We start from the raw sequence: 72,089 nt of genomic DNA, 5'->3' as shown, positions 1-72,089 counted from the left end.
ATAGATAAATCTATCCACTGATAAGAAGGAATAGTAACAGCATATACAAACCACGTGGTTTTAACTTAGATTTTGACTTTCTACACATGATACACCTCTCACAAATCCTCTCTATAGCTCTCTTCATGTTCAGCCAATAAAAGTGTTCTTGTTAAATGGACCAAGTTTTTGCTACACCAAAGTGTTCCATTAGACCCCTACCATGGCCTTCCCTAACAAGTAATTTTCTGATGCTACAACAAAGCATACAAAGTTGACTTTCCCAAAACAAATACCCATCAAATATATAAAATTTATAATAACCATGTTTAGCACAATTTCTATATATTTCACCAAAGTCACTATCATGCTCATAAATTTCCTTTAATTGTTCAAAACCAAGCAATCTAGCATCTAAGGCTGAAAACAACACTTACTTTCGGGATAAAGCAATAGCTACCATATTTTCTTTACCTTTCTTGTAACATATGACATAAGGAAAAGTCTTAATGAATTCACCATGTTGTCGGTTAAGCTTCCCTTGTCCTTTGATATGCTTCAAAGATTCATGATCTGTGTGAATCATAAATTCCTTTGGCATCAAGTAATGTTGTCATGTCCATAGCTAGAATTAAAGCACACATCTCTTTGTCATAGGTTGGATAATTCAATGCCATCCCATTCAACTTCTCACTAGGTCTTCCTTCCTACATCAATACAGCTCTAATACTACGCCTGAAGCATCACAATCAATCTCAAAAGTCATAGAAAAATTATGTAAAACCAATAAAGAAGCATTAGTTAATTTTTTTTTCAATAAGTTAAAAGACTTTTCTTGTGCTTCTCCCAATTAGAACCCCACACTCTTCCTAACTAATTCGGTCAATGAAATCTTTGACAAATTTCCTATAAAAACTAGCCAAACCATGAAGACTTGTTACCTGGGTAATAATAGTAGGTTTCAGTCTATCTTGAATTACTTTAACCTTAGATCGGTCAACCTTGATTCCTATAACACTCACAACAAATCCTAGAAACACAAACTCATCTTGACAAAAATTACACTTTTTGAGATTAGCAAACAATATTTCTTTCTTAAGTATCTCAAAACTAACCTAAGTTGTTCTACATGCTCATCTAATTCCTACTATATATAAGAATATCATCAAAATAAACAACCATAAATTTCCCAATAAATGGACACATGACATGGTTTATTAATCTCATGAAAGTACTAGATGCACATTACCAACCACTCATACAAACCATATTTTGTCTTTAATGCAGTTTTCCACTCATCTCCCTTTGTTATTCTTATTTGATGATACCCACTCCTAAGGTCAATTTTTGAAAACATGCATGCACCATTTAATTCATCAAGCATATCATCTAATCTAGGAATAGGATCCCTATACTTAACAGTTATGTTATTAATAGCCCTACAATCTACACACATTCTCCAAGATCTATCTTTCTTAGGTATTGACAACATATGTATTCCTCTCTCTTTTTTTTAAAAACAAATATGAGTGTAACTAATCAAAATTAAAACAAGCAAGGAAAATCAACAATAAACCAAATTGCTAAGAACTAACATGCAAACCAACCAACAAACTAGAAAGCAAAGAAAATTATGGCTAAGCAAAAGGAAACCCTAATTCGGCTATGATTTTTTTTTTTTTATATGCAGAATGTGTGTGGGTAGAAAACAACCTTAATCTAACGCTAAAGTTGTAGAATAACATAAAAATAAAACAAAGTAATTAAGATAGATCAAACCTAAACAAAATTCGGCTCTGATACCAAATGATACAAGCCTAGGTCAACTTGGTCCTAAACCTGTATTATATTAGCCCAGTCTTTAGTTACACAAGATTAGTACCCCAGCAAGTAGTTGGTTATCCGGGTACAGGTGGATTCTCATCATATAAGATCCAATTTCACTCTATCAGCATGGAAGATAAACATTGACATCACACCAGACACTGTTTTGGACCAAGGAAAAAAAAATGCATTCTAGCATCTTTAACACTGTGAAATGCACAATGCTAAATACATATTAAGTTTTTGGCTATTTCGTGGACTTCTAAATTGGAATTTAGGGATGCACATTTATATGACAAATTAAAAGGACATTTCATAACTTGACTTCGTTTTTATATTATTAATCTATAAACTTAGAAGAAAACTCACCTCCCTGCCCAAAAGTTATAGACAAATGCCAACAACATGCATTGGACTTAACACATATTTAAACTAGAAAGAAGATCAAATTTACATAAAATAAAAAGCAAACAGCATTCCCTCATTTGGAAACTAAAGCAAACAGCACTGCTAAGGCAAAACAACAAAGTTCTTAGAATTACCTAATAGTCCATTATCTTCATATCATTAGCATGGCACATATTGACTATGGTTCATAGATGAGCAATTTACAAACAGATAAGTCACATTCTGAAATAATCCATTCTGAAAATTATAAACAAACTTATAATTCATATAATGCAGGATAAATAAAGGTTCAAAGATGAGCAATTTATAATAATGCAACATCATCTTGCATAATATTATATGTTTCATTCACAAAGAAGCAACTTACATTAATGAGGGACAAACCGCCACCAATGCTTCTATATCTGTCTGTGTGTGTGTGTGTGTGTCTGTATGTGTATGTGCATGTGCATGTGCGTGCGTGTGTGTGTGTGTGTGTGTGTGTGTGTGTGTGCACGTGCGCATGTGTGTGCATGCATGTGTGTGTGTGGGTGCATGTGTGCACGTGTGTGTGTGGGTGGGTGGGTAGGCGGGTGGGTGTGTGCGTGTGTGTTTGTGTGTGTGTGTGTGTGTGTGCATGTGTGTGTGTGTGAGCTTAAAATCCTTGTTTCTGCAATTTTCTTTGCATTCACTTGTAACTCCAGGAAGTCAAATTTTTTGCTTCATTTTTTTACTCAGTCCCTCATTTGCTCCTCCAATCTTGGAAAGAAATCAACATTATTAACAAAACTCAAATATTTATATATTTCTTCATTAAAATAAAATAAGTTAATTAAAAAAAAACCTTTGCTGTAAGGTCAACGATGGTGTTAGACAAAGGCAAGGACGATGATTGCTTTTGGCTCTTGGTGGGACGACGGTGGTGCAAGAACAACAACAACAAATGGGAGGTCGAAGTAGGGCCGACAAATGGTGTGAGAAAGCTCTACCTTTGGGTGGCTTGCCTCTACCTCTAGGTGCTCTTAATCAAACGATTGCCTCTTGCTCTTGGTGGGACAATAGTGAGGCGAGAATGACAACGGCGAATGCGGGGAGAATTTTGGTTGAAATAGCGATGGAGGTAGTGTTTTTCAAAAGGGAAAGTAGAGAGGGTAAGGCAACAATAAAACACTAACCTATGTTTTGAAAGAGAAAGGGAATGTAGGGGGAAAAAAAAACAAATTGAATGGTATTTTGATCCAAATATGTTAAAAATTGGCTAGTTTTAAAAAAGAAAAAAAAATTGCTATTTTTAAACTTTTGATCAGGAAGTGGCTAGGAAAAATAAAAATCCAATGTAACAACCCATTAATGATCAAGCCCATTTGTGTTATTTTAATTTCAAAATCAACTATTAGTGCTATTAGAAAATGCCAAAAGGAAAGTCATTATAGGTGCAAGCCTAAGCCAAAATGTTACACTCCTTTCACTTTTATGAAGAGGCCCAACCAATACGTATTTTACAATCAGATTTCCAAAAAATTATATGTTTTTGAAAACAAAAAATAAATAAATAAATAAAATAAACGTTGAATCCGTTGAAACTCGATCCCCTCCTTTCATCGAAAAATTTTGTTTGAAAAAAACAAAAAAAAAAAAAGACTTCTGCTGTGTTTTAAGCCTGCAGTGCATGGAGCAAATTTATTCCTTGTTTTAGTTAATATTTATCCAATTATTGATTTTTATTTATTGCTACTTAAATTTGATTTTAAATCATATATTTCGTTTTTTTTTTCCCTGAAAACCATTATATTTCTTATATTTGATATATAAATGTTTTAATGGATGTTGATTAGCAAAATATATTCTTTACAATATTTTTCACAAAATAAGTAGTCTAGAAATTATTTTTCGGGAAATAATTTGTCAGAATAATTCCATGAAATTTTTCTTACAGTGTTAGCATTAGCTTTAAAAAAATGAATATTTGTCTAATATTATTATTATGTAATTTTTAAAATTTTCTTATATATGTAATGCTCCATGATATAATCTTTTTTCTATCCTACTAAACTATTATTCAAAAAATATAAGAAAATACTTTTTATATAATAATATATAATTTTATTCATATATTATACTAAAACAACAACCATATATTTCAAATTTTATCTTTACCGTTTGGCCTCTAAGCAATTTATTATCGCTCGTATCAATCAAAGAAGGCAATAACATTTTTTGTTAAGTTCCCCAACCAAGGTTCGATCCTGACTGTAAGTGGAATCTTGCACCGGAAAGCAATATCCATATGCATCAGACAAGCATGTCAAAAAAAAAAAAAAAAGCTACGTACTTATATTCCCCAAGTATACAAAGTATATTTTACAGCAGTAAATATCCTCTTTAGAAAGCAAGATTGTACTTTTACCTCCATCAACATGGCTTTCTTGTTTGTTTCAAGCTAACAACCAGTTCTGCAAAAAGAACGTACCAATTGCCCAAGCAAAATCATATACCGCTCCATAATTCTATTGAAAAGAAGAGAGAACTGGAACAAAATTTCCATTTTAGTTGTTGGGTATTTCAGCAAATTGGAAACAACAAAGATTGCAAGAGTTGGAGATTTAAACACACTGGAGTTTAGATTGGTTTTTCATGACAAAGATAATTAGTTTGAGTTCAAAGCAATGTTAGAAAGTAGTTCATGTAGTTATCTCTATTAATTAAGCGTATGAATATTTCAAGGTAACCATATCGATTTCTCTCAAAGGCAAAAAAAAAAAAAAAAAAAAAAAACATAAATGCAAATAAATTGAATTTTAGTGGTTATGCAAAAATTATGAGTCATTAAATGATGTGGCATTAATTTTGATTATTATATTAAGGGTCATTCTATTTGCGAAAATTATGATCATTAAACGGTATGGCATTAATTTTGATTATTAGATTAAGGGTGATTATATTTTTAATTTTTATTTAAATTTAAAAATCAAAACCCTACACACTAATTTTTATTTAATTTTTACCATTTATACCTGTCATTTATAACTAATTTACCCTTAAATATAATTAAATATGTATACCACAATTTATTATCCCTAATTTTCTTTCAATTTAAATTCTTACATTACACTACAACCCTAATTTCAAAATTTTAAAATCCCTTGCATCTTCAACAATCCCTACTAATATTTCTTCTTATGTGTAGCATCAAAAAATTGTTTGAGCCTACAACTACATTCACTAATCACCCTGTTCCTTTTCTCATTACTAGTCAATTTCCTTGCTTCTTCTGCTTTTTTTTTTTTTTTCTTCTTCTTTTTCCATTTTTCGTAAAACCAACACTAAATTAAAATAGGAGAAAGCTATTTAACTAGGTTCTGTGTTCTTCATCGTCAACAATCCTTCTCGGATTAGTTCATCAACAAAACATATTTCTTTCTTTTCCTTTTTTTTTTTTTTATTATAGTATGGTACATATAACCCGAATATAATTGCGTAGTCCAGTATATATAATAAGGACGGACATAATTTGTTCGAGTTATGTGTATTGAACCACTTTATTCCATCAGATTATCTAACTTGGATATGGTTTTGTAGTCCGATATATGTAACCCAGACGCCTATAAATTGTTCGGTTTATGTATACCAGATGCCTTCTTATGTTTTCATCTTGATTGTCTAACCTGGATATGACTAAAGTAATTTAATATACATAATCTGGACATGTTCAATTTGTCCAGGCCATATATACTGGATAACTTTACAAATCCTTTAAAATTTTATTTTCTCTAGTATATAGAATTCGAACGTAATCAAAACGCTCGGGTACATATACTAAATAACTTCAAAATTTATATGACAAAAACAACTGGTTGAAAAAACTGATATAATGAAATTAAATAAAAAAAATAGATAAAAAAAAATTTAGAGAAAACAAATAAATAATAAAAGAAAGTTAAATATTTATAATTTTAGGACTGAAATTAATGATTTTCCAATTATTTTTGTCAATTTTTTCCTTTTAATCCCTAAACTTCGTTGTCTCCATTTTTAGAATTTTTTTTCTTTCTAAAACCTTATTGTAGTGTACGTAGCAATTTTTTTTTTTCTTTTTTCAGTTTATATACTTTAGGGTATTTGTGACTTTTTAATAAATAATATAATTAGAATATTGAAAAGTAATTAAAAATGTAGTGTGGTAATCAAAATTCATAGTATAAATAAAACTACCCTTAGATTAAATTAATTTGAAAGGAAAAGTTAGGATTAAAAAGAAAATATAGATAAGGATCCGAAAAAACAAGTAGATCTAGGAGCTAAATTTTTTCTTTATTTTTTTTTTATTATTATTATTTTTTTATAGGATAAGCAAATTGATCTGTGGTTAAATTTCCATATTGGACATGGAAGTTACTATATGAGACAAAGTATTCGATACTTGAATGGCAGCCTATTTAATAAACAATACTCTGCTTAGTTACTTGGCAAATTTTTGTACGCTTTTATTTTAAGAGCACTTTTGAAATTAAAAACTATATTAATCGGTTAAGTTCCAGTAGTCAATGCCTACTATTATGTTTGAATTTAAGGGAGTGAAGAAAAACAAATGTTAAATTTAATAAGAAAAGAAAAAGAAAGGAAAATATTTATTAATAATTGTTGTTTGGATAATTAGTGAATGAAATGAAAATGAAAGGATATAAAATACATTAATATTTTTATATAGTAATATTAAAGGTAATTTTGAAATATTAAAAAAATTCATTAAAGTACTTTTTCTGGTATCCATTTCCTATCAATTTCAGGATGAAAATAAAGCTGATCAAAATAAGAACCAATCCCTTCTAGTTCTTTTTTCTTTTTTTTCTTTTTTTTCTTTTTTTTGTCCTTTTGCTTTCCTTTCCACATTATTTTAATCGTCAAAATAAGAGATATAAATAATTTCTTTCCCATCTCCCTATTCTATCAATCCAAACATAGTATACATGATTGGAAAGCTACACATGTCTCTCATTTATGCTTCACTTGATGTGGCGAAGTGAGCTACAAAGGTTGTCTGCTGTTGAATCTAGATTTTTACAGGGTTATAAGAGACAAACATATAACATCCAAAAAAACATGGGGGATTTTTAAGTAGACTTCACTCATAAAAGACAAATCTAGACTTCATATATCTCGAAAAAAACATTCAAAATTTAAAATTTTTGACGATTTGACCAAGTTTGATCAAATTGGATTTTTAACTAGGATTAAGTTTATGTTTTATGTGATAATTTAATTGGTTGTAATTAAATGATTCATTTTTCTTACTAGATTTTCAAATACATTTTTTTTTTCATTTTGTAGGATAAAATTCTAAATTTATTTACATATTATGTGATAATTTAATTGGTTGTAATTAAAGGATTCATTTTTTCTCACTAGATTTTCGATATAAAAAAAATAAAAATTAATATTTTAAATTAATATTTGATATAAAAAACAAAAATTAATATTTTTATATCATTACAACAATTTATCCAATAAAAATAAATATTTTAATATAATTATAACAATTTATATGCATATACATATATATATATATATATGATGAGAATCTGCCTGTGTTTGCACAACTGACAATCCATTGAGGTACTGACCTGATACGGATGAAGACTGGGCCGATCACTAAGGCTCAAGCTAAGAAGTTCAAGGACAACTTTGCTGCCTTTATCCAGGAAGTAATTAATTCTCAAAAGGACCTTATCTATACTCGAAGATACAAGGCTTGTTTTGAGCATACAAGTGGTAAAAGCCGATACGAACCCGAGTAGCTATTTTCGTGTAAATATGGACTCTGGGGAACATGAAATTGTTCCAATGCTTTATGGATTCAATACATATGTCTAAGAGGCTATTGGAATCAAGTCAATGCAGCTTCAAAGGCAACCAAAAAGGGGCTATGCACATGGAATGGAAAATTGGCCGGTTTTACTGTATTTTGTTGCTGCCTTTACTATATTCTACTGAGTTGGCTTTTTCTCTTTGGTCCAAGGAATGGAAATGTGTGGGACTCCATGACAATCCTATTTGGAATCCTACAAAGCATATGGAAACTTATTTGAAGCTTAAATTGGTCAAAGATTGGTCAAAGTCAACTTAGTCAAAAAGTTAGCATTTTAGTTTCCTAATTTGATTTCTACTTGTTGTTTTAGGAAATTACCTTTAATTTTGGTTTTTATTTGTTTTTTTGCTAGAAAAATAACTTTAAGAAAGTTATAATTTTATTATTTTGGTTGTAAATTAATTAATTCCTAATTCAAAATAGAGGAATTAATTAATCAAATTAAGATTAGGAAAGGTTGCAAATCTAGGCCAACACTTTAGTTTCCTAATGCTGGCTTGTTTTGTCTTAATTTCTAGGGTTTTGTTTTGTAAATTTTCCAGTCCATTTAAAGGTTTGTTTTATCAATAATATTCAGTACATTATTCATATAGAAAATTATTTGTGAGATATTCTCTTTGTTCTCTTTGAACACCTAAAACACCATCAGTGAATGAGTGTTTTACTTTGACTTATCAATAGGATATCTATCACCTATTGTGGCGTCTTCATTATACCAAGGTTTCTAATCATAGGTTGGTTAAAGGTTGAGATAACCATTAGAACTTAAACATAATTAGATCTGAGCTAATATAATACGGGTTTAGGCGCAGGTTGTCCTAGATTCGTTTCATTTGGTATCAGAGCCAAATTTTGTTCAGATTTGATCTATCTTTATTTACTTTATTTGTTTTTGTGTTATTCTACAATTTTAGCATTAGGTTAAGGTTGCATCCATCTCATACACGTTCAGCATCTTAAACCAAAAAAAAAAAAAAAATCATTCCTATTTAAATTAGGTTTTCCTAATTTTACCGTATCTTTTTGTTTCCTAGTTTGTTGGTTGTTTTTCATCCTTGTTCTTAGTAGTTTAGTTTATTGTTGGTTTTTCTTTACCATTTTTATCTTACATATTTGTATTCATATATTCAAAAAAAAAGGGAGTGTTTGCGGCAACATATATAAATTTACAAAAAAAATTACAAATTTGTGTTTTGTTGTTGGTGATCACGGGTTTGTTAAATTTTGGTGTTGGGATTGCAATTTTGTTGTTGATTCTTGCTATTGGAGTTGTGTTTGATATTCAATGAGTAAGAAAAAAAGAAGAAGAAGAAGAAGAAAAGACGAATAAAAAAAAAACTACATAAAAAGGCTGGTTGTTGCATTTGGAGTTTGGAATTTTGTTTGCTAGAAAAATTGTAATATTTGGAGTTGCTTGGAATTTATTTTACTACTGGATATTTGAATTTTGAGTACTTAAATTATTTGGATTAAAATTAGTTAAAAGAATTGATAAAAAAACTTGAATTACAAAGAACAACAACCAACAACCATTCTATATTTTTTTGTTCCAATTGATTCTTGTTTGACTTTGAATTTCTTTCTCTAAAATTTTATTCTTGGATTCTTAATTTTGTACCATCTAGTCCAGTTCTTATTGATTCCAGAAAAAGAATTCTTGTAACTTGCCTTATTTTTGCCTAGAAAAGCTAAAGTTTAGGTATTTTAAATTCAATCGATATTACCTGGTTCTTACTACTATTTTCTTGATAAATTTAATTAAAATATACTTGTGATCTAATTGTTGTTTTAGAGGTGTTTTAATTAGAACTTTAAGATAATTCGTTGAGAGAAAAAAGGCAAGAGTGTGTGAGCTCTAGAAAGGGTAAAGCCGAAACTAGTGTGAAAACACAAGTGTCGAGATCTTGATTGAGTGAAACACATGTGGTAGCGACTTTGGTGGGGTCCTATTTTATCTTTGTTTTATTCATACTAACATGGCATATTCAAGGTAGAGAAGAGGAGATCCATTACTAAGAATTAATGAAGAAGAATCAGTAGGATTCCATGGTGATTCCCGAGCTAGGGGGAGTGGTGAGCAAATGGACATGAGGGCTGTATTGGAGCAACTACAGTAGATGAATGCTCCATTTGACCATATAAATCAAAGGATGGACAGATTAGAAACATCTCAAGGTGGGCTGAATTTGAGGCAAGAATTCCACGGAAGCCGTGGAAGTCCTAGAGAGGATTTCGAAGAAGGAAATTTTGAAGATGATTTCAAGGAAGGAATGGATGAAACGTACGCTATCCAAGAGAGGCTAGGCCGTGGGAGGCATAAAAGAGAGGAGCAGATGATGATCTTGGAAACATCAAGGTAAATATACCACCTTTCATGGGAAAAAAATGACCCGGAGGCTTAATCAGAATGGAAGGAGCGTATGGAGATAATCTTCGATTGCCACAACTATTTGAAGGCTAAGAACGCGAAGTCGGCAGCAATGGAATTTGGCCACTACGCACTCCAATGATGGACTAATGAGCAAATCACTCAAATAAAAGTTGATAATGGCTTGATTACTACATGGCAACAAATGAAGGGAGCCATGAAGAAGCGATTTGTACCATCACACTATCTAGGTTGCTGCATCAAACACTTCAATCTTTATCTCAAGAAAATAGGTCTATGGAGGATTATTACAAGGAGATGGAGATGCTCATGATGAGGTTCAAGATGAATGAAGATAGAGAAGCAACCATGGCAAGGTTTCTTGGTGATTTGAATCGTGAAATAGCTAATCAACTAGAATTTCAACAATATGTGGAATTAGAGGAGATTCATACGTTTTTATCATGCAAACCTCAGTATTGACGACGATTTTTGAAAAAATCATCATCAATATTATCACACATAGACAAATATCGATGACAATTTGTTAAAAAACCGTTGTCTTTGAGGCAGGTCGCGCCATAGAATTTCATTATATATATATATATATAAAGTTTTGATTTTTGGGAACATGATCCATTTTATGTTGGCATCTATTGATGCTACAGTTAAGGTTTAAAAAGTCGAAAATATCCTAGAAATTTTGCCAATATATACATTTTTCCATGGGGTGAAAACGAAATTTAAATTCCAAATGGAAACGGGTAAAATTTCCGTAATATCCGTCGAAATTTCTGATATTTCTTTATAATTTCCATGAAAATTTCTATCGAGATATCCATATTAAATCCTTAACAATTTAGTTAAAAAATATATAATTTCCATCGAAATTTCTATAAAATTTCCACCGAATTTTGAAAATATCCATGAAATTTTTAAATTTTTTTTAAAAAAAATTCATAAATATTATTGATATTTAACAAATTTTTTTATCGAATTAACTTTATTGATATATATTTTTTAATACCTTTTAATTTCCTTTTAAACATTTATTGATATAAGAAAAATTATAATGAATTGAATTGAAAAACATTAATAAGTTATATTTATTGAATATTGATAAAGCAAAAATACAAAGATTATGAATTATATTTTTTAACCTAGCAAATCTTGGATTAAGCCCATTTACTGATGAACAATATTACACACATGTAACACAAAATGAAGATCATGGGAGTAGAATGCAGGTCAAGGAATTAGTGCTGTTGGAAAAGACTATATACGCAAAGAAAAATCTATAATGAAGATGTCACAACAAGAAAAGTATTTGATTTCTATGAATTTTGGATCAATGAGGGTTAAAGTCAATTTCATAGTCCTTATTCAATAGATATTTATGAAATGTCATCAAGTAGCAAATGAGGGTACTATCTCAAACTCAATCATCAGAGAGTAGTAGTTATGCACATAGTCAACCAATAATATAAGATCTATATAGTTGGTATATTAACAATTATATGAAAAATTGTCCAGAAGCTACATCTTTTCATAATTACTTCTTATATTTCACATCTCAAAATCAAAATAAGGAAGAGATTGATGATTTTCAACCATCCAAAAGTTTTATGTGGTATTAAGATGACGTTTATAAAATACAAACTAATTGTAATAATTGTTTTATATATTTTGGCTAATAAATAATTTTATCAAATATGTATTTTTTAGCATATTTTTATTAATAGTAATTTATCTATGGTCATTAATGCTTATTATAAATAAATTAATTAAAAAAATATAACATCCATTTAATATTTTAACAAGTTTTATAATCAATTTGATAATTGATAGATTAAATAAGTTAATTTTAAAGTTTCAATAAAAAAATTTATTTTTTAAAATAAATTTTCATCATTTTTTATAATTTTTTTATCAATATTTGATATTTTTCTATATTTCCCTCGAAATTTTCGTAGTTTGAACTCTCAATATTTCCATCGATACTAAAATTTTGAACCTTGGCTATAGTCCTGAGAGTTGCTATTAGCCCAAATAGGATTTAGTTTTAAATTATTAATTGATATGATATCTTCAACATGTAATATATCAATATGTTTATATATTATATTAGGTATTTATTAACGTGATAAATGTTAAAAATTACTTATTCTTTTTTCAAGCTAAAGAGTGTTATTTATCCAACTAAAATTTTAGTTTTAAATATAGCATATTCAATACTTGACATGTTAATATATTTTCACGTTATATTAAAATATATTCCTAACAAATTATTACTTTCCATATATATAACAATTCTCCCATCACTGTTAACATGCGAAACTCGAATATGTCTTTTAAGAAAATATGTGACTACTTTAAAACATATACATATCTCTTCAATTCGCATGGTAACTTCATTAGTAGTTTTGATGAGGGCTGTATTTGAAAGCGGCGTTGTACCACTGTACAATGTTGGTCAAAATAATGTGGTGGAATCCATAATTCCTCGAAGCTACATTCTTTTCAGTCACTGCTTCTTGACCCTTACCTTTTTTTTTGGGTTTGAATTGTCAGTCATGAAAGAAATCTGCTTTAGAAGAAGACAGAAGGGAAAGGCTTTTGGGTCATCCAAATGTGCATATCATGCATAACTGCTCAAAAGTTTGTATCCATACATTTTTCTTTGCCTTATGCCTTTTCTAATAAAACAGAACCAAGATCAATAATGATTGATTCAAAACGAAATCAACTAATTAAAATTAAATACTAAAAATACTTAAAATTACACATGAAAAAAAAAATTACGAAAATCATTAGTTGTTGGTTTTAAGGTTTTAAATATCTGAAACTTTCACCCAAATTTAGTCTAGATTTTCTTTTTTTAAGGGGTTTAAAAAAAATTTAGATTCCAAATGAAAATGGATAGAATTTCTATAATATCTCTCAAAATTTCTGAAATTTTATAGAAATTTTCATGAAAATTTTCTTCAAAATATTCACATCAAATACTTAACAATTTCATTAAAAAATTCATAGTATCTATTGAAATTTCAGAAATTTTCATATAAATTTCTGAAATTTTGATGGAAATTTTGAAAATATTGATAAAATTTTTTTATAAAAAATTCATAAATATTATTGATGTTTAGTAAATTATTTTAACAAATTAAATTTAGTTATAATTTTTTTCTTATCTTTTAATTATCTTTCAAATATTGAATAATATAAATGAAACGGAGTGAATTAAATTGAATAAACTTGATAAATTTTATTTATTGATAAAAATATATATATACTTGCTATACATTTTGTATAAAATGAATTTATTAGAATCTCATAATTACAAGTTAATAGTTGATTATGTATAATGAATAATAATATAAAACAATAACATAGAAACATAATATTATATAGAATTTGTATTAATAGCATATAAATTAATAATATTAAGCAAATAAAAATAAAAAGATGATATAATATATTATATTAAATATTAAGGACAACTATATTTAATACAAGATCTTTATTATTGACTTATTAATAGTCATATGAAAAATTATCAAGGAGATATATTTTTAATGATTACTTTTTATATTTTATATCTCAAAATAAAAACGAAAAACAGACCAATAATTTTCAATCATCTAAAATTTTTATGAATATTGAGATGATATTAATGAAATATAATGTAATTATAATAATTACTTTATCTTAATTAATAAACAATTTATATCAAATATATATTTGTTTGTATATTTTTATTAATAATAATTTATTTATGATCATTACTATTTTATTATAAATTAAATTAATTAAAAAAATAATATTTATTTAATATTTTTATAATTTTTATAACTAATTTGATAATTGATTGATTAAATAAATTAATTTTAAAATTCAATAAAATTTGATTTTTTAAAATATTTTTTTATAAATTCTTATTGATATTTAATATTTTCATAAAAATATCTAAATTTTAAATTTTTAATTTTTTTGGGTAATTTAGTACTGCAAGTTTTGCTTTTAGTCCAAAATATAATGGACTATTAAAACTTTTTGCACAGATCAGTTTCTTTTTTTTTTTTTGGTTCACATCTTAAAATTAGTTTGGTATTAGATGAGAAGATGATATTGATAATTGGCCAACCCAGGTGCAAAAATGAATGAACCGGTCCAAAGCTGTTAGCTGGTGCCATTCATTGGTTGGTAATCCAGTAACAAAAGGAAAGGGACATGCACGGCACAAAAACTCAGAATGTCTTCCCAAAAAGCAAAAAAGTCAGAAAGAAAGCCGTTAGATTACCGAAAGAGCCCCTGCACGTTTTCCCTCCAACACGTTGAGTTCGCGGAAGACTAAGAATAGATGTGGTGACGTGTACAACTGTCGCATATTAGGAGGGCCCGCTCTCGATGGGCTTTGCTTGACCACCCGGTTTTGTTTCCGTTAGGGAGCAACATTTCTGGCTCAAACTCAGGAACACAAAGCTAGAGAGAGAAAGTAAAAAAAAAAAACAAAAAAACAAAAAATCAAAAAAAAAAAAAAAAAAAAAAAGAAGAAAGAGGAAAGTCCATCTTCACTTTTAACGTTTCTTCTTCCTCCAAACTCCTCTTCGGCTTCTCTTTCTCCTCCCATAAAAAATATCATTACCCCATTTATCACTTCTTTGAATTTTTATTTTTTGAGTTTTAATATGCTGGGTATGTCTCCAAAAATTCCAATGCACGCAATTTGTTTTTGGGATATCATTTTTCTGTAGTAACTTTCTTTGTTGGGTTTGATTTGTTTCATTATTTGGTTTTTGTTTTTGTTGTTTTGTTGGTTTGTTTTGTTTTATTTTTTGGTTTTTGTTTTTGTGGTTCTTCTGGTAATATGATCTTTGAGATGCATTTTCGAATTTGATCAATGTGGTTTCAGGGTGGTGTTGATTTGGGGTTGTCTTGGTTGTTGCGGGGTTATGGTTTTTTTTGTGATTTTGGGATCAGAAAATGTCTACCCGAATCACTGAACAGCCGTCTCAGGTATGTCTGGCTTAATTTTATTCCTACTTTGTTGTAATGCTTTCTTTATCCAACATTATATATATATATATATATATATAGGTGTCAAAAGGCACATGCACATAATACATGTCTATTGGCACAGCATAAACAAAAATGTAGACAAATAGAACTTGAAATTACGCTGTAAAAAAAATTAAACGGTTTGTTGTTTTATAGGGAGAAAGCGGTTCTCCTCCTCCTCCTGCTCCTCCAGGTCCACCTGATCATTTACGTTCTCGTGGTGGCAATGCGGTAATTACCACATTCTCCCCAGCATTGAATTTCTTGTACAATGACTGCTTTGTGTTATCATGTTAGAGGATTCTATGAGATAATTACTTGTAAATTTTTAACTTTTTCATCATTCTTGTTTGATCATCTTTTTCATTTTCTGAAGCATCATCTTCATTGTTGGGTCAATTGGCAATTTAGTCCCCTGGGAGGCTTTTGATTGATTTTTAACTTAAAGGTTTTCGTAGAAATCCCTTGAACACAACTTTGTTAAAAGTTTCGTATGAAGCAAATTTGTTGCGCAATTTAAATGCCATGATAAAGTTTGGTAAGATTAATATAAATATAAATATATAATTTCTAAAGGTTGGGTCTTTATGTTTTGTATTTTTGTAATATCTCCTGTTCCAGTTTTGAAATTTACTTTTTAATTTTACGAGTTCAATTGTCTATTGACATGCCAATTCGTTTTCTTTGACACCCTGGTCTTTCGGAAACTACATCCTGATGTGTAAAATGTTTTTTTTCCAGGTTTTCAAGAGTGGACCATTATTCATATCATCGAAAGGTGTGTAATTCATTAGCTAGTTACATATTTGCTTTTACAACATTGTAGATAGCAATGCTTGAAAAGGAGACACTGAAATTTGCAACTTTTCTTGGATGAGCTACAATTTCCTGAATTTGCAACTTAGTTTTTCGTTCTTATTTTATTGAGGATAAACTCTAAGCTTTATGGACTCTTTTCTGTATGAATACTTTTTTCTTAGCCACCCCCTCTCCATTATGTTTGGGAACTAAGCTTTGCTCATTTCAGTTGAGTGAAATAGACATTTTTTTTTTTTTTTTCCATGTATTGCTGCTCATTTCTTTGAATTATATGCTTAAGTCTCACCTATTATCAGCTATTGCCTCTTTTTTTATTTGACAAATGGATATTATTTTTCTTCTTCTTTCAATGTTCATCGAACAGTCATTATGGGTGAAAATGCTATAAATACTAATACTGGATTCTTCTAAATTACTTTCTGATTGTTTCTGTTTAGGAATTGGATGGACATCCTGGAAGAAAAGGTGGTTCATATTAACTCGTAATTCACTAGTTTTCTTCAGAAGTGATCCGGTAAGTCGCTCTTTTCTGGTTGTGTATATGTGCTTGCAGATGTGGTTATTGAGTGCTTCTATTTACTTTGTTCATTTTCTCGATAATTTTGATGACAATGATATGGTCATGAAGAAACCATTAATTATATTAGATATCCAGCATAAGCTGCACTATGTGTACATTATTGAACTGTAAGATCTTAGGAGCAGAAAACTGATGTTTCTTCATGGTTGTTTACTCATGTATTTCCCATTACAACCCAGAAAAATGTTTTAAATAATCTTGTTTCCTTCCATTAACTTCCTTCTATTGTACTGTTTTACTGTTAAGTATTTAAGTTTTATCCTCTCTCCGTTGCTGTCCCTGCAATTGTTCCTTTGTCAAGGTTCTGAAGGTTTCATTCTTCTGTTTTTGAGCCTTTCAGAGTGCTGTTCCTCAGAAGGGAGGTGAGGTGAATTTGACCCTTGGTGGTATCGACCTCAACAATTCAGGCAGGTTGGCTTGTAATCCTAAATTGACAATATTATTATTATGGTTCTCTTCTTGTCACAAAAACCTGGAACAATTTTGTGACATTGGAGTAATTAATTTTACTTTTCTAGTGTCGTCGTTAAAGCAGATAAAAAACTCTTGACTGTGCTCTTTCCTGATGGGCGTGATGGGCGAGCCTTCACGCTTAAGGTGCTCCTTTTACTCCCTCTGGTGTCTTTTGGTCACTTCCTTATTGATACAGTTCTTTTCCTATATGGTCTTTCATTTTCTCCAATTTCTGTTTTTGTTACATTTGTTTAATTGACAAAATTCTCCTTAATTTTTGTGTAGATTTTGTTGAACTTTTATATTGATTTATTCTCTTAACTTTTTTGATGTTTTTGCATTAAAAAGTGTATCATTACTAAAATATTTGCTTCATTGCATATTTCTGTAGTGAATTCTATTTTGGAGTATCTGGAGGTTACAAGAACATTAAAAAGTGTAATGCTTAGAAAACTGCAAGTGGGTCATCACTCTATAAGTCAAAATGACTGAATTATAGATGTATTTCCTACTCCAAGTAATTGAAAACTGGGAAAGAAAATTGTCTTTTAAGGGGTCTTTGCTCTTTTTTTTTTTTTTTTTTTTTTTATTCTTTTTTTTTTTTTGTTGGTTAATTTTTCCCTTGACAACTGAATTGGTCAAATCCAATAATTGAAGATGATACTGTGGCGTTGGTTAGCTCACTTGGGAACAAAACTGTTAGTAAATATTTTAGAGGGAAGTGTTTGTTAGCAGTAAAGTATTTAGAAATCGATTGTTAAATGATTGCCAGGCCATACATTATGTAGAAAATAATCTTTGATCAGATGGGTTTGAACTTGAGCATTTCAGTCTCCTACAGGCATAAGCTGAAGGTTTAGGATATATATGATCTGCCGATCTTAGTTTGGACTCTTTAAAGGAAACTTTCCGTCTATATTCATAGTTATATGGATATAGGTATGCATAACATAATATGTGTCTGTGTGTGTGTAAAGATAGGGATCCATTGTGTGATGTCACTCTCTAAAGACATCAACTTCCTACATGTCTTAGCAAGCTTAAAAAGTACTATCAGACAAAATTTAAAGTATTTACACTTGTCACTCTCTATTCATAAAAAAATGTTCACTTTTCTCTTTCCCAATACTCACTTATTTCCAACATTCCCCTCAGAAAACAAGTACCAATTTACACTAATCTTATACTCATCTAGTTTCATTTTGGACAATTCCACTTTAACAAATGAACTAGCATGTAACACCTATCTAGTAAACATGCAAAAAAAATCATGCATGAGCACACACATCATATGGTGGTCAGTAGAATTAATGTTCTTGAACATGGCTTGACTGCGGATGCTTTCTAAGATGATTTGAGTAGCTTTGCAAATGAAAAATGAAGAGAAAGACTCTGATTGTTAACAGATGTAAGAAGAAAACTTTTAGAAGTAAGCTGAAATATGATAAATTTGAAAAATACTAGGCGTTAACTAAGTTAACAGAAGTTATATAAGGCAACATATAAAAGAAAATGATGTTGAACATTTAAAATTGGGAAGATAAAGCTGTTCTTGTTGTGCAGTTCTGGTAACATCATTTGCGCTGATCCCTGCTGGCCAGTCATCCTGTAGTTGGGACTGAAGCGGAGCGGTAGAAATTTTGAAGGGGAAGCTTATAGTAAAATATGCGGGAAAAGAAAAGGGATAATTTTGTTATGGAACATGGGTATTAATTTTAAAATGTTTCCTTAAAATTGTGAAATGAATAAACACTTGAATTTTAGTGGTACTAAGACTGAAAACACTGGTCTGAGTTTCACAGTTGTGTAAACAGTAGAGAAGGAGATATAGAGTAGAAGGGGAGGGGTTAGATGAATGTTTATGGCTTTCAAGAGATCTCGTGTGTGTGTGGTTTTTCAATTGAAAAATACTGTCATTTGAGTGCAAAGGATGCCTTAAAACAAACAAACAATTAACTGCTGTTATTTTGAAAAACAAACAAATTTTTTATATTTTTTAATTCCACAATTGTTATAAACTGTGAGAATATATTAAGATTCAATTAACTGCTGTTGCCTAAATAGTAGAATAGTAAACAGTCTAAATTTTTCAAGTGCTGATATTTTGAATTTATATAAAATTTCTGAAGTCTCATGGCTAGAAAAATATTTCTATAGGGTGAAACAAAGTAGGACTTGTGTGATGTAGCTATAACTTTACATGCTCCTTCACAATGTGCTTTTTTTAGTGGAACCATCTTTGAAACTACAATGGATATCCAAATCTTTATTAAGGATGCCTGCAGCTGAAATAAAAATCCCTAGGGAAAAGCAGTACTACTGATAATAGTTTGAGGTATGGGGAAAATTTTGAAAAGAAGATAAAAACTTGATCATTTTGAAAATTTAGGACTTATAGTAAGAATAGTGAAATTCTAATGGTCTTGTGTGATTCCTTGGTATTTCTTTCTGACATTTAGTTATTTGTCTTGGTACTACAGGCTGAAACCTTGGAAGATCTTCATGAGTGGAAGGCTGCACTCGAGAATGCTTTGGCACAAGCCCCAAGTGCCGCTCTTGCGATGGGGCAAAATGGTATCTTCAGGAACGATCAGACTGATTCAGTTGATAGTACTTTGGATCAGTGTATGCTCTTCTTTTGTAGAGATGAGATGTTTTATGCATATTGCCTGGTGTTTAACTTGCACCATAGGATAGCTCCATAAAACCCGATTTGATATGAGAATTATCAAGAAAACCTGATCCTCCAATTAAATATTTTATATCTATAGTATTATACAAGCCATAAGCTTTAGCTTTCCTCTCTAAGCAAATATTTTTGCAAATTAGTAACGATAGACAATTTTTAAAACATACGAAAGAATTTATTGGTGCGAAGACTACATCAAAAGACTGTTAAAAGTTAGGTATAAATATATAGTAGTAGAACTAGACCAAGGTTCAGTAGTCAGTATATCTGTTTTGCTGTAGTATGATTGAAAGAACTTTCATATATTACTATAAATATTTAGGATTTTTTTAATTATTTTTTCCTAGTGATGTTTTGATTTTTCCTTTAACTTCCCTGTTTAGATGGATGATTGTTGAGCACGAACATATTTTGTAGTACTTGATGACTTGAATCTGGAATGTGGAGGAATTATATTAATATATTGTTTGGTACTCGGAGCATTTGATTTTCTTCATCATTCTCTTAATTACTATAAATACCAAAGATTTTGTTAGGTCTATTTATTTATTTATTTATTTTTTTACTTTTTCTAGTGATATTTGGAATTATTGTCTACCTTCCCTGTATAATGGTCTGCTTAATGGCTGATTATTGAACATGAAAGTCTTTTATAGTACTTGATGCTTTGTACATGGGACATGGATTTTCTTATGAATGGTTCTATTAGTATATTGTTTGGTACTTGGCACTTTTGATATTCTTCATCATTCACACATCAAGATAGTGGTGACTTGTTCAACCTTGGAATGATGGGCTTTTTTTTAAAAAAAAAAAATAACAATAAAGAATTTGTTGGTCTATTACTGCTTAACTTGGATAAATTGTTCCTCATTGTTAATTGTCATTGTTGTGTTTGGTTGTTTGGTTTGGTTTTATGTTTGTTTTTATTTTATTTTCCCTTCACCTCATTGGTATGGTGTCTACATAATTCTTTTATAGCGATGGATAAACAACCTGTGAAATCTACAGTCATTGGTGCACCAGTTTTGCTTGCTTTAGAAGATGTTGATGGAGCTCCATCATTTTTGGAGAAAGCTCTTAAGTTTATAGAAGAACATGGTGTGTTTTTCTTGCTTCATTATTGTTTTTGATATTATCTTATTTACATTCAGTCCACTAATGGCAATTCCTATTTTAATTTTTAATCTAGAAAAAACTATATCCCCAATTCTATTTAGTGTCCATGTGTATAGATATATTCTTCGGATCATCTTTTTCATACCTGTCTTGGTCATTGGACTAAGTAAGATCAGTTATATTTAATGGTGTATTCTTCTGGTAGGACTTATGGGTGGAAGTATTTTGACTCTAAGGAAGGTTTAATTCAAAACTGACAATATTTGGTTGTTTCTTCAATAAGATATTTGGTTCAGCTTTTTAAAAGATTTTTTTTTTGCTTTCTTTTCAACATTTAGTTTGCCTTATGCAACTTGTGCAGATAGTTAATTGATAAGTCAACTGCGCTTTGTACCTTTAGTATCTTTTTTTGGGTTTTTTTGTTTTTGTCTTAATCAATTGATAATTTTAGTACCTGATTTTTTTATTTTTTTTTCCTTCTATTTTTGTCAACAATCACTTAGCAAGACTATTAGGTATTCTCATACGCAGCATTTTACATATTCACAGAGTTTTGAAACATTCAAAAATTCAAGTTCTTGTCCATTATTTTTTTATGGCACCGAAATGTTTCTATTTCTGATCATTTTCTACTTAATAACAGGAGTAAAAGTAGAAGGGATCTTAAGACAAGCTGCAGATGTTGATGAGGTTGAAAAACGAGTTCGAGACTATGAACAAGGTTAGTTTATCTACTATATTTTTACCCATAAAATCCTATTTTACATTATATACATTTTTTAAAGCCAAGTGTTAGATTGTTTTCTTTTGTCCTTACATTTTGCATCCAAGTTGCAACATGCAATATTTTCTTATTTTCCTATTTCAGAACAATATCTTTCCTTGGATGGCACTCTTATAGGTTGCTTCATATTTGTACAATTGATATTTTCCTACAACGAGATATGTGAAGAACGGAATGTTAATCAATTTGTGCTATTTTTCATTTAAAAATGAAGTTCTGTTATACTTGTAGCTAAAATAATATTTGCTGCATAGACTCCTTCCTGGCTTTGCTACAAGTTAACTTATATAATAATGTATACCCTGTTGTTTTGGAGTTGTAATCAAGAAGTAGAGATACTTCTCATTTATATTACATTTTGTATCTGAAATGTTATTATTGGCCAATGCTTTATAATTCAGGAAAAGTTGATTTTTCTCCTGATGAGGATGCACATGTTATTGCTGATTGTATCAAGGTATATTTTATTTTGTAAGAAAATGCTTGACTTCTTCGTAAAGGTTATGGCATTCTGGGCCAAATCTCTTACTTTCTTGATGCTGCTTCAGCATGTTCTCCGAGAGTTGCCATCTTCTCCAGTCCCAGCATCTTGCTGCAATGCTCTACTGGAAGCCTGTCGTGAGTTACTTAAATGCTTAGTTTTAATTGTTTCATCCCTTTCTGTTTTTGTGTCGGGTTTAAACTCATGATCTATATTATTCTGTAGAATTGAGAAAATTATTATTTAAAATGGAAAGTGCATGTATAAATTGCCATAACATCTATATCAACTTTCACCTTAAAGAAAAAAAAAAAAAAAGGAATTTTAACTTTATTCTGCTCATATTATTTATTTACTATTTGTTTTTTAAATTAATAGAAACTAAAAATGTGCTGCTTTTGAAATTCTACGTACTTCTGTTACTTAATCTGTTATGTTTTATGTTTGATGAGACAGGATCGCTCCATTAAGATTCCAAACGTAACCCCATCCCCTCAACTTGTTCATTTCCTCTTCCAACCCTGAATGAAGTCCTTCTCTGGGCTTTCTCATGATGAATTTCTATTTCAGTTTTTGTTATATGACTCAGTTTAACTTGGGTTTAATGATTTCTCTGAGTTTTTGAGAAAACATTGTTGATGTTCTTGCAATATGGAATTTGAAAATTACTATGGGGACTGTTATGAAATAAATCTTCTGTAACAATGCGTAGAGTGTCTCACTATTTGTTCTTATTTTTAAGCTTGGCTTTTCTAATGTTCTGAAAAATGAACAATTCACAATGATTAGGTACTGATCGCAGTATTAGAGTCAATGCTATGCGTGAAGCAATATATGACACATTCCCAGAGCCAAATCGCCGTTTATTGCAAAGGTAGCTGTTATATATCAACTGTTGTTTTTAATTCTTTAAGTGATTTTGCTTTCAAAAGCTTGTTCCCTATTACTTGAATTTGATAACTAAAATTATTTTATTTATGAACTTGTTTCTTTTTTGGTTTTCTCAACCTTGATTTGTTATTGTCAATTCTTAGCTTTGATGCTATTTGTGCTTTGGATTCTTTTGAAAGAAGTTACAACACTCCCGTTCTTGATGTTAGTCTATGCAAGCATAAAATTAACACCAAGAATTGGTTGATCGCAAATTTGAATGATTTACGATGAATGCTGCTAGAAAGTTGGTTTTTTCAGCTTAATATTAAACTTTATCAAATATATAGCAAGATGACATGCAGATCTCTCTGTTGCTGATGATGAAAGATGCTGATTTCATTAATGATTGAAGCAATTTATGAGCAATAGGAATTCGAGGTTTACATCTTTGAACACCGAGCATAAAAAACCTTCACTTGAATTATTAAAATTCACATTCATTTGCGGCAAAATTTGATACACTTATAGAAGAAAAAGAATGAGGAAATCAGGCAGCAAGTAGAACATGTTTAATGCAGAGTTCTCATTAGTATTACACTATCTTTAGAGCCTCTGTTTATTTATAATCGTGAAATAGCTGAAGTATCCTTGGTCTTTAACTGATGTAAAACATAATTTTACTCTTTGTGATCATTAGATGGTTTGTATTGCTGCATCTTGCTATGACTAAAGATAACTTTTTGGAAAATATGAGATAACAGGTAGTTGCTGCTACAGGAATTAGGTGTTGGACCTTTGGTACATGTTGGTTTTGGGCCTTTTGGCAACATAGAATAGTTAGGATGTGAAGATGTGAGAGTAATAATGATGATAAGTGGACAGTTTTTTGATAAAAGAAATTATACATCATAAATTTCCTGACTTTTTCCTCTCCTTTTTATATTTATTATTTTATTTTTATTCTTTGAGAAGGTGAATATTAATCATTATACCATTGCCTTGTTATACTTCCTTTAATATTTATAGGTATAAATAGGATATGGAACCTTAAGAAACCTTTTGCTTGTGTTTCCTAATGTTGATGTCCAAACCTTTAATGTTGAGGCTAAACTATGCATATCTTTATATGTAAGCATCTCTTTTGCCTTTCTGTATGCAAATGATTATTAACAAAATTTTTTAAAAAAAAATGCTGAGCAGTAATGGTAAGAAACACATCATGGTGGCTTGAAATGTTGTAACGATTTCTTTTTCTGGAGTAGAATCATCTGTCAAGAGAGCAAGTCATAGTGTTTGATTGTTCATGTTTTCATGTTGAGATGAAATTAGTTATGTTGTATATCTTATGTATTGCATGTTGTTGCTGGACAGCTAAACACAATGTTAAGGCCTCAAAAATAAGTAGCAAATGATTTCATCATTTCCCAGTTCAAGTTAAAGGACTTAAATGTCTTATCCCTAGTTTCATTTAGATTTTTACAGTAGGTATGTCGACTGGATGAAAAGAGGACCTGTATAACATATTCAAAACTTATACAAGAAGACATGGAGCTGAACTTCATGCCATAAGGCCTTGTGAGACTCAGAAAAATCTCTATAATTTTGTTGATCATGTTGCTGCAATGATAATGTGGCAGTTGTGCACAAACCTAATTGTGAAGGTTATTTGATTGGATTTAACAAAGTCTCACTTTGACTTTCCTTTTTTTTTTCTTCCAATTATTTAGGATGTGTGGCTCTCTGGCATATGAAATAAAAGAGCAACTGTTGGAAACCATGTAGCTTTTGTGAACTTATATAATGCTTGTAAATATGTTTTTCGAAAGCTGAACTTATGCGGCATGTTGTTGCCTATACATCAAGTTTCTTTGTCAAATATTATTATCACTTATTAAATTTTAAATTTGAAGGATGATTGGATAGTGGTTGTATTTTTTTTAACTTAGCTGTATCCTACTTGGGATGCCTTTCGCTTTAACTGGTATATGATCGACCCTGTTATATCAGCAGGTAGGGTGGAGAGGGGAAAAATTCCCTTTTTTGCTTAAAAGATAACACAATATTTTAAGCATGAAATCTAAGAAACAGAAGTTTTCTATGGTTCAAACTCTTTCAATCTATGTTGAAAAGGTAGGATAGTGTTACAAACTTTAGCATCATCCAGATTGTATATCAAGAAAAACAACTTCTGTAAGAATTATCTTCTCACCATTCCCTTTTTTAATATCAAGGATGGGATTTATATTTTCCTTAATATGTAGCATGGTAGTTATGGTTTCACTTTCTCTGCCCTTTTGCATTGATTGGTTTTTTTTAATTTTTTTCCTCCATAACTAATTGCTTCATTTTTTCTTCTCTGCCCGTTGGAATTGTTTGGATTTTTTTTTTCCCTCCATAATTAATTGCTTCTTTTAGTTATAGTTTCACTTTCTCTGCCCTTTTGCATTGTTTGGTTTCTTCCCCCCACCTACCATTATTAATTGCTTCTATTTCCTTCTCTGTTCAGAATACTTATGATGATGCAAATTGTGTCTTCTCATAAATCTGTGAATCGAATGAGCTGCTCGGCTGTGGCAGCTTGCATGGCTCCTTTACTTCTACGTCCTCTTCTAGCTGGTGAGTGTGAAATTGAGAATGATTTTGATGTGGGGGGTGATGGTTCTGTTCAACTTCTTCAGGCAGCTGCTGCGGCTAACCATGCTCAAGCCATTGTTATAACTTTATTAGACGAGTATGATAAAATATTTGGGGTACGTTCAAAACAGACCTTTGACAAGTGCTTATCTGGCTTTCTATTTTTATGTTTCCCACTCCAGCACACTTGTGCTTGTCCATTCCTATCTTCTATTAGTTTTATGATATAAGTATTTTCTTTACTAATGCTGCAATAAGTTTTCTCATTTTTCAATTTGGGTGGCTGTTTCCTCCATGTTTCTATTATTCATGACTACATCTTTTGTTACTTTCACTTTTTATTTCTACTTTTTTGCTCCATGGATCGCTCATATTTTTGCAGGAAGGTTCTATGTCACCCGATCTGTATGTCAACACAGAGGAGAGTGGAAGTGACACTGAGGAGGAAACTGATGATGAATCCTATGAAGATGATGAAATGACAGAGGAATCAGATATAGAGACAGATGGAGATATTGAAAATGCTTCCAGTGTAACATGCAGTGAGAGTGGTGATTCCAGAGACGATGATCTGGATGATGATAAGGTTTGTCTCTAACTCTCTGGCTTCAGCATCTACACCAAATCATACAGACGCACTGTGAAAAAGCCTAACTATTAAATCTTCGAGCTTTTAATGCCACACCTAAACATTTGGTAATTTGAAATTTAAGGTTAAATTACACGCTGTGTGACGTTAATGTGTAGTTACGTCTAATATGTGTTACCATCATGGTTGCTGCTCCTTTATATGAAATGACTTGCAGAGTGAAGGTTCCCATTCTGTGGTTTACGTATGCTTGGTGTTTATGTTAAGCTATATCTGAAAGTTGGATGACTTTACATCTCATTAAATTACGCATTCACAGATAGGTAATAGTTTAAACCAGATTCTTGATGGCTGTCTGATAACAAATTTTAGGGCATTACTAACAACAAATGAACGTTATAAGCATTGGTTTCTTTCTCTATTCTTCTTGTTCTCATGAATCTGCACAGCCTTCTCTTCCTATCTGTTTGCCATCTGCTACATGATTCATTGGTTTATCTGCTGGATTATATTCTTCATATGATTCATTGGTTTCTCTGCTGGATTATATTCTTCATATTGTTTGCCTTGTAAAAGTATGAAGCAAAAAATAAAGCATGTAAATTAACGATTTAAAGGGTGCAGGAATTTGATGGTTCTAGCTCGGGTTCAGAGTCACATGAAATAGGTGATGACCAGAAAGCTAAACAAAGTTCCTCATCAAGTAATCTTGAAACTTCACTCCCACAACATGATGTAATAAGCAGTGAGAAAGAATCGACTCAAAGTAATGACAATTCAGTGGCACTGGCTAATGAGTCTGCTGAAATAGTAGAAGATACATCTATGCAAATAAGTTTGGTTCCTAAGTCAAGTGGTCCACCCTCATGCATGCAGAAATCAACAACAATCTCCAATGGACCTCTGCCAAGTGCAAGGCCTAAAACTGTTTGGGGACGCACATCTGTGAGTACATACTTCTTTTCTAAATACCAATTTTGCTTTTTGTGGCCGTTTGTTATTGTTTATCTTTCCCTGTATTTTGAAGCTGTACTAAATTTAACCTTGTAGGGCCCTTGCGCTTTCATTTATTAGATATGTTATTCAACAATTTCATGTCTATGTATCCTAACCCTGAATCATTTTTTTTCTCTTTCTTTTTCTTTTGGGGTGGGGGTGGGATGGGCGGTGTTGGAACTTGAGCCAGGCAAAGAAGAACCTTTCTATGGAGTCCATTGATTATCCCATTGATGATGAGTATGTGATATTACATTGACTGTTTAGAGCTACTTTATCCTGTATTTTAAATAAAATGCTTCTATACTTCTGCATCTTCCTTAGTGTCATTGGGCACATTATTACATATTTCACACTACTAATGTAGGCGCAGGTAAAGTGTTGGTTGAATTTTTGGTTTCATTGAATTTTGGGTAGAATGCATGTGTTTGTGTGTGTGTGTTACTGATGGCAAGCATAAAATATAGAAAATGGAGATGATGCTTTATATATGACACACTTGATCTGTGCTTATAAATTACGATGCATACAAGGACAACCGTCAAGTTGTATAAGTTTACAAGCATCTAGCTAGGGACAGAAATGTTGTTAAAACGATTGTTAAAATATTAGGAATAGTGTTACATTCTTTTCTTTCGTTTCTTTTTCTGAGATCAATATTGGTCTTCAAAGATATTTGTGGAACTAGAATCTGTCATTTTGCTTTCATTTTAAGAGCCAAGGAATTCTGATTAGGGATTTTCTATTCATTGTCAATTTGTTTCTAGGCTTCGTAGACAGTTCTTCTTCAAAGTTGACTTGCATATTAAAATAAAAATAATCTCTCTTAACTTCAACCCTTTTGTTTTCTGATAAAAATAACTAAATAATAAAAAATTTTAAAAATAAACAATAAATAAAATGATAACCAGTCCTATCGTGTAATTTTTTGTCAGACTATATTTCGTGCTGTTTATGTATATTTTGGCTTTAGAGGCAATTTTTTTTTTTTAATTGTTACTCTTATCTTTCAAATTGTATGGCACAATAATGCTAATCGTAATGACACTTAATTCCGGTACCTGGAGTTGTATATTATCTATAACATTTGTCTATGACAAATGGTGCAGTTAGACTTAGCATCTGCAGTGATTAACTTGGATGTTTGATGAACTTTTGAAGGGCTGAGATCAAAAGGCTTGAGGTCACTAAATCCGAGTTAGAAACCAGAATTACCGAAGAAGTAAGGATCTTCTCCAGTCACTCTTTTACGAAGTTTTAGAAATTTTCACAAACAATTCTTCTTTTCCAATATAGGCTCAAGAGAATTCAGTTCTGCAAGCGAATCTGGAAAAAAAGAAGAAAACTTTGCATCAGCGACGTATAGCTCTTGAACAGGATGTAAGTTATATATTTAGAATATGTCTCCTGTTTTATCTAAGAATAATTTTTCTTTTTCACATCAAAATTGGATTAAACATTAGTGAATATTTGAGCTCCATACCTAGAAAAGTAAAGATGCATGTTATGTTCTAAGATGTATTTAACTATAGCACAAAAGCCAGATTTCGTAGTGGTTTCTCTCTCTCTCTCTCTCTCTCTCCTTTTTCTTTTTAACTTTTTCCTGTTTTAATGAATCAAGTGGTTATTTTTTATTAAAATTTAATTGCATTAATTAGTTGGTTGCTTGCAGCTAAAAGGTAGAGATATATTGTAGTCATTGCCTTGATGATGGAAATCCTAAAATCAACAATATTTTTGGATTTTCAGGTGGCAAGACTACAGGAACAGTTGCAAAAGGAGAGAGATTTGAGGGTTGCTCTTGAAGCAGGACTTAAAATGTCTCATGGGAAATTACCCAATTTAACTGCTGTTGATGAGAAGGTTAGTTTTCGTCGTAATTAACCAGTATCATATAAAAATTTTTGGTCATGTAAGAAATGCCTAACCTGCGACTGTGCTAAAGACAAAAGCAGAGATAGAGGAAATTGCTCAGGCAGAGACAGATGTCATCAATTTAAGCCAGAAAGTCGATGATCTTGGGATGCAGCTCAATCAACAACGGGATTATCAAGTGAAACTGTAAGTTTTTTGTTTGCATGAGGGTGTATGTATCTTTTGCATAACCTTTTGTTCTGTAGTTGTCAAAACAAGTTTTCAAATTAAGGTCTTATGCCAAGGCAATTTATTTTAGCTTTTTTTAGCATTTTCACATTTGCCAATATCAGATACATGGTAGGAATAAATTTTGATGTTTTCACTTATGGGTTGGTGCTTTATAACAGATAAAATGCAGTCGTGGTAATCTCCTTTTGCTAACATATTTTATTAGTGTTGACTTGATATACATAGACCCCAAAATAATAGCTTAAGTTTTCAGGATTAATGGTAACTCAATATGGTATCTTAACCAAGCTGTTAGTCTGTCAGTACTGTTGATGTAATATACATAGTAAGGTCTCACCTCAACAGTTTAAGCTTTCGAGCTAAATGTTAATTTAATATATTTAATATTCTTTTCTTTTAATTTGGGTACAGGAAGGAAAAACAGAAGGATGGTGAAGCCCCTTCAAATTTTGAAAGGTCAAGAAGTAAGGTAAGTGTAAATTAGCATCAAAGTTAGTTGGCCGAGATGGTCTGACTTGTATATTATACACAAGTTTTGCAGTCTTGTATGAACAATTAGAAGTATATTTTTGACTGTGTCAGCACTATTGCACTTATCAAATCCTCTAGAGGTGAATCAGAAGCAGTCTTATTGCAGTGTAACCGTTGGGTTCCTCTAAGTAGATCAAGCTTGTCATTTTAAGATCTAGTCAGTAGATGCATAGGTTCATATGTAGGATATGTTATCTTTTAAACGGACCTATAATACAGGAGTGAAATGGCTAAACGGATGAGATATATTTAAGATTTAACTGGTGATAAATCTTTGATTTATAGATTGAAACCCTCAATATATTTAGCTTTTCTCGGACTTATATTTGGGATTCATATGGGTAATTATGAAGTTGTAATTTTGTTATAATTGAATCCAATAGAAAGGTTCATATAATGACAGAAAACTTTATATTAAACAATCTGGTTAGTCTATAGCTATATAAGAAATGGCTGCTATAAAAGAAAATGTAGGTTTTACTGTGTGATTTGTGCTAGATTAATATTTTTAGTTTTGGCCAATTTCCAGACAACTTAAGTTTGCAGAGTTATTAGTCTTATTGGTCTTCGAAATTGAGTTATCTATTTTTTCTTGTATTTGAATCCTGGTGCACCTGTTTCTAGTAATTTCTTGGTTGTGGACATCTTCGGTCCAAATTGTAATCTAGTGATTGAATGAGCCTACACTAAGGTAGATTGTTATTGTCGTTTGCATTAGCTTCATATATATTGTTGAGCCTACATCCAACTTTCGAATTATTTATATTTGTTGACTGTCCTTTTTTTAAGCATCGGCATGCATAATTAGGTCTATTTTTAAATTTTAAGCCTTTGGCATTGATAACATAGTAGTAAGGTTTCATGGTAATTTAATAATAGCCACAGAAACATCCTAATCAAATAAGGCTATTTTGTGGTTTCACGGATGAAGCTTGAAGCTTGTTTTTTGAGCTGGATCCACTTTTTAGGTCACTAGGCCAATGGGAAGGGGAAACCCATCTTGTTAATAAGCTCTTTCTTCTCTAAGTAAGATTGTTAATCTTGCATCTTATGTTGAATTACTGCTGGCTGTGATACAACAGGAATCTCGATTAGGTAGAATGGAAAATGAGAATGAGAGGAAATTAGAAGCACTATCCTTATCACATAAGCACCCACCTCAATACCAGCAACTAGATTCTTTACGTGGTAACAACTACCGATCTGCTGGAGTGCCAGCAGATTCTTCAACCACACATTCAGCAGGAGCCAAACATACTGGTTCAAACCACTCTCACTCCAAGAGGAGTGGTACAAAGGGTGAGGTATGCATCTTATTTCTGACCAACAGCTCAAGTATTTGAGATTAAGTAAATTATCCTTCTAGGCCCTCAAATTTACATTTCAGTTCTTAATCTGGATTTTCTTTGATGGTTTATGTCAGCCCATATTGCTGCACTGTTTATTTTGTTCCATGAAAAATAGCATATTTTTATTTCAATAATCAATGATGATTCAGTATTAATTATTATTGTTAATTATTTTCAGGTATAATTCTATTTTTTATAATAGCACTTAGATGTTTTGTTTGATTATTATCAGCTTTGTTGATTGGTTGATTACTTGCTGTTCTCTGTATTTGTTGGAATTTTTCTTCATTTGCTCAAATTGTCTTGATGGCCTTATATATTAAGCACATCTTCACCTGCACAACAGGGATCGAATTCCACTACTTCTGCACTGACAAAATTGACAACCCGACTAAATTTTCTGAAGGAGCGGCGTAGCCAAATAGCAAATGAACTCCAAAACTTGGACAAAAGCCGAGGTCAACCTGTCCAAAACCTGGAAAAAAGTAGAGATTCTACCCAAAATCCAGATAAGTTTCAAGGATTGGAACAAAATGCTGAAAGGGGTAGAGAAACAGATGGTGTGGGATCAGAAGGTCAATCGTTTCAAAACCCAGAAAAACTTAGAAAGTCAGAGAGTCATTCACTAAACTATGCTGACAGAGGAAAAAGATCAGAAGGGCAAAATCAGCCCAGCCTGGACAGGGGATTATCAGAAGGCCATATTTCTGTTAATGCAGACAAAGGTCAAGTTGTAGAGGGTCAACCTTACATTTCTCCCCCAAAGCCGAGCAGATGATACAAGGTGTAGTATGATTTTTCTGTGACTTCTGTTTTTGCACATGGAATCGCTTATTTCATAACCAAATACCCAACAAAGACATAGTGCTTAGAAGATGAGGAAGATGTTTGTCATGCTGCGAAGCTGATTTCAATGCCACAATCGAAGTAGAGGCTGAAGTCCACCCCCACTGCTCAGGATGTGCAGATCGACCATATCTTCAACGTAAAGTGAATTATTTATTAACTTGCTCACTAAATTTTTTTGCGGGTTCAGAAATGAAGAAGAGTTGGTTATTATGCTCCCTAAACAGTTAATGCAGTATCTAATTTTTGGTAGTTAGCTTGAGTTAAAGCTGGTGACCAAAAACAACATTTGTCTCAGCATCATGCATCTCAGTCAGATCAAAGCAAGGAGGAACCGCTTAGATTGGTGATGTTTTTGGGATAATACCATTTTCATATTGTTTATCTTTTTTTCCAGGACATGGTTTTGTTGATAAACAACATATCATCTATAAAACCGTCCTTGACTGGAAATGGATGTAAGTTCATTCAACATGAGCATGGAAATACCATGCAAGACAGGAAATAGGGAAAGCTTAAAAGATGATAGATAATAAAGATTATACATCTTTTTTTCTAGTTCCTTATCTGCAGGATAGGAATTTAGCTCTGCGTTGGCAAAAAATTTTCATGTTTGTGGCTAATGGAATGTAAAATGAGTTTGAATGTATAGTTGCATGAATTTGTTCATTAAAATGAATTCTATATGGCACTTAAAAGATTGGCGCAAGTTTTAGAAGACCCTGCAGAATCACATAATAACCAAAGCTCTAAGATTTTAGGTTATATATTTATTTATTTATTTATTCACAGATTTACATTAAAAAAACATACTAATAAGATTACAAATTGTTTTTCTTGCTCTTACAAATCAAGAAGACAATATACTAAATTAGTTATTGTTTTTTTGACTTTGGGCACATCCAACTAGATTAAATTATTATTAGGGTCCCTTGGAATTTTTTTTTCTTTTCTTTTTTTGTTATTTCTTTTTTTTTTTTTTTGGTTTTTTTTTTTTTTTTTGGTTATTCTCTAAACGTTAGAACTACAAAGAAGTTACAAGATTTTTTTTTTTTTCTTTTTTATTGTCCATATTGTTTATCTTTTTTTCCAGGACATGGTTTTGTTGATAAACAACATATCATCTATAAAACCGTCCTTGACTGGAAATGGGTGTATGTTCATTCAACATGAGCATGCATTAAAACTACCCGCTACTAATAAACGTAACCATTGAATCTACCCGCGACCCGCTTAAAACGTGTCTACTTGATAAATTCTTTCTTGACAAAAAATAATTATAATTATTATTATAATAATAACTTAAAAATGAGTAAATTTTTCAAAATCTTTAAAATATAAAAACCCCCAAACATTTTAATGTTAAATTGCAATCAAAATTGGTTAAAAAAAAAACAAAAAAGCTAATCAATAAAACTCTATCGTCATCGTCTTTTACCCCAAATTCAGAACTCCTTAAAAATCTTCCTAATCTGCTCAAGAGTCACAAACAGAACCACCGTGAAAGGTCCTTGCCTAGAAATAGTAGGAATAAAGCCCTTGTAGAGTGCCATAAGACCCTCCGACCTCACAGTTTTCAAGGCACAGTCTACGGCCCCACGATAAGGTGGGATCTCCCCGGACTCCACCTTCATGTTCATCACCCTTGTCTTTATCACGTCCACTGGATTCGACGCCACCGCCGCTACAAACCCCGCGGCGAAGCTCGCCGTTACGTGGGTCCCAAGCCCGTCCTTCATCAAACCCTTTTCCAATATCATCTCCTTGAACTGATCGTATGACGCCAACTGCGACGCCGTCACGATCATCGCGCGGTTCACCGTAAGCGTCGAACCGCGCCACAGGCTAGCAACGCCTTCTGCCTTCGCCATCCGCGAAATGGCGTCGCCGACGCCCTTGTAGTTCCGGCGCTGCGCCGGCGGGAGCCGGCCATCGGCCTGCATGCGGACCATGGCTACGTCGGCCGGGTTCCCGACGGCGGCACCCACTCCGCCGGCTATTAGCCCTGCCGCTATCTTTCGGGTCAGCGGCATGTTTCCGGACTCCGGGTCGGCCCACTTCTGCTTAAGGACGTCGTAGAGGCCCATTCGGGTTGTGGAGTAGAGTGTTTGACGGAGGACGGTGGCGGAGACGCCGGAAAATAAAGCGGCCACCCCTTCCTTTTGAACGATACGCACGCCGACAGAGATGGGTCCGACACGCGGCGGCGGAGGAACGTGGAGAGTAGTTGTTCCTGGAGCAACCATGGTTGCAGAAGTTGACGGGAAAGCGAAAGCGGGACGGAGAGTTTGAATCCGGTGTGGGTTTTGGACATGGCCTTTCTCACCCTGGAGTTGCATTCGGACCTTAATGAGATCCAGAGGGTGAGTCGAACATCCTGCAACAATGGAAGCTATACCTCCTTCAACAAAACCTTTGATACCCATATTGTAAAATTGTCAAAAGACAATAAAATAATAATTAAAAAAAAAATCCAATTCAAGATCAAAATCAACTGGGTTTCTCAAAATTGTTTGTGGGATTTTGAGAGTTGGTCGAACAACAAAAAAGGAGTTTAGGACCAGTAGGAGTTGGGTTTCATATAAGTGGAAACGAGAAGATGAGAATGGAGGCCAAAACCTATGGAGGAAGAATGAGGAACGTAGGGCCTTTGAGACATATGCCGAGTTAAGAATGGGGTGCTCTGTTTGTGCGTCTGGGGGAAGAGAGCGTTGGAGAATATATATAGTAAGCAAAGGAGAAGAGAAAATGAAAGAGGATGGAAGAAGAAGATCCGCCGAATGATGGTGAATGGTAGTGGGTTATGGTTGTAAGACGCGGTTGGTGGGTCCCATTACCCAACTCCTACCAAGAAGGAAAATTTTGGTGGTCATAGAAAAAGCCCCAGAGCGACCAGACTTGACCGCCAGGTCTTTTAAGCTGATTTCCGTGTAGGCTTGACTTTAAAGTTAACCCTAATTGTTAAGGGAAAATTGATTTGTGCTGTGTGTTTGACTCGGCCTAGATTTCTCCGATCTTCAAGATTAGTCCTCCGATGGCAAAATCTCCATGTTTATATTAAACAAACAAATAAAATTAATAAATATTGTTTTCTTGAACACCGATTCTCCCCACAATAATAAAAAAATATAAGAAAAAAAAAATTACACTTTATTATTATGCTTCGTGATTCATTAAGTAAATATTAGTTCCATTTTAATATTCCTAGTCTGCAAAAGTTATATTTTTTATTTTCATATTTAAAATATTGAAATTTAAACCTATAAATCTTAATTTGTTGTATTTAGTTCAATTAAATATTTTAATCAATTGTGGTTGATATTAAAATGTATTTTTATTTTATTTTATTTTATTGACAATTTAAACCTTTTTTAATTTATTGTAACTTAAGTCTTCTAGTTTTAAATATTTTTATTTAATTACCTAATTAATATTAGCAAAAAAAATAATACTAAAAATACCAATTAGCCTATCAAGTTATTTAAATGTACACATGTCATTATGTGATTAATTTATATTTAATTATACTTATTTTTTCAAAAATTAACTTATTTATATTCAGGTTATATTAATATATTAACCAATTAAATAATACTACATCAATAACTTCATAAACTAATTGATATCTGTAGTGTTACTCCCAAAAAAAAAAAACAAAATCCGATTTTAACCAATCGAAAAATTCAAGATTTGAAGGTCTTATATGCAGTTTCTCCAAACTGTAAAATGCAAAAGAGCAATTAACCTTCTGATTAGCAACAAACAAATACTGTTCATTTTAAGTTAAAAATTTTTATAAAGTGATAAATGACTTTTTTTTTATATCATAATATTTCATACTATGTAAATCATATATTAACCTTTTATACCAAGTAAGACGTTACATATTATTAAATTCTATAGCAAGACTATTTGTCACCATTAGTAATGGTTATTAATGAAACCAGGTTGACACGATAGGAGTTATTTGGCTTTCTAGTTTAATCTTTTTGCATTTTAACATTAAAATATTAAATGGAGAAGTGAACTTTTAATTTAACCTATGTTAGTACATGAGGTCAGTTGTTTTAACATGCAATCTAAATCACAAATATTGTAATACCCCGATTCAAGAAAATGTCCAGAATTTAAATTTTTGACCAAATTTGATCGAGGTTAATCAAGTGGGTTCTACAGTTGACTTTTTATTGTTGAAGAAATTTCGTATTGACCGAGGTACCATGGCAAAGTACTCGTCAACACGAGTTCATAGACTAGTAGTATGCCAAAATCGGAGTTAAGAATAGAAAGTTATGGTCAAAACAAAATACAATCTGGGTCGACAAGTTTGGGGTTTGACTTTTTATTTATATGGATTTTGATGTTGACTCTTATACTAACAATAGTGCTCATTGATACAAGCCTGTAGGCTAGCGGCACATTTAATTTAGATTTATGGTTAAAAAGTTACGAGTCTGTAAAATTATATCTATTTTTCCCGGGAATGATTTTACCGATTAATAAAATATTCAAAACAGTCTTTGATTTATGCCACGTGTCACCGGTTGTGATGCATCACATATCCTGTTTATAAAGTGCCACATGTCATCATCAATAAAATATTATATTGCTATTATATTATTATATTATTATATTACTATTTTTTTTTCTTTTTCTTTTTTTTCCTCTTCCCCCACGTGGGAAAAATACTCCCCCTTTCTTCTTCTTGTTCTTCCTCTCTCTTTCTCTCTTTTTCTCTCTCTTCCTCTCTCTCCTTCTCTCTCCCTCTCGAGTTCCCACCAACAAGCCCTTTTCGACTGCCGGATGGCATGGTGGCCCACGAATGGGCTACCCTGCCGTTGAATCTCCAGCTGGTTGGCCAGCAGACACACCAGGATCGGTGCCCAATGTCGAGGGTTAGTGCTCCTCTGGTTGCTGGGCTTTCCAGCGGTCACCAGTTGTGTGATCAGTCCCTTCTCCCTATTTTGGGTCTCCTTATCTAAAAAATGACCTTTATTCATTCAAATTCTAAACAGATTGTGAGGTACATGGAGAGGACATTCGATCACCGCCGATAAAATTAAGGCCAGTGGAGGTTAGTTTCGTGTTCCTTATCCTCTTAGCTTTCCATTGGTACTTTATTTGTGAATTATGATGGTATATTTAAAAAGATGTCATTTCAATATAAATTATTATATTAAATGTGAAAAATTAAAAAATAAAATTAGATTGTGTATATATATGTTTATATACACATAATTATGTGTATGTTGTGAATATGTATATATGTTTCATATATAATATATATATATATATATATATATATATATATATATATATATATATATATATATGTGTGCATAAGTGTGGGTGTATGCCGTTGATATGTGTTAGGTTGATATATATGCATATATATTTTGCGAATACATGAATATATGTAAACAACTATTCAATTGTTAAAAGAATATGTATATGTATTGTACATGCATACACATGTATACAACTATTCAATTGTTAAAAGAATATGTATATGTATTGTACATGCATACACATACACACTCGTGTATATATATGGGTACGTGTGTATATACATATATATATATATATATATATAGAAATTCTATGGTGAGGACGGTCCGCATAAGGACCGCAGTATTAGTGACGGTTTTTCATAGTATTAATGACGATTTTTTAGAAAATCGTCACCAATATTATGAAAAACTATCACCAATACTACGGTCCACATGAGGACCGTCCGCACCATAGACGGACTGTATATATATATATATATGTATGTGAGTGATCCACCTTCTAAAATTATTTTGGGTTGTTAAATTAAATATATTGTGTGTTAATTAAATATATTTTATGTGTTGAATATTTAATAAAATTTCTATTTAAATTTATGATGCCAAATTAGGATAAATTAAAAATATATGTTGTACCAAATTATATTTTGATTTTTTAAGAAATTATGGATTTAAATTTGGTTAAATTAATGTTAATTTATTGTTAAATTAATGTGCAAACTAAAAATATTATTTTATGAATTTATATATTTATATATAAATTTTCAGGTAATTTTAAATAATTTTTTGTATAAATAAATTTCAAGGAAATTTATGAAATATTGGTATTAAATTATCGAGCTCAAAAATGCATATTTATGTATTTAAATGATTATGGATTTGATTTTATGGTGTTGAAAAATTGATGTATTTATATTGGTGGATTTATCGTATATTTATTTTGTATAATAAAATGCATTTACTTGGAATGTTAAGAAAATATTATGTGTTTAATATTTAAGAAAATTGTTATTTGAATTCATGATTCCAAAATTATGTTAATTTAAATATGTGTTGCATAGAATTTATGTCTTTGGTTTCCAAGAAGTTTTGGTTTTAACTTATTGTTAAATTTATTATTGAATATATAATGCATAATGAAATGAGTTTATATGAATTTAATTATATGAATATTATATGATTTTAATGTTATTTTTGGTTTAATTTGATTTTAAGGATTTGAGAAAAATAATTGTTTTAAGTTGTTATGCTAAAAAATATATTCATGTATTTAAAAGGTTATGGATATTGTTCCACAGTGGTAGAAATTGATGTATCTAAATCAATGGATTTATGATGATGGCTGATTTTACGGGTTTGAATAGATATACTAAATTTGGTGGTATTTATGAGATTTCGATATTTAAAAAATTATAATTTTATGATTTTAGATGCACTGTACAGTATTGGTGTTCTGTACTGTATATGTGACTGTGACTGGCATGCAAATTTATAGGGTCTTTCTGTGGGAGCTATGGACCTGAGGATGGGTAGGTATAATGCAGAGTGAGCATTAGCTATCCCCCTCATGGCTAGGACGACTGTTGAAAGCATCCGCGTTGTTGGGATACCAAGGCGACCGAATGCAGGTTCTCTATTTAACCTCCACGTTAGAGTGGTACTTGAGACGCTTAATGGGCCTACCACCACTGGTATATATGTACTAGTATTCTATATTATATTTGTTGTTAGCGCGTAAGTATATAGAGTCGTCTTGTGGGATGTCATAAACTTAAGGGTTGGCAAGTATTATACAATGAGTATCAACCGCCCTCCTTCTATGGGCAAGATGATTGTTGATAGCATCAGCGTCGTTGGATCGCCAAAGCGACCATTACAGGTTCTCTCTTTAACCTCCCCGTCATATAGTACGTCAGACGCTGAATACTATTTCGCACCACTGGTATATCGTATGGTGCATCAAGTATCTTTTCATATATACATATATATATATATATATATATATATATATATATATATATATATATATATATATATATTGTTATGTTTGTTTGTACCGCACCACATGGGAGCAACGACCAAATTTGGTCCATGAATAGCTTAGCCTCGTAACTATATTGCCTATGAGTTCAGAGGGTTGAATGACCATTATAAGCAACCAACCTAGATTGTATTGGTAGCAAGGTTCCGGCGACAGTTAGTATTATGGATCGCATAGCATGTTATATGGTGTAATATACCGCCGATATTAGTATGTATATATCATAGTATAGTTATGAATTTTAAAATTTTATTTTTCTTATATTACCTTATCTATTTAGACTTGATTTTCAAATATTTATTTTATTTGCCTTTATTGTTATTGTAGTTATTAATATTATTTTTATTGTTATTAATATTGTTACTATTATTATTTAATTATTTATTTATTATTATTGTTGTCACTAGTTTTATTATTGGTATTTTGTTATTATTATTGTTGTTAATATTGTTACTAACAATAATAATAATAATAATAATAATAATATTATTATTATTATTATTACTTTTATTGGCATTACAATCATTTATTATTATTGTTGTTGTCACTATTTTTATTATTGGTCTTTTGTGATTATTATTGTTGTTAATATTGTTATTAATAATAATAATATTATTATTATTACTTTTATTGGTATTACTATCATTTATTATTATTATTATTAGTATAATACGGAAGCCTTCATGCAAGTATGTAAGCCTTCGGATAAATGTGGTAGCCTTTGAGCAAGTTGTGTTATTATCGTTATTAATATCACTATTACGATTGTTGTTGTATTAACCCCTATCTGCATTATGCATTAGTACGTTGTAAGACGATATCGAAGTGTAGTACAATGGTAAGTGGGTGGTGTAGGTGGACGTAAAATAAAAATGTATTTATATTATGGAAGTCCCAAAAATTTATGCAATTATTTATAGTAAGGTGGAGGAATAAGGGGGTACTGTCTAGAAGTGTGTTTCCGTACATGAAACTTTTGGGGCATGCTCTATCTTAGAGGAGATGCTGTCAGATTTTCGATAGTACAATCCTGTATGGGTTTCCCCCTATGATCAGAATCTAAAATTCTGGAAAAGGATCATGGGTGAGTTTTGACAAATATCATTAAACCGAACACCACTCTTAGAATCAATACAAAAATCAATCATCAATTCAATTCATCCTAAAATCTTAGAACCATTTGAACATACATTTCAAGATCATCATCATTAAAAGCAAGTTCCACATAATCTCGGCATTAAGCAAATTATCCAACAACGTTCAATCCAAGCTCCAAATTCTCATTAGAAGTAACATGGAACACGAAAATCATTTTCCAACAAGTCCAATAACATAAATAATCCAAAATCAAACTCCATAAACTTCAATAAACCAAAATCCATGACATGCAGCTACCAATTTTCCAGGAAAACTTACAAAAAATTCAACTCAATTAGATGTTGATAGGTACGGCATGCATTCAAACAGTTAACCAACAACGCCACTTCAAAATCCAAGGATCCATACTTAAAAATCATCATGAAAAACCAGAACTCTAAGATCAAAGCTCAAGATTTAACATGCAATCACAAAATTTCAAAGATCCAATTTTAAAACCAACATGCATGTAATTAACTAAGGATCCAAGCTCACCCATTTTCTTCAAAGATCAACCACAGGAAACACCAAAACAAAGCTCAAAACCCAAATACCCAAAACATAAATCATTCCCAAGCTAAAATTCAAAGCAAAAATTGAGAAAAATATTGAAAGAATATTATTCAAGGCCCTCCGTTTTGAAAGAAAAGAACATCAGGTGTTCATGATTTTTACTATTATACTAAGTTTTCTAAATAATATAAGATAGTTAATATATGATTGTATACGTTTAAGTTTTCTTAAAATATATATTAGCATAATTATTTTTATTATTTTATGTTGGAGCAGGAACTCGAACTCAAGGTCTTTTACCTGGAGAAAGAGGGACTTTCCTGAAGGTGACAATATTAGCATGATTGACGAAGCTTTTTTTTTTTTTTTTTTCCTCCCCTTTTTTGAGAAAAAGAATAGTTTATTAAGCAGAAAGTCCGGAAAAATCATCGTCTATAAAACTTAAACGGCATTGGATACAATAGTCATTACATTATTGAGCAAGCTCGTAAGAGCCTTTTCTTTTTACCATGAGACAAGAGACAGTGAGGTACAGTTTTTTGGATATATAATACCATAATTAAAAAAAAAAATTACTAATGTTTCACAAAAATCACATGAATATTTGTTTAACATATTCACATTTAATTTGTGGATTATCTTAATTTTTTAATCAAAACTACAATAATTACCTAATTCAAAGGAGAAAAGGGTATGAACAAAATTTAAATTAAAAATTATCGTTTGCGAAAACAATGAATTTACTATTCATCAGTGATATTGTCCGAGCAGATACAAGGCTTTTTGTTTTGTTTTTTTTTTTAATATATATATATATATATATTATTAACAGCAACGAGTTGAGAGATTGGATTATTTAAGTGTGGTACTAGGAGCCCCTCAATTATTAGTATTTGCCACTCTACTGACTCTAAGTGCTTTTGGACCCGGTTTTGAACTCCGAGGCTACCGTGCAAGATCCATTTGTTTCTTCTTCTCCTTTCATTGGCTAGTCCATATTTAATCGTCCCTATCTACAATATATATATATATATTAGTGTTGTTTTATAGTATAGATGTTTGCAATTTTGTAAGATAGACGTTTAAAAAAAACAATGATATTTGAAGAGGTCATCGACAATTCTATTATACAAAAATAATAATTTTTTAAGAAATTTTTGTTTTTTGAAAAGTTCACACTATAAAAAAATATAGACATTCATACCATAAAATTTATCTATATATATTTGATGAATTATATACATGCATTACAATAGAATAACCTCCGAAATGCATGGCTTTGAAGAGAATCATATATATAGTTGGCTATATATTATAAAAACTCAAAGAAAAAAAAAAAAGACTATATATGCATTGTTTAAAACACGATGTTTGTCCTTACAGGATACTTTAATGACAAAACAATATCCACACTCCACATATGAAATGATTAGAAAATAAAAAAGACACATCATTTCAAATTTTTAGATATATATATATATATATATATATAAAAAGAATCTTTCTATGGTCAGGTCAGTTCTGACTAAAATGGTGGGGTCAAAAAACGTAGGAAAATGCCTAGCCATTAAACTTCAAGAAGTCTCACAAACGGTTAAGATACTTTTCTATCACACGTAAGAAAATTGCACCTTCAAAAAATTTTCCTTTAACCTTCCTACTTTAAAATATCCTTTTCTTTCTCGCTCGCACCACTGTTTCACACAGACCTCATTATTTCAAAATTTCCAAATAAAATCCATCATCTATGTTTTTCACAGATCTCTCTATTTCAAAATTTCTAAATAAAATCCACCATCTCCTTCAAAATTTCCAAAGTAAATTCACTATTCAAATTCCCAAATAAAATCTACTATCTCTAAGCATTTCGAAGTTCCCAAATAAAATCTATCATCTCTTACTCTGCTCACACCACTGTTCTAGTTCCAGAAATTCTTTTATTGCTTCCACCACCTAGGATTTCTTTGCGATAATCCCAAATCCATTGAGGACTTGGGATAAATATTAGTATTTCTGAGCCATTGGATTTTTTTTTTTCCCTTTTCGTGAGCCTTTGTTTATTTATTTATTTATTTTTAAATGTGAACCAAAGACTTGTTAAATTATGCATTGTCTTATTCAAAAGTCACAATTGGAGATTAGTTGTGTAAACATGTCAACAAGTACTAGTGAAGTTCAACCGATCCAGATGTGCTCATGTGGCCAATATATACATTTAAAAATGTCAAGGACAGATAAGAACCTAAATTGTCAATTTTGGAAATGCTTAGATGAAGAACAGGTTGTACAGAAATGTTAATTTGTTGAATTTCCATTTGTTTTCACTTATAAAATAATTAAATTTTATATTTTAAATTGACATAGGAAAAAGATGTGGTAAATTCATTTGGGTAGAGCCTAAGCTTGACAAAATGGATATACTTATCGGTGAAATTGATCGTTTATCTTTGAAAGTGGAGATATCCAATAATATTCTTGAAGCAATTCAAAAGAATACTAAAAGGAGTCACCAATATGATCTTAAGCCAATGCTTTTGACATTAAAAAACGTTGGATTTGGTCTCCCTTTTTTTTTTTTTTCCCTTATCTTTCACTATTGTAATTTTTATTTATGCTTGTAAATTTTTTTAACAATATTAGGCAAAATAATTACAAAAGATTTTAACTAAAAGTTACAAACTCATTTAAAAAACTAACAAAATTTACCCAAAAAATCAAAAAAATTAAAAAATGAACAATGCTAACACTTTTGACATTAAAAAGCGTTGGCTTTGGTCTCTTTTTTATTTATTTATTTTTTCTTCTTATTTTTCACTATTATAATTTCCATTGATGCTTGTAAATTTTTTTAAAGATGTTAGACAAAGTCAAAAAATCATTAAAAAAACTAACAAATTTTCAAAAAAATAAAAAATAAAAAACTTTAAAAATGATCAAAGCCAACGCTTGGCTTTGGTATCCTTTTTTTAATTTTAATTTTAATTTTTATCTTTCATTATTGTAATTTCCATTGATGTTTGTAAATTTTTTTAATAATATTAGACAAAATAATTATAAAGGATTTTAATCAAAAGTTACAAAATCATTAAAAAAACTAACAAAGTTTACAAAAAACAAAACCAAAAAATTAAAAAATGGTCAAAGTTGGCTTTGGTCCATTTTTTTTTTCATTTTTTTTATTCTTATCCTTCATTATTCTAATTTCCATTGATGTTTGTAATTTTTTTTAATGATGTTAGACAAAATAATTATAAAGGGTTTTAATCAAAAGTTACAAAATCATTAAAAAAATAACAAAATTTACATAAAAAAATTCAAAAATTTAAAAAATGACCAAAGCCAACGTTTTTTACATTAAAAAAGTGTTGGCTTTGGCCTCTTTTTTATTTTTTTATTTTATATCCTTCACTATTGTCATTTCCATTGATGTTTGCAAATTTTTTTAATGATGCTAGACAAAATAATTAAATCCTTAAAAAATTTATTTTGTCTAACATCATTTTATTTTGTCTAACATCATTAAATCATTTGTAATTATTTTGTCTAACATAATTAAAAAAATTTACAAACATTAATGGAAATTGGAATAGTGAAGGATAAGAATAAAAAAAAAAAAATTTAAAAAGGGGACTAAAGCCAACGCTTTTTAATATAAAAAGCGTTAGCTTTGTTCATTTTTTAATTTTTTGATTTTTTTTGGGTAAATTTTGTTAGTTTTTTTAATAATTTTGTAACTTTTGATTAAAATCCTTTGTAATTATTTTGTTTAACATCATTAATAAAATTTATAAGTATCAATGGAAATTACAATAGTGAAGGATAAGAATAAAAAAAGGGACCAAAGCCAATGCTTTTTTTAACATAAAAAGCATTGGCTTTTGTCATTTTTTTAATTATTTAGTTTTTTTTAGTAAAGTTTTTTTTTAAAAATAATTTTGTAACTTTTTGATTAAAATCCTTCGTAATTATTTGTCTAACATTTTAAAAAGTAATTTACAAGCATCAATGGAAATTACAATAATGAAGGATATGAATTAAAAAAAAAATTAAAAAATGATACCAAAGCCAACACTTTTTAAAAAGCGTTGGCTTTGGTCATTTTTTAATTTTTTTGATTTTTTTTTTGTAAATTTTGTTTTTTTTTTAATGATATTGTAATTTTTGATTAAAATCCTTTATAATTATTTTGTCTAACATCGTTAAAAAATTTTACAAGCATCAATAGAATTACAATAGTAAAGGATAAGAAGAAAAAAAAAATTAAGAAAAAAGGAAACCAAAACCAACGTTTTTTAATGTCAAAAGCGTTGGCTTAAGGTCATATTGGTGACTTCTCTTAGTATTCTTCTAAATTGCTTCAAGAATATTATTGGATTTCTTCACTTTCAAAGACAAACGACCAATTTCACTGATAAGTATATTCATTTTATCAAGCTTAGATTCTCCTTCTTTTGCTCAAATAAATTTACTACATCTTTTTTCTATGTCAATTTAAAATATAAAATGTAATTATTTTATAAATGAAAACAAATGAAAATTTAACAAATTAACGTACAACTGTTTTTCATCTAAGCATTTCTAAAATTGACGATTTGGGTTCTTATCTGTTCTTAAAGTTTTTAAATACATATATTGGCCATATGAGTACATCTAAATCAGTTGAACTTCACTAATACTAGTTGATATGTTTACACAACTAATCTTCAATTGTGACTTTTGAAGATAACAATGCAGAATTTAATAAGCCTTTGGTTCACATTAATAAAAAAAAAATTAAACACAGGCTCACAAAAAGCCAAAAAAAAAAATCCAATGGCTCAGAAATACTAACATTTATCCGAAGTCCTCAATGGATTTGGGATTATCGTGGAGAAGGCCTGGACAGTGGAAGCAATAGAAGAATATATGAGGTTGGAATGGTGGTGTGAGCGGAGCGAGAGATGATAGATTTTATTTTGGAACTTTGAAATGCTTAGAGATGGTGGATTTTATTTGAGAATTTTGATGGTGGATTTATTTTGGAAATTTTGAAAAAGATGATGGATTTTATTTCGAAATTTTGAAATGGAGAGATCTGTGTGAAATAGAGATGTGAATTTTATTTGGTAATTTTGAAATGATGAGGTCTGTATGAAATAGTGGTGCGAGCGAGAAAGAAAATTGTATTTTGAAGCGGGAAGGTTAAAGAAAATTTTTTTGAAAGTGCAATTTTCTCACGTGTCACAGGGAAGTATCTGAACTATTTATGAGACTCTTTGAAATCCAATGACTAAGCATTTTTTTCATGTTTTTCAACCGCACCATTTTAATTAGGACCGACCTGAACATAGAAGGATTTTATATATAAATACGTATATCTAAAAATGCTAATCTATTGGTACCAATAACCAGGAGCTTTGCATGTTCATATTTTTAATAGTTTGCAAATGAATTTTTTTATTTATTTTATATATATATATATATATATAAATATAGCACCTAATTGGACAAACTCACAATATAACTAATGCCCGTAATATAAATTTTTATTTTTTGGTAAACAAATGGTCATAAGATTTTTTGTTCTTTTTGATAAACAAATGCTTATAAGATCTTTATCAAACTTTGACATTTATTATATGTGTGGAATATAATAATAACAGTAAATTTATTTTTTCTTGAATTTTTGTTTCGTTAAGACGTATGATGGGACTTTTTGTCCTTTAGAGAATATATATATTGCAAGCCGCCAGAATGTTTTTATTTTATTTTTTTATTTTTTGAGGTACAAATGTTCATTCTCATCTTCACAAAGTGACCCTCGCCTCAAGTTTTACAGCACAAAAAAATAAAATATGAATTAAGAAAGAAACGACACTATAATTTTGAGCGGTGGAAAGGAAAAAGGACAACTCAAAAGCATCGCGATCATGGCTTTGCCTATTTGAGTGGCAACCTGTATTCCGATATAGCAAACATGGTTAACAGAGGCCACAACTGTAGCTTCATTGTTTTTTTTTTTTTTTTTAAAAGAGAACAATAGCCAATCAGTGTTTGGGAATTTTTTAATGGTGGAAAAATATGGATATATGGAAATTAAATTCTCAATAAACATATAAAATGGGGTGGAAAGTTGTGGGGTTGGCAATTCGCCGAGGTTGTCTTGTCTCCGTTGTGGCTCATCTTTAATACTGAAGGGATTCCCCTGGATCACTGGATGGTGGTGCCGGCAAAACCACTAGTGATTGGAAAGGGATTACTGGTGACGATATATGGCCATCGTTAAAATTGATTCAAATAATAAAATAAAAAATTTTAATTTGGACTAATGATTTAATTTTAAGAATTAGAAAAAAAATTATTTTTGATTTAAAATAATATTTATGTTATTATCAATTTTTGAAGATTATCATCTAAAATTTGACAACGAAGCAAATGATATTTTAACACTTAATCAATCAAAAATAAAATTATTGAATAATATTTATTCTTTAATTTCAATTTTTATTATAAAAAATATTATTATTTTCTATTGTCTCAATTAATTGATTAAATTTATATTTAAAATCTTTTTTGTTATAAGGCATTTAAAAATTTTTTAGTTGTTTGTTTTCTACATATTAGTACAATCACTTAATTTTGTTATATTTATGTTGTGTAATTTTTATTAATTTATTATCATATTTTATTTATTTTTCTAATTGAATTTAGAGTGACATGTCCATGTCCACTAAAAAAAATGTCCAAACTGTTTGATTTTTGCAAAACTATCAAATAATATTAATGAAAATTATAAAATTGATAATGAATTTAGACTTTGATTTTTATTCATAAAAAATAATATAATTAATTAATTTAATTCAATTTAAAAATAATTAATTATTATACATTATTTTTGAAATTATCAATTGTAAATAGATATATAATGCATCATACGATATCAATATTAGTATATATAAAGAAATATTAGCATTTTTAATATTATATAATTTTTTTGTAATTTTTTTATTTTTTATTTCTTTTGTAAAATAGAAATGAAAATATTAAAATGTTTTAAATATATTATTTTTAAGAATAAAAAACTAATTAAATGTGGAAATATAATGGGAAATGTGAACCCTCACCCTGACTTGGAGAATTCCTCCTTGCGTCGACTCCACTCCCCTGTAATTAAGGAATAAGACCGAGACAGGGATGGAGATTTCTGAACCCCACCTGGCTGCCATCTTTAGAAAATTATTTTCATAATAAAAAGGAAAATTAACATGGTTGCATCCTAAATTATATTTTTTACTATTTTACACCCCAAACTCACAAGATCTTTGCACTCTTAATTTTTGATCAAAATATTAAATAGAAGGTGCAAAATGCAATTTTATATAATTCAATATGTAAAATACAAAAATTTCTAAATTAACACATTAATGAAAAACAAAAAGATTGTTAAAGATGATTATTAATTTTTTTACTAAGTTAGTAAAAACAAATTTACAATTTACAAATGTAATTCTTCAAAAATAAAAAAATATAAAACTTTACATACAATGGTATCCGTAAAAAAATAAAAAAATAAAAGACCAATAAAAAAATTAGAACATGAAAACTTTCGTATAATAGATATTCTAAAATAATAAATAAATAAAGACCAATATAAAAATTTGAACATGCATTAAAAAATAAAAATTTCATTGAAAAATAAAAATTTTATAAAAAAAATTTATATTAGAAAATCTTATATGTATTTTTTTTCCGAATTGTAAATATAAATATAAAAAAATACATGTATTAAATAAAAGAATATATTTTATAAAATATTTCTTTAATTTTTCTTTTAAATTTTATGAATAACTTATCATATTTTTATAGATTTTTTTTTCAATTTAGAATCTCCATAATACATACAAATAATTATTAGAATTTATAAAAATAAAATTGATATCCTTAAAAAAAAAAACATAAATCCCAATAAAAAAATTGAACATGCATAAAAAAAATGAAAAAGTAAAAATTTTATAAAACATTATTGTAAATAAAATATATATATATATATATATATAGATATAGATATATATATATATATATATATAAATAAAATAGCATAATTTAGAAAAATAATTTTCTAAATTATGCTTTTATATTTTATAAATACTTGATCACTTTTTTCTTTTTTGTTTACAGGTCTTTTTGTTTTTTTTTTAATCTCTAAAATATGCAAAAATTATTAATTTTAATTCTGAACAATTAGATTTGCATTTTTTTAAATATTCAAACTTTTACTTGGCTTTTATATTTTTTTTTGAATATTTATTATACGTAAAGATTTTTATTTTTATTTGTCTTTAAATTAAATTTGTAATTTTTTAAATTTTGTTACCAACTTATCAAAAAAATAATAGTCCTCTTGAATTAATTTTTAATTTTTTATTATTTTTTTGTTTGTAAATTTTTACAATTTACATCCTAAACTATATAAAATTACACATTGCATCATCATTTTTTTTATTATTTAAAAGAAGGACCAAGTGTGCAATAACTTTGTGAATTGAAGGTACAAATTGCCAAAAAAAAATTTTACGACACAAAGTACCATCTCGATAAAGGTCGAAGTACGGAAGTGTCAATTTCCCTTAAAAAAAATATATATCATTTTAAAATTTTTGGGGAAACTTTATATATTTTAAGATTATTGGTATGGTTGGCCCTTAACCCTTATATATGTTTGCACTTTACCTCCAAACTTTTTTTTTTTTTTTACACTTTAACCCCCAACCTTGAATTTTGTTTGCACTTTTGGGATAAAACAACTTTCCACCAATAAAAAAAAAGCCTTCTTAACTCTATTTCCTCAATCACATGCACAACGTGTTGAAATTTAAGTTTAAAATTCACATGCCACTTTCCTTTCTTTCTTTTCTTTCTTTCTTTCAACATGGATGAAAGATCCTCATATATAGTCTTGATACCCGGCTTCTTAGAAATAGACAATATGCATCATAAAGCAATATCAAGGACCTCCTTCATTGCATTCACTATCGCAAGATTCCCTACTTCTACCATCAATGTAGCATCAAAACAGTCTGAGCCACTACCTTCCTATACCCTCAATCACACCCAGTCTGTTAAATTAACCTTGCTCTCCTTAACCAATATCAACTCAACGTCACATGTTCTAGTTAAAAGTTCCAATAGTATTTGTTGAAGAATATTGATGATATATGTAAATATATGTGGAATAAAACATTTGGAAAGATGAAAAACGAAATTTGTACCTGTGTGTCTTAGTTATTGGTGATCTGTTTTTCGTAAACTTGTTTGAGGCCTGTGTGGTACCACAGTCTTTTTAAAATAATTTCCGTCCCACCGGTGTAGATGTCTTTCCAACGATTGTTTTTAGGATACCATGGATGCAAAAGCTCTCTGACAAAGCATCAACGAAGCTTTTCTCTTTGAACTTTCAGTGTACATTTGCTTTTGCTTAGCACATTCACAATGCAAAAGATATAGAAAAAGTTGTTTTTTTTTTTCCATAAAAAAAAAAAAATCATGAGAGGAAGAATGCACACACACCTCTTCCTTCTCAAACCAAAACGAAAGGAGGCAATCCCCAAAAGTCATGCCCAATCACATTAAGACCTAATAAAATTCATTTAAGACCCATTAAAGCCACAAAGGCCCATTAAAGTCAAAACATTCAAAACCATTATTACAAAAAAGAAAAAAAATGTTACAATCTTCCATATGAATTATTTGATGACTTGGGATTATGCATGACTCTAGTGATAAAACTCTACGGTTGGAACCTACATAGGATAGGTAGATGTTACTCTTTGAATCTTCCCTTGTGAGACTATATCTACTTTACTAACTAATGGTAGATGTCATATCTTTGAATGATTTCATCGTTTGTGTAAATGACAATATAGTTCACACAGATTCTTTCCTGGTATACTTCAATTCTCACTTTTGTATTCATTTTGGCCTTGAATACCTCCCTGGTTCTACGAGAGTTTCTAAAGAATTATACCTTTAACAATTCTCCTTTGAAGCGACCACTATTCTCTCTCACATAAATGATTCCCACTTCCAATGTAATTAGCATGATTATGCATAGATTACTAAACAAACTCTTATAGAAATCATTAAAACATACCTTATGCTTAATCTTCATTTATTAATTGTTTCATCATAGGAATAGGCAGATGATTAACCCCCACAGTTATCCACACCAGTCTTTACAATTGCATTCTCCCATTTAACCTAGATCTTGGGATCTTCAGTCAACTAGGTTGGTTTTCTATCGTATCGACTTTACTCATGGACTTCAATCTCATTCCTTCGATGCCTTCTCAACTAAATCTCTATTTAACCTTTTGGTTAGCGGATCTGTAATGTTATCTTTCGACTTTACATAGTCTATCGAGATAACTCCAGTTGAGATTAATTGTCCAATGGAATTATGTCTACTATGAATGTGTCTAGACTTTCCATTTTACATGATATTCTGTGCCCTGCAAATCGCAGATTGACTATTAAAGTGTATACTTATTGCTGGCATAGGTTTAGACCACCTTGAAATGTCCTCTTAAAATTGGTGTAGCCATTCAGCCTCTTCACCATATTTATCTAATGCAATGAACTTAGATTCTATCATGGATCGAGCTATAACAGTTTGTTTCGAGGACTTCCATGTTATAGTTGCACCTGCTAATATGAATACATAGCCACTAATCCTTGTTATCTGATATTCAATTACATCACCGTATCCTTCTAATACAGCAAGATATCTTATATAGTGCAATCCGTAATAATGAGTGTATCGTAAGTATCTTAGTACTCTAATGACTCTTTTCCAATATTTTTCATTTGAATTACCTGTGTATCTACTCAGTTTACTTATTGCATAGGTTAAGTCTGATCTTGTACAACTCATTAAGTATATTAGACTTTCAATCATCTTTGCGTATTCCTCTTGATATATACTATTTCCTTTGTTCTTGAATTAATGTAAACTCATATCTATAGGTGTTCTGGCTATACTAGTATCATCACTACTAAACTTAGTCAGTATTTTATCCACATAATGTGTTTGACTAAGAATGATCCCATTCGAAGTTTTCGTGATTTTTATTCCTAAAATCACATCAGCAAGCCCCATATCTTCCATGTCAAATCTCGATTTTAACATGGCTTTCATAGTTCAGACCATACTATCGTCATTATCCACAATAAGTATGCTATCTACATACAAACAAAGAATGACATATCCATTCTTTGTATCTTTTACATAGATACATTTATCACATTCATTTATTTTAAATCCATCACTTAGCATGACACTATCTAATTTTTTATACCACTGCTTTGGAGCTTGTTTTAGTCCATTCAAGGACTTCAACAATCTACAGACTTTCTTCTCTTGTCCTGGTGCAGAGAAACCCTCAGGTTGCTCCATATAAATCTCTTCATCAAGATCTCCATTAAGAAATGTTGTTTTAACATTCATTTGATATACTTCAAGATCTCGCAATGCAGCGATCGCCAGTATCACTCTTATGGAATTTATCCTCGTTACTGGAGAATAAGTATCACAGTAATCAAGGCCTTCTGGTTGCTTGTATCCCTTAATTACAAGCCTTACTTTGTATCTATCTAATGTTCCATCTGCTTTCATCTTCTTTTTAAAAATGCATTTGTAACCCAAAGGTTTACAACCTAGAGAAACATCTGCTAATTTCTAGGTGTGATTCTGTAAGATGGAATCAATCTCACTTTTTATAGCTTCTTTTCATAAATTTTCTTCAGGAGAGTTTACTGCTTCTTGGAAGCTTTGAAGTTCACTTTCTAGCATGTAAGTAAGAAAATCTAGACTAAAGGATTTTTTCATTCTTACTCTTTTGCTTCGTCTCAGATCACAATCAGTCTCAAATTTATTCTCTTGTTCTTGATCACTATTGTGGTTATAATCACTGATGGCATCATAAGTTCATTTAGACAAACTGGTCCTTCTTCAACCTTATACAGAAAAATGTGCTCCAAAAAATGTTGTATTTCTTGGTTCCATTATCATGTTCTTGTGTATATAAAGAATTTCTGACCTATACATAAGAAACCGATATGCACTACTATTTTGTGCATACCGTATGAAGATGCAATAAACTATTTTGGGACCTATCTTCACTCTTTTTGGAGTAGGTACCACTACTTTGGTTAGACACCTTCATACTCGTAAGTATTTATAGGAAGGTTATCTTCCTTTCTATAGCTCATAAGGTGTCTTGACTTGATCGTTCTGGAGCACCTTATTTAAAAGGTTGTTCACTGACAAAATAGATTTTCCCCATAAGTTCTGAGGTAATCCATAACTTGTCAGCATTGTATTCATCATTTCGTTCAAAGTACGATTTTTCCGTTAAGCCACACCATTTGATTATGATGAATATGGTGGAGTAACTTCATGTCTAACATCATGTTGAGCACAATACTCACCAAATAGTGTTACATACTCGCCACCATGATCACTTCTTATTACTTTTATCTTTTTGTTAAGTTAATTCTCAACTTCCGTTTTACAGAGAATAAATTTCTCTATTGCCTCATACTTGCTCCTAAGTAAGTATACATAGCAATATTTTGTGCTATCATCAATAAATGTAATAAAATACTTATTACCACCTTTACTTGGTGTGAACTTTAGATCACACACATCACTATGTATTAAATCCAAAGGTTCAGTATTTCTTTCAATCGTTTGATATGATAACCTCGATGATTTTGCCTCTACACAAGTTTCACACTTATGTTTGGAATCAATTTTAAATGTGGGAATATGATTCAAGTTAATTAACCTCTACAGAGAATTAAAAATAACATGATCTAGTCTACCATGCCACAAAATGAAAGACTCAAGTAAGTAAACAGAAGAAGTACTAACTTTATTAATATCTTTTAGCTTTATAGTCATTACATTCAGTTTGAATAAACCTTTGATTACATAGTCCTTTCCTACAAACATTCCATACTTGGATAAAATAACCTTATTTGACTCAAACACTAAGCGAAAAACCATGTTTGCTTAGCAGCGATCCAGACACCAGATTCTTTCGAATGTTCGGAATATACAACACATTATTAAGAGTTAGCACCTTTCCAGAGGTCATCTTTAGGAATATCTTGCCCTCTCCTTGGATTTCTAATGTGATAGATTTTTCCATGGACAACTTCTTCCCATTTTTACTTGGTTCTAAGTAGGTGAACAAATTCTTGTCAGAATATACATGGCGGGTCGCACTAGCAACAATCCACCATTCTCTAGGATTTGATCCCACCAAATTCACCTTAGAGACAATAGCACTAAGTTCAATCTCAGCAACCTCTCAAGTGATGTGCTCCATCACCTGCGCCTCTTTATTCTTCTTTCTTTCTGGCAATCTACATTTTGCCATTCTATGACCCATCTTGTCATAGTTAAAGCACTTGCCTTGAAACTTGACCTTTTTGAAAATCCCTCCTTTAGGCCCCAACTTGGAATCTCTTCTAGTTTTCTTTTTGATCTTGAAGCTTTGACCATGCTCCACAATATTAGCCTTCACCACTGCCTTCAGAGATCTTTTATCAGATCTCCTATTATCATCCTCGACACGAAGCTTGCCAACAAGAGCCTCCATATCCATTTCCTTTCTTTTGTGCTTAAGATAATTCCTGAAGTCTCCCCAATTAGGGGGTAACTTCTCAATCATAGTAGTTATTCGAAAGGCTTCATTAATTATCATCCCTTCAGCAAGTAGTTTTTGAATGAGCACTTGCAACACATGTACTTGACTCATCAATGACTTTGTCTCTACCATCACATAGTCCAAGAATCGACCTACAACAAACTTTTCAGATCCCGCATTCTCAGTTTTGTATTTGTAGTCCAAAGTTTTCCACAGCTCATTTACTAACTTCGTACCACAGTACACTTTGTACAAAGCATTAGATAGGCTATTCAGGATATAATTATGACATAAATAATCAGAATGCTTCCACGCATCCACCATCATGAGTGTCTCTTTATCATTTTCTTCATTACTTAGTGGTGCGTCTTCAGTTAAGAATCTCGCAAGGTTCAGTGTAGTCAAGTAGAACAACATCTTCTATTGCCACCTTTTTAAATGTGCTCCATTGAACATCTCTGGTCTATCTGCATGATTTGTAGAATGAGGCATTTGAATCACAAGAGTCTGAGTTGACGTGTGTGCAATTGACACAGTCATATTATCTCCATTTGCCATTTCTGTAAAATCACAAAAAACAGAAATCAATTAGTTATTGTTTTCTATCCTAACACACTAATTAAAGCCAACTTCCAAAAAGAACACACAAAAATGTGATTTTTCTAGGATTTCTATATATACCATAAAAATTCTGAATACACCCATAAAATTACTATATACACTTATAAAATTGCTGTGTACACTCACAAAATTACTTTATACACCCACTGAAGCTGACATCATCAATTACACAATGATGACATCATCATTGATGTCATGTTGATGTGGCACTGCCATATGACACCATGAGCTAATGTGGCAGCCGCCATGTGGCATCCATGCTGACGTGGCATCAACAATTGAGCTGATGTGGTATCCAGCATGCTTATGTAGTGCTGATGTGTTGCTCTGTGGACCGATACATGTCATGTGCCTTGACTAATATGTGACCTTTTGGCCCAACACATGTCATGTTCAACACGTGGCCCACCTCTTGGATCAACATGTGTCATGCGCCACTGGTCAACATGTGGCCCTCTCTCGTTCGACACGTGGGCTTGATCTGTGTGACATATCGCCCTACCCATGGCGACATGTGGCCTCGTGAATGTGTGACACATGGCCAGCCACGTCACCCTACACCTATGCGACACTTGTAGCTGCTTGCTGCGCCGTGTGGCGCCACCTCTCTACGGCACGTGACATGCCCACAAATCTGTTGGGCCTGTTTCTAATGGGCTAAAATACAATTGGGCATTGGTCTTAGGTTTAACAGTCACTTATTCTAACCATGGACTAGGCTTTACAACTGGGCCATAGCCATCAGAATTTAATTTTAGGCCCACTAATTTAGAATCCGGCCCTTATATGTTTTTTCGACCTATTTACCCATTCCTCCTACCAGTCTTCAACCTCTAGTCGGATAGATTTTGACCCGTTTTCTTGGTAAATGTGTCACACGACCCGGTTACAATTTTCCACTTTTTCACTATTCTTGCGATGAAAATTAACCCGAAAAAATTCCGAAAAACCAATTGAATTAAAGGCCATGAGAATTTATTTATTTTTCTCTCGATAAACAAATATATAAAATAGAAATATATGGGAAAGTAAATTTTGTTGAAAAATTTTGATAAAACAAAAATAAACAAATGCCTAATCAGACAAGCATGGGTATGAATTTTTTTTTCTTTTCTTTCCATCCGAAACACACAGGTTATAACCAAAAAAAAAATATATATATATACACAATTATATCTCCACATATATAAGCATTTCAGGAATTGTCTTAAGCTTGTTGAAGAATATGGATGATATATGTAAATATATGTCATACCTGTGTGCCTTAGTTATTGGTGATCTGTTTTTAATAAACTTGTATGAGGCCTATATGGTACCATAGTCTCCTTAAGACAATGTCTATCCCATCAGTGCAGATGTTTTTTCAACGGTTGTCTTCCAAGATACAACGAATGTAAAAGTTCTTGGACACAGCACTATCGAAGCTTTTCTCTTCGAACCTTCAATGTATCTTTGCGTACCACACTCACAATGCAAAAGATGCAGAAAAAATTGTTTTTGTTTCTTTGTTTTTCCATAAAAAAAATCACGAGAGGAAGATTGCACACACGCCTTTTCCTTCTCAAACTCAAAATGTAAGGAGGTAATCCCCAAAAATATGCCAAATCACATTAAGACCTAATAAAACTCATTTAAGTTCCATTAAAACCATAAAGGCCTGATAAAGTCAAAATATTCAAAACCATTATTACCAAAAAAAAAAAAAAAAAAAAAACCATTACAGCATTACCCTAAAAACATAAACATCATACATAAAAGAAGGCATTGGCTTCTTAGAAGCAACCAATTCCGGTGAATGATAACCTAAGACACTGCCATTAAGAATTTGTTTGATGGTGCCAGCTTGGCTCATTAGACTATGAAGGCAGTACTTGACAACATGAGCATTCAATTCAGCCTATCTAATATTATTTTTGTTGCTTTAAGGTTTCCATGTGGAATAGAATGGTCAAAATGGAGATAGTTCATACATTGTGCAACATCAATAGCAATTTTCAACCTTTGGGGAGAAGATAATGATATTGCTGTTCTTCCTGGTCGATTTAAAGAAATAATATGCTCTTAGATCAAGTGGGAAATTAAAGAATATCCAAACAAACAGACATACAATTATGGAAGAGGAAAGAAAAGAGTTGGAATGGGAAGAAAATGCCATTCCCTTATGCAGCTGGTCTTACACATGCACATGCAGAAAAATAAATTGCTGTAAATGGAAATTACCAAAGTTAAAACACAAGACAAGAGGCAACCTAAACAAAGATATTTATCATAAAGTTACCATCAATTTAAAAAATCTAAACAAATTGGAAGCATGGGCGGATCTGCATGGTGACTTGCCCCCCTCAATTTTTTCTTTTTTAAAATATGTATGTGTTATATTTATTTTTAGAAATAAAAAAAGTTTAGACAACAAATACTGCCCCTCTCAAAATTTAAAACAAAACAATTGTGCCCCTCTTAATTTTTCTCCTTCAAAATTATTAATTAGATTGTTTTCCATTTATAAAACATTTTCCTTTAAATTGTAATTTATTCCTTTAAATAGCTCGTTTTATAAGGAAAATATATAAAATTATTTTATGAAATGTTTTAAACTAAATTTTCTTCTTTAACCAAAGAAATAACGAAACTTTTCTTCCTAATCCGGTTATAGTTATGTCTCTAAAGTTTCTCAATCGAAATTTTTATTACTAATCTAGTTATAATTATATGTCTCTATTTGTTAAAAACTCTATTTTAGTATAATATTTATTAATTTAATATGATAAATTTACGTTACACCATCCTACATTAAAATATATATAAGTTATTGCCAATATATATATATATATATGTAGATATATAAGTGAAGATTATATCTTAATAGTACCCCTCCTAAATAAAATTTCTTGATCCTCCATTGACTGGAAATGGACCTAACTATATATATATATATATATATATCATGCCTACAATATGTGCTCAACAATACTGTTTTTATTTTTATTTTCATTTTATTTACTTATTTTTTATTTTTATTTTTATGTACTGGCCTCATCTAAGAGAATAATTAATAATTGTTGTAAGAAGTACCACGTTATAATGTTCTGCTGATATGGTATGGGTGTAACGGTTTCCATTAGTACAAAGAAGAATATGTGGCTATGTATAAAATACCTTTTTGGTTAATAAAAACCAGTGATGAAAATATTGAAAATATAAATTTACGAAATTGCTGATAGAAATATTGTTATCAATGAAAATATTGATAAGATTACGAAAATTGTAAATTTTTAATTTAGAATATAAATTTTGACATATAAGATAATTAATATAGTAAAATAATATAAAAATACAATAATTAGAATACAATAATAATAAAATAGTCCATAAATATTATAAATTATTATAAATGAATAAATTATAATGTTATTTAGTACCAAAATATAGAATAATTTAACAGATTATATTAAGATATAAGAAATTCTTAAATATAAATCATAATATATTATCAATATAAAAAAAAAACTCTTTGGTTTTTCAAATTGATGATCATATTTTGATATTTCGTGAATATAACAATAGACATTACATTTTATTCCTCCCTTCAATTCTCTTGTGATTTTTTTATCTTAATTGTTTTATCTTTTCAGTTTATTATTAACATATAAATTTTCATAATTGAAAATTTTCTGACAAAATTTTCTATAATCCAATTTCTTTCTAAATCAATAAAATTAATTATTAGTTTTTTTTTCTTTTTCAATATCCTACTCAATGTAAATTTTCCGTTGCAATATTATTGAAAAGTATAAAAAACAATCTAGCTATTTAATAAAACAAATTAATTTATTTTAAAAAAATTAAAAAATCAATTTTTTTTTTCTTCTAGATCCTTCCTCTCCCTCTATCCCGTCCCCTTTCCTTCTTCTTTTGGTCTTCCCCCTTCCTCTACTCTTCTCTTCTCTTCTAGTTATTAAATAAAAAAAATTAATTTATTTTTAAAAAAATAAAAAATCAATGATTATATTTTTTTTTCCTTCCAGATCCTTCCTCTCCTCTCTCTGCCGTCCCCCTTCCTTCCTCTTCTGGTCTTCCCCCTTCCTCTTCTCTTCTCTTCTCTTTGTTCGTGCTTCTGCATTTTTTTTTTCTTTCCTTTTCTTTTGTGATTCACAATCACACCACAGGGAAACGAATTCACAAATCCAGTCGAAACCCGTCGATTCCGACAACATTCCGGCGGCATCCATGACAGAAACTCTTCCCCTCCCCCCTCTTTTCGGAGGTGGTCAACAACTGATATTATCGGCGACTTTTCGCCGGTGTCGGCGACATTTGCTTCACTGATAAAAACACAGCTAGCGAAACTTCTAGAAAGAAAATAGAGCCTTCCCTCTCTCTCTCTCCCCTCTCTCTTTTCTTTCTTTTCCTTTCTCTATTTTCTTTCTTTTCGTCATTCTTCTTGGGGTTTTTTAGATCTATCATGGTATTAGAGCAGATACTTGGTCTCGAGGTCTAGTTATGGCAAACTCAGAGATTACGAACATGGCTAATTGTTTTGGAAGCACAATTACGAATCGTTTTGGTGCCTAGTTAATTACAGTTTCTCCTTCTCCCAACAACATTTTGAAGCTGAATGATGAGAATTTTTTCATCTGGAAGTCGCAGATTCTTCCAATTCTAAGAGGATATAAGCTCGATAAATTTGTTCTTCTTGATGAGCCTCAATTTATGCGAGATCTTGTCTATGTCGACTTGGAGGTCAACAATGAGAGTCTGTCCATTTGGCTATGCTTTTCTTGGAAGCTGACTATGTTTTTGAAAAATTAGAAGCTTGCCCATCTACACAAGGAAGCCCATAACTAAAGATTACCAATGCTAAGGGTACTTTTGGTTTATGGATTAAATGGTAAAATAGAATACTTATTCATAATATTTTGGTATTCTTTTATTTTGTTGAATTTTTAAATTAGGCTTATTTATTCCTCTAAAATCCTATTTCCTTAACATAAAGAAATTCTTTTTTCTTTTTAAAAAAAGCTGAAAAATCTTTATTTCCTAAAATAAAGGAATTAACAAACATACGTTACGTTATTATTTATTTATTTAATTTTGTTACACCTCATAAATTGTTTTTACACCGTTTTTCTTGTTATTTTTTTTCCATTCAATGTTATACTCCATTATTGCTACCAAACTAAAAAAATAGGAATAACTATTCTATTCCACATTTTTTTATTTCTTTAAAAAACTAATTCTTTTTTAAAAAAAAGAAAAAAACTATTCTGTCAACCAAACATAATTTATTATTTTTTTTAACTTTCACTTTGTCCTTCACTTTTCCTTTCTATTTGTCTTTCTCTTTCTTCTTTCTACTTAAAAAAAAAAAAACTTTTTTTTGTTCACTCTCTCTCAACTTATGTAACTATTACTTTCACTCCTTTAATCTCTCTATTTTTTATAGGAAAAAAAATGATTGGCTAAATACTTTGTCTTTCTCTTTCAATTTCACTATGTTGGACAATTCAATTTTCACATATAGGTTGTAATACAATGGACAATTCACTTGTATATATGATCAATTTCTCACTCCTTCATCAGCGGAAAATGCTTTGTTTTCATTAAAAAACTTGTAAAAATTGTCGTCACTAAGAAGCTCCATAAATTTACTAGATCTATTGGATTTTTACCTAAAATGTATTGAAATCCCATAATCATTGCAACTTGCTTATGAAACAAAGAAAAGAAACATTGAGGTAATAAATTATACTTTTGAATTGGTGATGTTAAAGGTAATTAGGTCCACTTAAGTTAACTATCCGATACTTTTTATATTTATGAAAATATATGAATAGATTTAATTACAGTTCTTTAATTACGGTCATTTATGCCAAAAAACACACAACTTATTCATTTAACAATAAATAAATAATCATTTAAATTAATAATTTTTCATAATCCATGTAATAATTTTTCTATATATATATATAAATATATTTCTATAAGTTTAATCAATTATTAATTTATATATTTCAATGGATTATAGAGGATTTTGTTAAAAATTATTACCTTATGCATTTATTGTAATGATCTTTCCAAATAGAAACCCAAAATTTGAATTTTTGAGAACTTTGGTAAAGTTTGACCAAATAGGACCCATAGGAGAGAAAGTTGACTTTTTTGTTAGGCCTAAAATTTACCTTTTGACTTTTCTACCATTGTGCAGAACTCATTGAAACGAGTAGAGAAGCACATTGAAAGCAAAGCTAAAATTTGAAAGTTATTGTCAAAATTGTGCAGTGGCATTTTCATAAATACAAAACTTGAAACACATCTAGATTAGCTCAGGATATCTCTTTGAAATTCAACCCAACCATTTGGGATTCTTTTGACTAATTTCTAGATTTTTATGGGAGCCCTTCAATTTTAATTGACTTTGACCCAAAATTCAGCAATTTTGATGTTTTCTTTACCTTTTATTTTTCTTTCTACCTCCATACCTATTTCACCAACTTATCATATTCAAATCTTCAGATCATAAGTTGTAAGCCTCCATTTACTTCACTGTTGGTACTGTTGGAAAGCTTGTGAAGTAAGGAGCACATTGATATCACCTCTCAGTAGATAGTGACCGGAGTTGGCCGACATCTTCTTGGAAAATCATGGTAGGACCTGTTTTCGAATCGCTAGAATTCGACAAGTTTCAATGATAAAAAATGGTCCTATCCATTAGCTTTCAACCTCCTAAAACCGTTTTTGATATTATTTAAGCCTAAAAACCTCTCTATTTTACTAGTCCTCAATATTTTGTTTCAAAGTAAAACTTTCTTCGATTTTTTCGGTGATCTATCAACATCTTTGGTATCAATAGATGGTAAATCCATGTTATACTTCTCTTGATCTTTCTCTTATAGACATTTTGTGGATTTTAGTTGATTTTTAAGGATGAACTAGTCACAGTTTAGAGTATTTCGGTTTGGAACAATTACTTGGCTAAGGGATTTTTTTTAGCAGTTATTTATTAATTTAAATTTTTGGTGATATATGGAAGAAAACCCATAGATTAATTTTAAAGAACTGTGGAGGCATGGAAAATGCCCAATTTAGGCCCATGAGAAAAATAGGTTTGTGTAAGATTTTGGAGAAATTATATGTAAATTTCTAATTAACAGTTTGCTAGCGTAATATTATTGAGCATGCACACAACAAGTAGTGTACTTTTTCTTGGTTTAACGGAATATTTTGGTTTTATTTTAGGGATCCGAAGTGGGATTGAAGGTGATTTGGTGGTTGTAGAATAAGTTTGAGCTATCTCTATGGGTGAATGTTCATTTTGGGAAGTTTTTCGGCTATAAACATGATTTCCAATTATTACATTTATGTCTTTAGAAACATGAATTTATATATATATATATTTATACTTATGATTTTATAATATGTGATGGATAATGGGTGAATAATAATATGTGGTTTGGTTGTGTTGTGTACTATATAGTACTAGTGTATATATTAGATATTGATTACGACCATGATGCATATATATATTGCCATCTTTAACTATAGCTAGTGATGATGAGGTCCTGCCATGATTCCTTTATGACGTGATAAAGTCCCCCTTCCTCCTCCTTTTTGTCCTATGAGGCATTTGGATGCCAAAGGTCACTTGATGACACTAGATATATAGTATGGTATATGGGTTTCATGAGATCGATGAATTATATATCTATATATAAGATGGATGGATCATATGTATATACATGAGATTGAATGATTACATGTATGTACATGAGATTTCAGGGATAATATGTTCATACATAGGATTGATATGAATATGGATTACATTCTTTATGGACCCCAATGATGTTCTATATGTCTTAAAATGTCTCCATGAATTTTGATAGTGTGTTTTGATATTCAAACTTTTTATAGAATTTGATGGTTTTTGGTGAGTCTCGAAATTTCTTATATTTTATTTTGGGGTGCATATTCAATAGGTTTTGCTAAAGTACTTTTTAAAATAGGGGAACCATTAAAAGAAAGGAAGTGAGGTTTTGAGAGAAATGGATTTTCAAATATATATATATATATATATATTAGTATATATTTTCCTATATACTAATATTTACTCACTTGGCTTGTCTCATGGTTTCTATGTTTTCAACTGCTCCCCTAGGCTATTGTCGAAAGATAGCACACCACACATCCATCTTTTGCTAACATTTTTATTTCCATGCTACTATGTGGATTTGTACTGAAGTATATATATATACTCTTCTCCTTTGTATCAAATACTTGTACTCCTAAAATTGTTATAGAGGACTAATTTGATATGTATAACCATACATTACTTATCTTTTCTCTCTTCATGATGATCAAGTCTAAGACCCACTGCCTATGACACTTGAAAACACGTGTCCTTTTTGGATTGTGCCCTTTTGGATGTCAAGAATGGATGATAGGGTGGTCCACTTACCTTGGTATCGGAGCATTAGGTTCCAAGTTCCTATAGGATTGCACTTTCATGTAATCCTTTTTCATTGGTATCTCATTATTTATTCTTGATATTTTCTAGTTCTTGAAGTTTACTTGATGGAGGCATGGCTTTCGAGTCATATTATCCTCTTCCTTTAATGTCATGCCATTTTTTAGAGCTCATTATTGTTATTTGGATTTTTGTACTTTTTGGACGTAATATTTCAAATTCATTATCTTTTATATAGGTCTAAAGATCTCTCCTACATATGGACGTGGTGGACTCGAGGTCAACAAGTTCCAGATGAATGTGCAGATGAGATTGCATATAGAGTATGTCTATAAAACACCTAGTTGAGTTTTTAGCTAGAAGTATTTGTACTAGCCTTTATGTTAAGCGAGCTAGGGAGTTAGGGGGCAATAAATTTTACTAGTGCTATTGAACATAAGAAAGCCTTGTCTTGATTATCGAAAATTAAAAAGATTCTAGATAAAAGTATGCAATGACCCCATCAAAACAAGGTGAGAATTGCAGGTTTCTTATTGGAAGTTGATGCTTGAAATTGGTGGTTAATAAAAGAGCATTAAGATATTACACTTGGAAAAAGTTTTAAGATGCTTTCAATATAAAATTTGTTCTCCTACTTTTAGAGAGACAAAAAGATTAGAGTTTGAGAACTTGACTAAAGGAAGCATGTCCGTCACTGAGTATGAGAAGAAATTTAAAGAACCATCATAGTTTCGTCACTTCATGATTATGGACAACAACACAAAGAAAAATTGATTGTTAAATAGATTAAATGAGAATATAGCATTGGGTGTCTTAAGAACTCATCATCCTACCTATCAGTCCTTTAAGAGGTGGCTTTACAGTTAGGGACGATCTACCGTGCATAAGCTTCAATGTTGAGCTTTTAAAGGGTACATCTTTAGGCACTTCTTGTTAGGGGTCATCAAAGGAGTGCAATTAAGGATCAAGACCACCTGGTAGTTATGGTTTCCTAAGGAGTAGTCATTGTGCCAATAGTAATGGAGATCGTGGAGGTACACACAATCATTGTAGTAGCCAATAGTGTGTTGGTAATGTAGTGTTTTGTCTATTCTACGCATTACATTGGCAAGGAGGCTGATCTAGTAGATCACAGATATTCTTTGTAACGTTTGTTGTAGATTTCATGCAAGGGTGTGCCTGAGAGAAAAAAAGGTGCTTCCATTGTGGATGGCATGATAATTTTTAGAAAGAGTGTCCTTTTCATTTTAGAGGTGGTATGAGAGCTATTATGTCTAGTTACCGGTATTAGGAAATTGGATCCTATCAGTAGGACGATTTTAGCTACTAGTAATAGTAGACTAGTGGGGATGGTAAGTAGGGCGCTCAAGTGGGACTGGTTAACACTGCTTCTTCTAATAGTAGGGCATTAATAGCATTGAGAGGTTTAGGTAGTGATTAGCGGGGATGACTATTGGTAAGAGAAAAAGTCTTTTCAATGACCCAACAAGAGGCTCTAGCCATACCTAATTTAGTTCCAAGTATGATATTGATTTTTAGGTCTAACGCCTATATTGTTATTGATCCTGGAGCTATGCATTCCTTGGTATGACGTAGTCTAGCAGCATGGGTTGGTAAAGATCCTATTCTTTTATATTCAACTATAGAGGTTTTCACACCCACAGAAGTGTCCTTGTGGTTAACTTAATTGTGGAAGGGATGTGTGATCACCATTGAGGACTAGGATATGGAGGTAGATTTGGTTCTGTTAGAGCTTCAAGGGTTAGATATTATTTTAGGGATGAATTGGCTTGACACCAGTTATGATTAAGTGGACTGCTATAGAAAAGAAGTTACCTTTAGATGACCTAGATTGCCTGAGGGTATATTCCATAAAGAAAGTAGAATTCTTTTCTTAAGGTTAATTTCTACTATCTAGTCATTAATTACTTTAAATAGGGTGTAAATGGTACCTAACTTATATTTTGGATACTTGAACTAGTGAGGTAAGACTTGAGGATAATCTTGTGGTGTGTGATTTTCCAGATATGTTTCCCGATGATCTTTCAGGTTTGCTTTTAGAATGGGAGATAGCCTTTGCTATTGATTTCGCCTCCATTACAGCTGAGTTGAAGGAGTTAAAAGTTTAATTGTAGGAGTCAGTTGGTAAAGGTTTTGTTAAACTAAGTTTGTTACCTTAGAGTGCACTAGTTTTATTTTGAAAAAGATGAATGGTTTAATGAGACTGTGTATTGATTATCGATAACTGAACATGGTCACATTGAAGAATCGGTATCCTCTACTGTGCATTGATGATTTGTTTGTTCAATTTTAAGGTGCTAAAGTGTTTTCCAATATTAACTTGAGGTCAAGATATCATAACTTGAGAATTAAGGAATTTAATATTCTTAAAATGACTTTCTAAACTGGATATGACACTATAAGTTCTTGATGATATCCTTTGGTTTGACTAAGTCCCCAAAGCTTTTGTGGACCTAATGAATAAAGTGTTTTCTCTGTTCTTAGATTGATTTGTCATTTTCTTCATCAATGATATTTTGGTTTCCCATAAAGAGGAAGAGCGTGAGAAGCATTTGTGGTTGGTTTTGCAAATCTTAAAGGGACATAAGTTCTATGCTCAGTTCAATAAGTATGAATTTTGGTTGAATAAAGTGGGTTTCTCTAGACATATTATTTTGGAAAAAGGCACATACATGGATCCACAGAAGGTTGAATCAATGATTAATTTGGAACAACCTACTAATGTGACAGAGGTACTAAGTTTTCTTAAGTTGGTAGGTTATTGTTGTCACTTTGTTAAAGGTTTCTCCAAGATAGCTGTGCTCTTCATTATTTGAATAGGAAAGAAGTCAACTTGAATGGAATGACAAGTATGAGCAAAGTTTCTAGGATCTTAAAAAGAGGTTGACTTCGGCACTTTTCCTAACACTTCCTAAAGGTAATGAAGGTTCTAAGATATATACTAATGCTTTATGACAAGGTTTAGAATGTGTGTTAATTCAACATCTTGAGGTGCTTGCTTATGTTTCTAGGCAGCTTAAAAAGCATGAGTTGAACTATCCTACACATGACTTGGAGCTTACTATCATGGTGTTCGCATTGAAGATATTAGGCACTATCTTTATGGATCTACTTGTCAAATTTTCATTGATCATAAAAGCCTTAAGTATCTTTTCATGAAAAAAGACAAACTTGAGACATAAAAAATGGATGGAGTAACTTAAGGACTATAATCACACTAAGGCTAATGTATTAGCTGATGCTTTTAATAAAAGGTCTACAAGTTCTTTAGCTCACATACAAATAGTACATTTTCCTTTGGTTATGGAGTCGGGGAAGTTAGAAGTTTACTTTAGTATTGGCTTAATAGGAGTTCTCCTAGTTAGACCAATACTTATCGGTAAGATTCTTGATGCTTAGTTGCATGATCCTAGAATGCTAAGGTTGAGAGATAAGGGTAAGAAAGGATTAAGGACAGGCTTCATAATTAAAGATGATCGAGCTTCGGTTATAGGGACACGACTTTGTGTTCTCATGGATAAATAATTCAGAAAAGAGATTCTTGATGAACTATAGAGCTCAACCTATGCTATGTATCATGGTGGTACTAAGATGTATTTTAATTTATGCGAATATTATTGGTCAGTCAAGATGAAGAGAGAAATTGCAGGATATGTGGCTAAGTGTTTGGTTTGTGAAAAAGTAAGGCCGAGAGATAGAAGACTTCAGGGACTTCTACAATCTTTACGTATTCCCAAATGGAGATGGGAACATATAATAATGGACTTTGTATTTAACATTCTCACACTTGAAAAAGGTCATGATGGTATTTAGGTGATTATTGATCGACTCACAAAGTCCGCATACCAATTATTAAGATTGGTTCTCCATAGTCGTTGGTCGAGCTCTTCTTAAAGAAGATTATGAGTATGAGTTTGCATAGAGTTCTTATGTCCATTAAATTACATAGGGACACATGGTTTATATCCAGGTTTTGGTAGAGCTTACCGGAAGCTTGCGGTACTCAGTTGTACTTTAGTAATGCTTTTTAATTCTTAGATTAATGGACAATCAGAGAGAACTATACAGTGAAGGATATATTAAGGACTTTTGTTTGTAGTTTCAAAGAAGTAGGGAGACTTACTTAGCTTTGGCAAAATTCACCCACAATAATAGTTACTATTTAAGTATTGGAATGGTACTTTTTAAGGTATTATATGCGAAACGATGTAAGACAACTTCTTTGTTGTAATGGATTTGGTAAAAGGAAACTCATAGGCTTTGATTGTGTCCAAATGATAGTAGACAAGGTCAAAATCATTCATGACTCAAGATAAAAAGAAAAGTTATGCAGATGTGGAAGAAAGGATCCTGAGTTTGAAATTAAAGGTAAAGTGTCTTTAAAGCTGTCACCATGTAAAGGTGCGGTACATTTTAGAAACATGTCATAGGCTTTGATTATGTCCAAATGATAGTAGACAAGGTCAAAATCATTCATGACAAGTTGAAAGTGGCTCAAGATAAATAGAAAAGTTATGTAGATGTGAGAAGAAAGGATCTTGAGTTCGAAATTGTCACCAAGGAAAGGTGTGGTACATTTTAGAAAACGTGGGAGGTTAAGTCCTAAGTATAATGGGCCTTATGAGATTACTAAGAGGGTTGGACAAGTGGCTTATATAATTGCTTTGCCTATTGGCCTTATGCTTATCCATGACATTTTTCATGTGTTTATGCATCACAAGTACTAACCCAGTCCTTCACATATATTGGAGACTCAACCCCTTTAGTTGAGAGAAGACTTGACATATGAAGAGCACTCAATTGAGATCTTAGATCAAAGAGATCAGGTGCTTTGTACTAAGACCATCCCGTTAGTGAAGATGTTATAGTTAAATATGCTACTTGAATGCTTGAGGAGCAAATGCGAGCTTAGTATCGGCATCATTTCCATTGATTTATGTATGAAAAGTTTGTGGATGAAATTTTTGTAAGTGGGATAGGTTGTAACTACCCGTCTTAAGTAAAAAAATTAGAATTTGAGTGTGGCCAAATTTAACTGAGTGGGACACATAGAAGGTAAAATATTCACCTTTTGTTAAATCTTGAATTTGCATTTAATTTGATACCATTGCACCGAGCTTGTTGATATGACTTCGGAGACGTGTGCCATGTCAAAAGTAGAGTTACAATTTGAATGTTATGACCAAAACAGTACTATGGTATTTTTGTAAATAAGAAATTCAAAACAACTCGAGATTAACTGGAGATATTTCTTTGAAATCCAACCCAACTCAAACCATTTTGATATTTTCAATCGATCTCAAGAGTTCTATGGGAGCCCTTCAAATTTATGTGATTTTGGTCCAAATTTCAATCATCTTTCATGTTTTCTCTACGTTATCTTTCTCTCTCTGCCTCCATACTTCTTTCTCTAACTTAACATCTTCAAACCTATATATTTGAGTTATAGACCTACGTTTACTTCACTGTTGGTACTTTTGGAAAGCTTGTAGAGTGAGTAACACATTAACACCAAGCTTTCACCATATAGTGACCAGAGTTGGCTAGAATCCGATTGGAAATTCATGTGAGATCTATTTTTTGATCGCCAAAATCCAGTAAGTTTTGAAACAAAAGAAGGTCGTTTCCACTAGTTTTCAACCCCCTAAATTCGTTTTTTATGTTATTTTAGTCCAAGTATCTCTCTATTTTACCAAAACCTAAGATTTAGTTTCAGGATCAAACTTTCTTTTATTTTTCTAGCAACCCATAGACATCGTTGGCATCAATAGAAGGTATATCCATGTTATACATGTCTTAGGCCTTTTTTAGACAGAGAAGTTGTGGATTTTAGTTGAGTTTTAAGAAAGACACAATTATGGGTTAAAGTGTTTCGATTTGAAACAATTAGTTGGTTATGGGGTGTTCTTCATAGCAATTATTAGTTAATTTAAGCCTATAATGATGTATGGAAGAAAACCCATACCTCAATTTTAAGAAATTGTGTAAATATGGAAAATGCTCAATTTGAACCCACGAGAAAAATGAATTTTTGTAGGATTTGGAGGAATTAGTATATAAATTTATAATTGATGGGTTTTAAACACAACATTAGGGTCTCGAGCATGCATAGAACAAGTAGTATGTATTTCCTTGATTTAACAGAATATTTTGGTATAATTTTAGGTACCAAAGTGGGACAAAATGTGATGTTGCTGGTCAAGTTTAAGCCACCTCTATGAGATAATATTCATTTGGAAATGTTTTAGGTCATGAATACAATTTCTATCATTATATTTATGTCTCAAGCAACATGAATTTTATATATATATACATATATATATGATTTTATAACATGTGATGGATAATGGTAGAATGATAATATTTGATTTAACTGAGTAGTACCAATGAATATATTAGATATTGATTATGGCCATGATGCATATATATATTGCCATCCTCAACTATAGCAAGTGATGATAAAGTCCTGTCAAGTTTCCCTTACGATGCTAAAGGTTTGTGATGATATTTCTCATCTCTCCCCCTCTATCCTATGAGACCTTGGGATTTCGAGGGTTACTTGACAGCATTAAGCACATATTATAGTGGAAGGATTTCACAAGATTGATGAATTATATGTCTATATGTGAGATGGATAGATCATATGTATATACATGAAATCAATGGATTATATGTTTGTACATGAAATTGAGGGATTATATGTTCATAAATGGGATTGATATGATTATGGATTGAATTCTCAATAGATTTCGATGATTTTCTATATGTTCTAAAATGCCTCTACATTTTTTGATAATGTATTATGAGATTTGAATCTTCTTGTGGAATTCGATGGTTTTCAATGAATTTCACAATTTCTTATATTTTATTTTGTAAACATATTCGATAAGTTTTGTGAAAGCACTTTCCTGAACAAGGGAACATTTAAAAGAATGGAAGCAAGGTTTTGAAGAAATGGGTTTCTTAGTGTATATATATATATGTATATATATATTACTATACATTGATGTTCACTCACTAAGATTGTCTCATGTTTTATATTTTCAATTATTTCCCTAGGCTACTGTTGATAGATACCACACCAGCTTCTAAATATCATCATCGCATCCATCCTCCACTGTCAATTTTTCTATATCTTTGGTACTTTGTGGACTTCTACTCAAATATATATATACACTCTCTTTCTTTGAATCAAATACTTATACTCCTAGAACTGTTCTGATGGGCAAACGTTGATATGTATAACCCCATATTACTTATCTTTCCTTACTTCATTATGATTGGGTTTGAGACTCATTACTTATTATATTTGAAAATAAATATATTTTTGAAGTTGTAATGGCCAATGAGGCTGTTGTTGTCATTGAATAGTATTTGAAGTGTTTTTATCCATAAGTACAATAGGGATTGTATTTAAGCTATAGGAAATTCTGCTGAATTTTAGATGAAAAGTCTATTAGAACTGTCGCTAGATGAGACCTATTATACTCAATTCCTAGACTCTAATCCTTAGAAATGAAATATTTTTCTTTCTTTTCATCAAAGAGAGAGGGGAAAAAAAAAAAGAAAAAAAGAAAGAAAGAAAAGAATGAAAGAAAGAAAGAAAGAAAGAAATTTATATATGCGTCTCAGGAACAATTTTATGGGTACATTTAATTCGATGGGACATATTATTGATTTTTTTTTTCTTTTAGTGAAATGCAAATATATCACTCAAGATTTCAATATTTCTGTAGCTTTCAAGATTTTGATGCTTTTGCTTCTAATCAATTTGCAAAATACAGATTGTGAAATTTTAATTGTATATTGCTTCAATCTCGATCTTTGCTTATTGCACTATATTTATGGTATACGAATATAATTCCTTTTTGTTGATTTTTTTGGCAATTGACATATTATATGAACGATAAATTTGTGGAAAATGGAATTTGGGTTGAGGAGAGTGAAAGATGACTGGGGGCTTAATTAGAAAAGAGAGATTATAT

The 72,089-nt window shown here is 30.9% G+C and overlaps 2 protein-coding genes across 4 annotated transcripts; one reads left to right on the top strand and one right to left on the bottom strand.

Annotated features, from left to right (window-relative positions):
* Positions 1-14,924: 14,924 nt before the first annotated feature.
* Positions 14,925-33,169, top strand: LOC107421309 (rho GTPase-activating protein REN1). 3 transcript variants are annotated; one of them, XM_025074729.3, is made up of 24 exons: positions 14,928-15,119; positions 15,337-15,440; positions 15,639-15,713; positions 16,224-16,260; positions 16,739-16,815; positions 17,222-17,292; positions 17,400-17,478; positions 19,815-19,908; positions 21,005-21,124; positions 21,786-21,863; positions 22,328-22,383; positions 22,475-22,544; positions 23,197-23,281; positions 25,787-26,030; positions 26,297-26,500; positions 27,128-27,448; positions 27,690-27,739; positions 28,661-28,721; positions 28,796-28,879; positions 29,249-29,362; positions 29,445-29,560; positions 30,017-30,074; positions 31,219-31,440; positions 31,832-33,169. In XM_025074729.3, exons 2-24 carry the CDS (start codon positions 15,408-15,410, stop codon positions 32,261-32,263), a joined length of 2,781 nt encoding a protein of 926 aa, XP_024930497.3. In that variant the 5' UTR covers positions 14,928-15,119; positions 15,337-15,407; the 3' UTR covers positions 32,264-33,169. The 3 variants fall into 3 exon arrangements, with proteins under 3 accessions (XP_024930500.3, XP_024930497.3, XP_015886013.3); XM_016030527.4 differs by having other exon boundaries at positions 19,815-19,959; XM_025074732.3 differs by lacking the exon at positions 31,219-31,440 and having other exon boundaries at positions 14,925-15,119; positions 19,815-19,959.
* Positions 33,170-33,640: 471 nt separating this feature from the next.
* On the bottom strand, positions 33,641-35,240 carry LOC107421308 (mitochondrial uncoupling protein 5). The gene has a single exon (XM_016030526.4). It carries the CDS (start codon positions 34,755-34,757, stop codon positions 33,777-33,779), a length of 981 nt encoding a protein of 326 aa, XP_015886012.3. The 5' UTR covers positions 34,758-35,240; the 3' UTR covers positions 33,641-33,776.
* Positions 35,241-72,089: the final 36,849 nt, after the last annotated feature.

The sequence above is a fragment of the Ziziphus jujuba genome, chromosome 5 (assembly GCF_031755915.1).
Source record: "Ziziphus jujuba cultivar Dongzao chromosome 5, ASM3175591v1".
Lineage (NCBI taxonomy): Eukaryota > Viridiplantae > Streptophyta > Magnoliopsida > Rosales > Rhamnaceae > Ziziphus > Ziziphus jujuba.
This window is presented reverse-complemented; position numbering and strand designations above follow the sequence as displayed.

What these genes read in the sequence shown, in the direction of transcription:
- LOC107421309 (XM_016030527.4), top strand. Translation starts at nt 15,408, where the DNA reads ATGTCTACCCGAATCACTGAACAGCCGTCTCAG. An exon ending in ATTATTCATATCATCGAAAG is followed by an intron (nt 16,261 to 16,738) that starts GTGTGTAATTCA and finishes GTTTCTGTTTAG; the next exon opens with GAATTGGATGGACATCCTGG. An exon ending in GATTATCCCATTGATGATGA is followed by an intron (nt 27,740 to 28,660) that starts GTATGTGATATT and finishes GAACTTTTGAAG; the next exon opens with GGCTGAGATCAAAAGGCTTG.
- LOC107421308 (XM_016030526.4), bottom strand. Translation starts at nt 34,757, where the DNA reads ATGGGTATCAAAGGTTTTGTTGAAGGAGGTATAGCTTCCATTGTTGCA.